At 39.5% G+C, this 71368-nt stretch overlaps 5 protein-coding genes and 1 long non-coding RNA gene across 13 annotated transcripts in view; 5 read left to right on the plus strand and 1 right to left on the minus strand.

Moving 5' to 3' along the window:
* Positions 1 to 6482, plus strand: part of LOC147753561 (uncharacterized) — a 6830-nt gene extending 348 nt beyond the window's left edge. The window contains exons 2-3 of one of the 3 annotated variants that reach the window (XR_015310798.1): positions 3885 to 4042; positions 5850 to 6482. This is a non-coding gene — a long non-coding RNA (uncharacterized LOC147753561). Of the gene's footprint in view, positions 1 to 3661; positions 4043 to 4508; positions 5272 to 5849 lie in introns of those variants that run through there. The other 2 variants (XR_015310797.1, XR_015310796.1) reach the window with 2 other exon arrangements.
* A 5979-nt stretch (positions 6483 to 12461) lies between these two features.
* On the plus strand, positions 12462 to 25071 carry LOC111259923 (staphylococcal nuclease domain-containing protein 1). The gene is made up of 6 exons (XM_022832313.2): positions 12462 to 14549; positions 18361 to 18453; positions 18609 to 18827; positions 19149 to 19222; positions 19616 to 21614; positions 21853 to 25071. The coding sequence occupies exons 1-6, from the start codon at positions 14490 to 14492 to the stop codon at positions 22054 to 22056; spliced, it is 2649 nt and encodes an 882-aa protein (XP_022688048.1). The 5' UTR covers positions 12462 to 14489; the 3' UTR covers positions 22057 to 25071.
* Positions 25072 to 31656: 6585 nt separating this feature from the next.
* LOC111259922 (phospholipid-transporting ATPase ABCA3) lies at positions 31657 to 47401 on the plus strand. The gene is made up of 13 exons (XM_022832312.2): positions 31657 to 31929; positions 34171 to 34395; positions 35368 to 35599; positions 36625 to 36819; positions 37501 to 37749; positions 38107 to 38597; positions 40630 to 40840; positions 42217 to 42428; positions 42626 to 42749; positions 44717 to 44801; positions 45034 to 45151; positions 46513 to 46678; positions 46964 to 47401. Exons 1-13 carry the CDS (start codon positions 31657 to 31659, stop codon positions 47251 to 47253), a joined length of 2871 nt encoding a protein of 956 aa, XP_022688047.2. The 3' UTR covers positions 47254 to 47401.
* A 7733-nt stretch (positions 47402 to 55134) lies between these two features.
* On the plus strand, positions 55135 to 56058 carry LOC147753562 (phospholipid-transporting ATPase ABCA3-like). The gene has a single exon (XM_086968075.1). It carries the CDS (start codon positions 55135 to 55137, stop codon positions 56056 to 56058), a length of 924 nt encoding a protein of 307 aa, XP_086824201.1.
* Positions 56059 to 57884: 1826 nt separating this feature from the next.
* Positions 57885 to 63438, plus strand: LOC147753563 (uncharacterized). Of its 5 annotated transcripts, none has more exons than XM_086968078.1 (8): positions 57885 to 57956; positions 59743 to 59868; positions 60876 to 60968; positions 61153 to 61263; positions 61407 to 61592; positions 61916 to 62056; positions 62149 to 62244; positions 62676 to 63438. In XM_086968078.1, the coding sequence occupies exons 1-8, from the start codon at positions 57912 to 57914 to the stop codon at positions 62766 to 62768; spliced, it is 891 nt and encodes a 296-aa protein (XP_086824204.1). In that variant the 5' UTR covers positions 57885 to 57911; the 3' UTR covers positions 62769 to 63438. The 5 variants fall into 5 exon arrangements, with proteins under 5 accessions (XP_086824204.1, XP_086824205.1, XP_086824206.1 ...); XM_086968079.1 differs by having other exon boundaries at positions 62679 to 63438; XM_086968080.1 differs by having other exon boundaries at positions 61407 to 61583.
* Positions 63439 to 63534: 96 nt separating this feature from the next.
* The window catches only part of LOC111259924 (phospholipid-transporting ATPase ABCA3), a 22257-nt gene continuing 14423 nt past the window's right edge, over positions 63535 to 71368 (minus strand). For both annotated transcript variants that reach the window (XM_022832316.2, XM_022832314.2), the window contains exons 16-25: positions 70870 to 71100; positions 70066 to 70166; positions 69227 to 69380; positions 67842 to 67918; positions 67083 to 67211; positions 66728 to 66884; positions 66315 to 66569; positions 64843 to 65732; positions 64429 to 64536; positions 63535 to 64284 (exon numbers count right to left, since the gene is read on the minus strand). In XM_022832316.2, the coding sequence (XP_022688051.1) occupies positions 64171 to 64284; positions 64429 to 64536; positions 64843 to 65732; positions 66315 to 66569; positions 66728 to 66884; positions 67083 to 67211; positions 67842 to 67918; positions 69227 to 69380; positions 70066 to 70166; positions 70870 to 71100 (2216 nt within the window). In that variant the 3' untranslated portion in view covers positions 63535 to 64170. The remainder of the gene's footprint in view (positions 64285 to 64428; positions 64537 to 64842; positions 65733 to 66314; positions 66570 to 66727; positions 66885 to 67082; positions 67212 to 67841; positions 67919 to 69226; positions 69381 to 70065; positions 70167 to 70869; positions 71101 to 71368) is intronic.

Below are 71368 nucleotides of genomic sequence, written 5' to 3' on the forward strand. Positions count from 1 at the left end.
AACCCAGAAACATGTCCGTGTTCAGTTAAAATCACAGCCGGAGCACTCAGTAACATTGGCAGTGCGAGTGACTGTACCAGCTCCGTTGATTAGTGCTGCTCATCCCTAGCGTCGTATCGATTAGTCCGCCCGTTGTTACCCTATCCTTAACAAATTGATCACGTTAACCTTAAGTCGGCGTTAAGTACGCACGGCAAGAGTTTACTGCAGTGCTCTATCATCACCTAGTTTCCATTATTGGTCCACTGGCGGCCTATGATAGAAACGGTGACGGATTGATCATCGGGCGTACCTAGGCTCAATGCCAACGGCTAAGATCTGGTGAGAGCACGTTCCCATTGGTGATTAGCATCAATCACGAGCCGCGTGAGGGAAGCCTCGGAGCAAAGCAGGCCAGTCAATCAGTTGGGGGAAAGAGCTAGGTAACGTTACCTAGATCGTCGTTGAATTTCGCTAGAACGATCAGTGACAACACAATATTACATCGGCGCTGAGGCAAACCAAGATAGAAGGGTAATAGAATACGCTGACGGCTCGGCTGTCGAGTGCCAATATACAGACATGCGGATACATAGATCGTAAGCTCTAAATAGATCATTGTACGTCGGTACTGGATGAAATGGTCTGGTAACATGATGACTATGATAGAAATAATGACGCTGCTTTAACGGATGGTAGTACATTTTCATGACTCGATCCAAATGTCTGTTCAGAAAGTAAATAATGAACATTTTGTTTACGATTTCTATGGGATTTTGCGGCTGATCGAGACAGACGCTGGCGGTAGTAATACGTTCCAAAAGAAAATCTTTAAAACATCGCTAATGGCCGAATCCGGTACTTGTTGCTACAAGTGACTAATCAAATTAAGGCAAGGCTTTTCCCGCCAACACAAAAATTCTCCTAGGTCTTGTGACGGCCGACTTGACGAGTCAAAATAGCTGGCGTTGTTAACATCGTAATGGTAGACGAAGTTGCCACCTAAGTGAACTTAATGAATATTAAGTGTTTGCAAATATGAAATGAGCAATAGATATTAGAATGCGCGTACCGGTTATGCGGTGGTGCCTGATGTCGGTCCACTGACTATTTATACCCAAACGATTTTTCGACAAGCTGGCACATTTCCTAGCCAAGCACTGCACGTGAGGAAGACTAAAGTCTTCCGATTTCGTACAGGGTTAGGCAAGTGTGAGTTGCCGTATCAATAGCCATATGCACGATATCTTGTTAGATCGGAAGTAATTAACTTAACACGTAATGTAAGGAATAAGAGCGACATCTACAAGTATGCCGTAACTTTGTTTACAAAGCTAACATTCATAATACTGTAAGCGTGTTTAAACGAACGATGAACTGCGTTAAGTTCCCTTAAAGCATTCAATGAAGAGTTTACCCTGGGCAAATTACATACATTACTTGCTCTTTCTTAGCTAATTCATTGGCTAGACGATAACGAATATTCATTTTTTTGAGCCACGAAGTCATGATCATGAAGGTGATATATAAGCATCTATCTAACATCGCAGCTACATTGAATTTATTGTTCCCAATTACTCTATTTATGATTGAAATTTTATAATCTTATATATAATAGAATAAAAATTACGTTCTGACCCTACGATAAGCGGAAGCTATTGCTCGGTTGCTAAAAATTCATCTCATCAATCAGCTGGACCTCATCTAAGTTGTAATAAAAAAATGGCTGTCACAGGGAATTGCGAGGATGCCTCGACGCTGTTAGGAATAGGACTTATTTGACACAGTGTGTTATGTGCAGTAGCTGCCCTGTCTTGGATTTCCTAATCGTTATCTTACATTTCAACTACTTACCGCACACGTCGCAGGTGGGACCTTTAGGCTCGGCTTGCTCTGCCAAGGAACAATAGGCGTTGTCTCAAACGTTTCGTCCCTATACAATACTTGTAACTTATATATGCATATATAAAAGATGGTTTTGATGAAATAGCGTATCTCTGGCACCAGAGTACACAAATTGTCATTATCAGTCAATCAATGACTTCATTGATAACTGCCAATATATAGACCTCATAGCGTTAACCGGAAGTAGAAGTTTATGAGGGCATATTTTGAATGAATTTGATGTTTTCCTATCTAATCAATGTTGACAAGCTGTTGTTGTTCCCACTGGTTTGATCTATCGGGTCAGCAATTGCTACGTCTTTCGTGTGAAATCTATGAAGAAACAAACTGGCTTTCTCGCTATTACACGTTACCTATTTGCAGTATTCAGGGATATGCCCAAGAAACTCACATCACGGGCATGTAGAATAACGTACAGCTCAGGCCTTCGGAAGTAAACTACTGCGAGGACGATCTCGGATACTTAAGGCCAAAGCAAGTTAACGCATGAGATATAATTGGAACGCCACTTCATGAAAAGCCCATCTATAGGCTGCAACATAGCGTGTCCAGTCTGAAAAGGGAGACTGCCCCCACAGATAGAGTGCAAATTTGAATAGGGCAACGTTTTGGTCTCCGTTCATCAATACAACATAATCAAGTGGCCTTATACATCAGCAGCCTGCAGTGTCTACGTTTCACACTGTGGTAGGAAGGCGCTTCAGGTTTTTCTGTTAGCTTTCCCAGTGTGGTTTTACGTACGAAGTGCAACATTGCACGCTTGCATGGCTGCTGCCAGGCGAAGCCTTCACCTGACGAGTAGCAAAGTCCGAAGAGACTTTAAAGCCGGAGGTTTTCGGCCACTTCAGGCCAACGGTCGGCTAGCAAAATGCATGCACATACACTTTTCCTTATCATGTAATTACTGGACATAAACAGTAATCCGTACTAAACTACCGGTATATATGAATTACCGCACTGTAAAATTCGCCAATTGCCATTTTTGTCGAAATGGAAATAATTTGTCTAGCACGACGCTGACGTCAGCATCGAGGGTCGTGTGAAGTCCTTTTACAAAAAAATATCGATCTATTTGCATTTTGTAGTCGAAGGCACCGCTTGATACAAAGTTGAATCAAACCAGCAAACTGATACTCGACTTTACCTCTCTTATTGGTCTGCGTGACTTCTATTAAATCTATTGGGAGCAAGAACACTATGACAAACACAAGCCATGGTGGAACAATTCCACAGCCGTATACATATTATGTTACGAGGTATAGATAAATAAATAACATGCATCATCTAGCATACAATGATATTCCTGAAAAAATATAAACCAGTTGTTATTCGACACATATTTGCTACAAAGACCAAAGAAGTGGGTTTCGAGAGGCGTCGACGTCTCAAGCCTGATGTAACGTAGCTGGTGCTTGTTTATTCATTCATGAAGGGAAAGCGTTGAAAGTTGGACACGATTCAACTGGCAGAAGTTTACCCAGCAATAGATGATGTGGCACCGATTGATCAGAAAGAAAGAAGATAATGGGTGAAAACGGATCGGCCAGAGGGAAAAAGAAAGAGACAGAGTGACACAAATATATAAGAATTCTAACAAGAGGGTGGTCATTTTTGCTTTCTATATTACAGGTACTCACCCCTTTGAGCATTGATACTTTGCATTTTCAGCCTACATAAGTCAATAGAAGTACTTATAGTCATTCTAGTCGGTGCATATTGTATTTCTAAATGATAGGAGTATTCCAAACACATATATATTGCCGGTTATCTATTTTATTATGCCGGAAATATATTTTGGCGGTATTTCTTCCTGTTGTTATAATCTAGGCATTGGCCCATGCCAACGAACGCCGCCATCTTGCTCTGTGATTTAATACTGCGGAGAACAATAACGTTTCCAGCAAAATCGAATAGGACAAGTCTTATGCTGGACATAGGATTCAAAGAAAGTGACTACTATACGGCAAGCTTTAATGCGTTTAAACTGTTTCTGAAACCAGGAGGACCTTCCTTCTTCGCGTCGAGAGAAACCCTCTGGCACAGTACCAACGAAACCAGTGACAATTGCTGTGACACGTAGTAAAGCGTTTCGGTGACGAGTGGAAGTTAATAAAAGCTGCAAGTTACTAACGCGATCTCTACCACAAGCTAACTTCCGGTAATATTCTAATGGCATTAGCTCTGACAACACTCGCATGATGCGGGGCAATCGCGCCTAGAAGTCATCTCGAAATTTGTAACAAAAACTGCTAAAGATGTATTTTCACATTAAACAGAATAATCACCTCCCCAAAAACGATCTAACAGCCAAGAAGGTGATTCTTTTATGCGTTGGACTGCGAAATTTCGATTTTTAGAAATATCGTTATCTAATGATCCGTTGCTTTTTTTGAAAATTAGAGGATACTACTATTTGAAGGCAAATGTTAGTAAATCAGATAAAACAAACCTTTTGGAATCTTTCAAATGCCGGTCAGCGAGTTTTGTAGTCTAAAGATTCATATGTTTTTTATTATAGTTCACATGTATAAAGAAACACCACACTATCAAACGGGGCATTTTTATGGTCTCTGAATTTCGACTATTGGATTCTGTCAGAAATACATTCCAAACCTAAACCGCTACCGTTCGTTTTGTGGCGGTTTTTCGGGAATACCTAAAGCGGTCCATGTTGACGTATTTGGCTATGCTCCTATGGAAAATCAGCACGGGCTTATTAGGCCACCGTATACGTACGATATTATCCGTAAGACCACCGCATTTGTACCGTGAATAATAGCTCTGCCATCGCCTTAGATAATTTTCCGCTAAATCCCCCTTTGAATTCGATATTCTTTTCTCAAATGATTGAAATTATATGAGATAATGCTGTGTAATTAATAGATCATTTAGCTCTGAACATTGTTCACCATATTACCGTTTTCTTAGACCTCTAGATAAAACGTCTTTCTATTTACTGCTTCCGGCCGCCTGCTTCATCCGTCCACTTAATCTTACCTAATCTTTGGTCAAATCGCCTATCGTCATAATACGCGACAGTACTGGCAAAGTGTGGGTGATAGTTGTAGCAGCAAAACTGGTAATGTAAAGCAGTTGCTCATCAGCTGCGTGTTTGAAACGAGGACTTTTTTCCTAGATTTCTCTCACACGAAAGTCGTAGGCTTAGTGTGAACGAAAGAGATGTTACGCCAATATCTATGCTGGAGCAAAACATAGATAACTCCAGCAATATTCCGAACTAATACCTAATAGGTGGAGTACATGACGTTAGAAAAGAGCATTGCCGGAGGAGCGCGCATCGATGTTGTGTCAGTACGAGGAAACCGAGCGCCCGCACTTCACGGCTTTCCTAAAACAGTGGGACACCCGTCGGCTAAAAACCTGAATGTATGTCTAGTTGGGGGGTAAAAAGGAACCAGTGTAATAAGTCTGCCGAAATATGTGTCACTTTGAATACTCGGCCTTGCGGTAAACTATAAACATTATGATATAACGATGTATCCATGTTAAATAAGTTATATAGATATTAATATTAAGCGCCCTTTCTACAGAGCAATTTGTCTCGTTTATTCACCAACTCATATAAACTTCGCGAACTGTTTTACTTGAATTTAAATTACTCATCTTTTTTAATACACATGAAATATTTATTATATAGCCTCGTCGGCCGCTTGTCTAGCCTAACATTCAAACCTCATCCCGAATTGCATATCGACTCCTCGAATGAGGATACCTGTTACTGGGAAAAAGCAGACTTCCAGTTATAAGAAGCAGATAAAGTCAGACTGACACTGGGCACTTTGTAAATGAACTGTTAATTATATTCAGATAAAATAAGTTATACTTTATAATAAATAAACGCCGCAACGCGTTATGCTTATTACCACAGGAACCAGCCCGCCTTTCAGAGGCCGCCTTGCTGTCACGTAATTCTTAAAACCGGGAAATACTGTCTTATTTTTCAGGGTGTGATTGTACTGCTTGCAAATCCGTTCGAATCGTTTCTTGAAAAAAACCTGATGTGAGTTTGGTCTTTCCCTTCTTTTGAACCTGGCTACTGTTGACCCACAAAACTTTCTCGGCTTTCAAGCTCACTGTTCCGCAGTGTCGTATGGAAATACTCTAGGCGATACTTACAGTTATTTTGTCTGTTATCAAGAATAGTAAAAAAAAAAACCTTGAATTGAATAGATGCACGTTTTTTTATGTCGCAAAAAGCACATCGAGCCATACAGATACTATAAACATACGAGGACTTTGAAATGCTAATAGTCCATGATCTGTGTGTACTTAACAGAGAACATTTGATAGTTAAATAGTGAATCTGGCAATGAAGACCTTACCATGAATATTTCTCTAATCGTATGAACACTGAAATAAAAGAAAAATACCGAAATTTTTTTTATATTCATGTGATAAAATATTCACTTGTTTATAGAGAGGAATTCGTTTCACCTGAACACAAAGCAAATATCGGTAAACAATCTGATATTGGCTTTGTATATTTCCCAACACAGGCAGAGATCTCTCCATCGACCATTATTAAATAGAACGATAAATAGAGGTACGATCCGATAGCGGAGACGTGCTAGACGTCAAGTTATTAATTGGTTGTGGATTTTCCAAAGCCTTAAAATAATATTACATTGTTCTTGTTTGGGACACCACATTACCCCACGGGGTCGTTTCCGTAGTCCTCACATTGATCAATCGTGTACGAGATCACTTAGAACTTTGTCAAGTATCATACAAACTGTTTTCATCGAGATTGTCTGGTAACATAGAGATAGACACAGGTTAGAACGAAAACGTGCTAACTAGATCACTCAAGATAACGTAGTACATCTATTTTTCAACGTAATTAATTTATTTAGTCATGCGATTGTGATAAAATTTAAATTACTGATGGGAGACCTTAAAGTCTTTGTTTTGCGATAACTCAGCTATTTTCTGCAGCATCTAGAATGAGATTATTAGAAAATTTTGGACAAGTCATAAAAACAATATTTTTAACAGAAGAAAATCTTTACCCTGTTGCTTGTCACATTAATCGACTGTGGATAATTTCCACTTGTACACTCGTAGCATGTATGAGCGGCCATAAGATACAACTGGTACAACTGTGAAAAATTAAAAAATCCTCTTAATCAATTCGGTGAAGTTTAGCGTAAGATTTTTTCTTAATGTAGAAAAACAGCTTTAGCATTATCAGAATATCTATTAGCTTACGATTTCTTGTCCTAAAACTGAAGTAAGCAAATTTCGTCCCGCCGTTGATTTATTTTACAAAGGCTAAGTATTGATGCCATAACAATCGTATGAGTGTCTGAAGTTCAAGAAATTCATTATTAAGATTATCTTAGTAATGGCATGGTGCAATAGTTATCGATGACTGTATAGTAAGTCTACTTGACGGCGTCAGGAAGTCTCTGAAGGTTGGGATCTACCTTTGTAGGTAGAAACTATCAAAGGGAAAATAAGTAGTTTTCAAATGATCACTCCATTACGTTGCACAGCCCATAGTATCACATCACGCAAAACAGTTAAAACAGCGGGGAAAAAAATCGAGTAGCTTGAGTTGTTTGGAGTTCCGTACAGCTGTCCTTTGGAGCAGTTGTGAAATTTGTCACCGTTGTATAGATTTTCCTTTAGCTTTCATGTTTTAGATATAGTGAAGCGCCTACGCAACACCCGTTCTTGTACTATTGAAACACGTGCTTAGCATGTGTACCTCATAAACAGACAGACAATTATTCTTGAAAATTATGTAATGATAAAAATAACGAATTTCAACGATATTTACACTTGAAATTGACGAGTGTGTTTTTTTTTTGTTAAATACTATTAATTAACAGCTATAAACATATTTTCTAGATTGTAAATACGTGATTTATTTTGTTAAAAAAAAAAAACTCCAAATGTTAACGAGAATTGACCAATAATTAAATCAAAACTTTTAATATTGAAAGCGATTTCAAAAGAACCTTAGCATACTTCATAGGCCTGTCTTTATTATTTAGCGCAATTGGCCTTCAACAACATTGTATTTATACATCGCAACGCATCCCAGTATCCCATCACCTATTTTTATGGTTTACGAATAAACGCGAAAAAAGAAGTCAACCCTAATTGATCTACTTCCTTTAGAATCGATTTCTTTAATTTCTAGAAAACTAGAGAGTCTCTCTCTTTTACATAGACTAAAAGACTAGTTCTCGCGCTACTTTTTCTGATATTTTAACTGTTAGTTAAATATCATTTACTAAAAATATCCAGTGATCAATTTTCGTTTTTGCCAAATGCCCACACGTTCTCACGTTTCGGATGCGTCAGTCATGCAGACGCGTATAATTTAAGGCTCCGATTTTTCCCAACAACGACCCAGGCCCAATCTCCATCGTGATTCCTTCATTCCTAGCAGGAATGAGAATACGCCTTGAAACAGCACGTTTAACTTAGCGAATGCTTCGAAGACACCCTCAACTGTTTGCTATTTAAATTATCATCGATTATTTTTGCGACCACGTTTTCAGGCCCACAGTGTATACTAATACAAACTGGCGATCTCTATTTCGTATATAGTGATCGTTTTAAGATAAAGCCTTATCTAGTTTATAAAAGTCAGTAATTATCTTTAGCATTAATTTGAAGGTATCGAGAGTCGCTCATTTAACCAAAACCAAAATAGAGGCTATTCGCTACGATTCATTGAAAACCAATTTAGTGCAAATCATAATAAGGAACATATGGTTGCTAGTAGTAATTTACTGCCGTTCAGTCGCGAAGGCCGTTCAGGCTTTTAATCAAGCCGGTCTGATTTCTGCTTCGTTGATGTCCGATAAAATCCCAGAGCAGGGCAGAATAAGGTTTGGACTAATATGGCGTGCCGTGTTTTTTACACATCGAAATTCGGCCATATGTATTTTCCGTTGAGCAGCGTTTTTCAAACGATCTTCGAATCGAATTGAAAAAAATTCAGCTTAAAAAATGTAAAACTTTACAACTTTAAGCTACATAGTTTACACGACGTTTCAGCAATGTGCTACTTTTTCGTGTTGCGAGTGCATTTAAAAAGTACTATGACGATCTGATGTAATGTTATGGTCGATCAGCGTTGTGAAGTACAAACTACAAGCAGTAGCAAAAATCAATATTTTTAGGATCGATCTACAATCTGTTAACATAGGCAGATTGTTCGCTCCGAGTCTTACGTGAAGCTTTGATATATACTACAAAAGATAGGCAACATTAGACTAGAGTATAGTAAGAGTTATGCATCTGAGAGATGGGTAACCACATCATAGCCTTGGTTCCCAATGTTGTACTTTAAACGTCGGACCTGTTTTAGCTTATCGATGCACTCTTTCAATAAGTCGGAGGAATCAGGATGTTTTCAACGATAAGGCTTCCGCTGAGAAAGTACAATGGTCCATAATCCGGCGTTCTTCGATGTCTGTAAAAAAAAATGCTTTTTCCTAGAACTAAGAGAGCGATTAAATTACATAGCAATGCTAAAGAATGTATTCACACGGATAACTGAAAAAAAACTGGACTGTGAAATAGCGGTATTTTCAGATAAACGCATTCCTTCAAATGATAGGCAGTATATGAATACTACAAAACCTGATGCTATGATACGAATCACCCTATTCTGCATTTAACAGTTGTAGTATTCCTGTCCATGATTCCGTAGCACGCATTTAACATGTTTCAACTAGCAATCCGAAACGCGACAAGTATTTGTTTTTATTATCACGCTATAGATAAAAATCTTATAATGCAACTGCCATTCCCAAGCGACGACCGAAGATGATGCTCTTGTGTACGCAGCTGAGTTGATAAAGGGCGGTCGCTGATAGCCAACAAAAATTGAAGCATTGCACAAGCAGCGCCTGAAGTCTCTTGATTTCTCCCAAGCGTCCTACGCTAACCGTTGCGAACACTGTAATCGTTTATTTAAAGGTTAAATGGGTGCTTTACCAACGCGGTGAAGGAAATGAGGTGTCTGTTATTCTCGACGTGCATTACACATCAACTTCAGCTCTTCAAACGGGCTTAGATTTACACTAAGACACACTTGATAAAGGAATCCTGTATTTCCGAGAGAGGTCGACATCGCACTTATTATCTCCATAGGCATATTTACCTAATAAATAACCACTGGGAAATATTATGCTGAGAACTAAATATCAGTACATGTTCAATCGCCATATAAACAGCGAATCACAAATTGACGAATATAATTCACAGTATATTGGTGTGTTGTCATGAGCATAGGAGCCTAGATGCTATAGTTCCATGTGATAAAAAGAAAAAAAAGTGTTAGCGTTTTTAATGGCCCAATCATACGAATTTCTACAAACTGAACGTATCAAATGATAATGTTATGAATTATGCTGCAAAACAAGGAACTATCAAGCTCTAATGTGAGGATAATAGTTAAAAGAAATATATCGTCACCAAATATACAATGGCATGTTAGAAAGCAGTCCTTACTCACACACTCACTCACATTGTGTTGTAACTATGCTATTCATAGAACCAATCGATTGCATTATAATTAAGCATCATTGCAATTTTACTTATCTTCAGGTAAGATAAGTAAGGGAAGTACGCCGTTTTCAATTAAGGCTATTTACTTCTTATTAGCTTCCATTGAGAAGTGACCATACGACTTCGGTGATTTAAGTACGTAAATCATCCATATATTCACGGATTTATTTAAAGCTCATCTTTTTTAATGTAAATTTGCTGCACAATTCTTCGAGAAGAGAAAAACACTTAGATAATCTATAGATCTGTGTTTAAAGAAATTACGGATAGACACGGCTTTTTTTCTGTAAATCGCAAAAGATGCCATAATTAAATTAAGCCATAATCTTCAAGGAATCTATGGTCCCGATTTTACTTAAGCAGGCATCGTAAAATCAAAATAACCAATATAGAAATGGCATCGACTTGTCAACTATACATTGACCATACGGGAAGCAGCATAGACAACTACAATCTAGTTTAACTGATATTGGTTAATTAGTTAAGATGCAAGTAAGTATGTAGTAGAGTTGTGACACTCCATGCAGAAATCTAGATCTCGGATTATTTTTGTACGTCTGGTTTATTCAGCCATGTAGTGAGGTGCCCTAATTTCGTCTGGTCTACAATGGCGTACAAAGATGGCTGCTGCCTACAACAGCTCCACTTCAAGTTTTTATTTTTTGTTTAAACTTCGCAGTACCTTTTATCCCACCTGGAATCCTATCAACATAGACTAGGTTTACGAATTATGCCGAGAAAAATCTTAGATTTAGGGCAGGACAAAGAGAAGACAAAAAAAAAGTTGGTTTTAAATTTTAACAGTGGCGGTGAGCGAACTTCGTAAAGTTCGCGCTAGGCATATATTTGCATATAAAGTACCTTGCACTGGCTTTTACGATTCTTATTAGCACTAGAGACTGGGTGTCGATGAAAACATCTGTTTCATCTTGGCTGTCATCGAAGAGAGCACTGTCGTTTGATATTTATGCTTACAAGAAAAAGCTAAGCTCAGCGAAGCTTAACTCTGCCTAACTTTGTTTTTGATTCCATTATTTGCCTTTAAAAACTCTTCTACCAAAAAAGCGCTAAGAAAAACTACATTAGCTTTTGTGTAAAGTGATTGGAGCATTCTTATCCCCCAATCAACAGTCCTGGAAGTTTTCTGGAGCTAAAAGTTTGTTTATTTTATTTATGGAAAATTCCGCAAGCCGATGACGGCGTCTTGGAAGAGTATGCTTCCTTGTTCGAACTGCGCAAGACGCATAAAAATTCATTTTAAATTAGCTAAAATAACCCGTTGGGACAGCTTTAAATTCCTATGCACTCAAAAAAATTTTACTAGGAGTTGCTGATCAGTTGCTTTCCCTCTTTGTCTAATAAAGCGAATGCGATACATAATGCTGCCGAAAGTCCGGACGCAGGAGTTTGTAGTGCTGACTCGAAATGCTATGGACGTTTGAAGCGAACCACCGATATTTGCCAAATCATTATCTAGTTGAGGTGGATTCCGTCGTCACTCGTACTAAAGCGGTGCCACGTAAGGACAAACTTTTGTCCGGATAGCGACCACCATCTGGCTTAACACTACGGCTAGCAATTACCCAACAGCTTGTTCAAGTGGTAGTCTACAGAAAACCGAGAAAACTTAGCGTTTACTTTTGCCTATGATGAAATCATGGCAGCACATAGTATGCAATTACATACGATATGTCATAAACGATGCAATACTGTGATTAATGAGATTTTGGTGAATGATTTCACCCGCTTCATATGTACTTTTGTTTAGCATATGAAGAGCATTCTGTTATACTACGAGCACATACTGAGTTTACTGTAACGTCGCTAATTTGGAACCGCTGGGTCTTTGCCTTAAATCTTGCAGGGTTCACATAAATTAGGCTAGAAGAATTTTCAGTGAAGTTAATTATCAATATTCTTTTAAATGACCGTCAGATACTGAATATTTATCATTATTATTATGAGAGAATGGATATAAATGGTACGTAATGAGACGAAATAGAAAGGGGCTGACAGCGAATAGAGTCAATGTTAAGTTTATTCCAAGCTGTGAATCTTTTACAATTGAATAAGTGCCTAAAAAGGACTTCGTCTCCAAACCGAATACTATTAACACAAAATTTATCACTAACAGTCAATTCTACCTTTTGCTAAATTTTTTAAAAACTCACATGTTTAAACGTTGTCACACCGCCATCAAACCATCGAAGAACTGCGTTTAATTATAAAAACAATGACTTTTTTTAAGAATCCATTATGTTGCAATTATGTGCACCGTTGGGATAGATATACGAGAAATGTCGGTAGGTTTAGCACTAATTTGGTTTTCAACAAACGTTCTTCATTTCGGAGCAACTGATTTTGTAAGGGCGACATATAAATTAAGGAGGTATAATTAGTTACAAGGTACAAGTTACAAGACAGACACAAATTAGAACAGTAGTTGGGAAAACTCCACGTACTATGTTTACCGTATTAGGCTACGCGTCAGGAAGTTTTAACTCTGGAAGGTTGAAACAAAAACATAAAATTGAAACATGAAGCGGCCCACTCAGTCATTACGTTCGCTACAGCCGAGGCTTACATATGATTAAAAAATTAAGCATCGACATTTTCAGTAAATGATCATTCAGGACAATCGTTTATTGCTATGGCATATAACATAGCAAGTTAAACTTTTTTTAGTTTGCCCTTTGTACAAAGTACGCGACATTAATACATTTTCTGTGTTCCGACTCAGAAACATAACAAATATCGAGCTTGAGTCATAACTTATGCAACAAAGTAGAACCGCGGGTATTTATCAGTTCTCGAAAATCCTTCATTTCTCTTTTGGAAATAACATGTAGGACACATACAGAGGCTTTCTAGATACTATACAGACTATGCAGACATACGTTCATACTAATATCTCTTCAGTCGGAAACCCTATCTCATGCATGCTCCAGATACCCCGTTAATACCCTCTCTCCGTACGAGCGCGTTTACTAACTCAGTCAGCCTCAACCGTTGTTTGGGCCATCCAGCCAAGATTACTATTATGTTACTGGCACACTAGGAGTCGAATTGTCAGCGACCAACTGATTTGATGATGCTTTGCGCGCTACTTGTTTCGAAATACTGCCGCGTTTGGACAAGATCCCGGCAACTTTTCGAATCAGCCACATCACCGGCAGAGCTACTTTGCCGGGCTGAACACGACGACGGCCCGGATCAGTTAGCAGGCGGGCCACTTTGGCAGTGTAATGGTAGCATTGCAGCAACGGTGCCAGCAATAGCGGCAGGCGAAGAACAGTTTTGTGGTAGTCTTGGCAGAGCGGCAGTATTTTGTCTGCCAACCCAGAAGTGAAAAAGACACGACAGACCTTTGCTCATTCCTGCTCAAGTGTTCGTAGGCCGTTCCTATTCATTCGCGTATAGGCATGTACTAGCCGTGAAGACTGGGGCCACTATCATCGCATCGAACGAATTGGTTCGTTTGTGTATGATTATACGACAATACCAGACAGCAAAGGAGGAGCTCGACACACCTGGAAGGTTTCACTGTTCGGGCTGAACGGGACGGCGAAGGCAACATCTGTGAAATTTTCTTTTAGACTTTAATTACTCTGGTAGCAGAAACGAATTAAGGTTGTTTTGTTTGCTTTCGATCCGGCACAGTTCTCGATACAAAACGAATGCGAGTGGATCTAGTGGTTTGCTACCAATTTGCTGATTAGTGGCGGCGCATTTGGAGATCAAACACCAGACACGAGGTCGTAGGAAGCAAGCACATGTTGAGTCGAGGAGGAGCTGAGAAATATACATCGGTGCAAGTGGTCGACACATTTTGCATTGCTGCTGCACGATAACGCGTGTCGATCGACGTTAGCTGCTGCTGACCGGCAAACGGAGGTCCAATAACGAGTTGCGTAAAAATCCAGAAAAAGAGCACGATTAAAATAAACGGAAGTAAGCGAAAATTAGTTTTTCTTTGGTGACTGTGATTTACGAGCGTTTCTGTAACGGTTATTCCCGGACGTTCGACGTGCGGAGAAGTCGAAGAGGGCATCATGGCCAATACCGCTGCTCCTGCGTCCTCCCCAGAACTCCTCCACGGCACGATCAAGAAGGTAAGCACACATGTGTGAGTGATGGATGGTATTTGATACTATACTATCTATCACATGGAGTATGGGTTTACATCAAAATACTGCCGTTTGCTCTCTATTAAACGGATAAAATGCACGCTGTGTACGGTCATGAGGGTCAACCACTGTATTATCTTTGTTGCGTACGTGTGACGGGGCAGTTTTACATCGTTGTATTACATTGTCACAAATTACAGCATCAGTGGGAGCAAAAAAGATACCTTTGCAGAAAAACCTATGCGAAAATTACTCTGCCTCACAGGAATGGTGATACGGAGCACAAATATTGGTAGAATTGATTTTAATGGCATTGTCATCACATGAAAATTAATCACGAGAAATTGTACGGTGCTATTAGCGCCTGCTTGGGCTTAACTAAACCTTTGATGCTCTAACCATCAAGCTGGGCAAAATGGGTATTGTGATTTAAACCTCTATACCCTACTTAGAGGCTACTCAAGTTGTCCCCTATAAAGAATAGCAACGTCATTGAGGTTAAGTAACTTGAGAACACGTGTGTTAGGTAAAGCCTAATTATCCTCTTCCTTCTTTTCTTTCGTAATGGCGCAGACGTAGCCAGTTTGTCTTCTAACCAGCATGTCCAGCTTCGAATATAGAAATGAACACATTTCGACCTTTCAGTAAAAGTCCGGGTTATAAGAAAATGAGTGCAGTCATAATACCCCACTACTCGGTATTGTCGGTTTACTCGTTTTCAGCCCCCTATAAGCTGGCAAACCTTATAAAAAAACCTAAACGGTAATGACGAGGCTAATCATAAAAGCGACAGCTGAGTGTTAGCGACAATATACATTTTCTGGCAGAATAACTTCTGGTTGGTATGACATACAGTAGAGGCGCTATCATCGAAGATGTCGCCACCATACCGGTGGCTTCGTGGGTACGTGGCTATATGTTCCCTTTTAAGAAAAGACTTTGACTTTTGGTAAAGGGCGTGTGATGTTGAGTAAACCATAATAACAGCTCTTTGTTGAACTTTGAAAGTTGATCTCTAGTAACGCATGGCAAAGTCTTCGTATGGATAATCGTTATGGCAATAGCACAGTACGTCGGAACGCAATAATTTTATAAGATGGTTAATATACGCCTTCTAAAATTACATGCTCTAATTATATAACGTGTCCACAGAGATGTCAGAACCCTATTCATAATTACTTTTCATTTTTTTACAATAATCAAACGACAAATACAATTAAATAGGGAAAGCATTCTCATTTCGTAATAAGCTTGAGTAGACTGTTAACATCTCAGACGAATTTTATGTGTCCTGTCTTGAAGCTTACTTGCATATAAAATAACACTCGCAAAGTCTACATAACATTATAAGAAAATTAGAAACATCAGCATCTGACCTCATATTTAGATTGTGCTATGAGCATCCCAGGTTATTGAGTGGTACTGAATGGCAAGTGTTTGCGCAGTACGAATCTTTGAAATTTTATGAACGCTAAACCTTTAATAGCAGTATTTAGCGTTAGTGTTAAAGTTTTTGTGTTTTAGGTGGACATTCATTCCGTTTATCAGCGATTAATTGTTTCTGAAGGAGGCTACTGAACAGTGCATTATGCAGACCAGGGTTAACTGCCAAGGTATTTGTCCGGAATTATGGGATCTTACCCATTAAATCCTAGACTACCTATGCTTGGATCTCGATTCAGGACTGATTCAAATATTATTTTAAACATTTAATATTTGTCGCGCATTCGACGTGAGTTTGTATTTTTGTGAACTGGAGGTGATATTCTATTACTGTAATGTAGATAATAATTTGCACAGGACTTCTTTGGTTATTCTCGGCTTATTTAATATCAAAATAGCCAGAGATCTGTGTTTCTAAAATGTTTCTAATCTTATATGTGCTACTGATTATGTTAAGCACTACTTTAACTATTGGCTTCCTACTCGATGTGAGGTGTCAACATACAATTTAAAACCTCGACCGCATCACCTGTTTCTAAATTTAGCAGGCGAAGACATTGCTACTAAACCATGACGGGAACGATTTGTCGTTTCGGTGTTAAATATGTGTCATGCCAACTCCTGTCAGAGCAACCTTATGGTTCAAATTTACATCCTAAAAATAATTGTCGCGAAAGCCATCAGAGCTATTCACATTTTTTTTGCTCATTTTGTGGGAGGTTGGTCGTGACTTTAAACACATTTCACGGTATTGCTCATTTTCTTTCATGATTGCTGACAATGTAAAAGCATTGTAATAGTGGCGTTCCATTTTAAATCGTGTAAAACGTGGCCTTTTTTTACATATGTCATCTCATTATTAATTTCGGAGCTTTAAGAGTAAAATTGAGAGAGGTTCTGGGGTGATGGCCAAGTTCACTGACCCCGTCGGTGCATCACCGGTATGCCATCGCATAATGAAATCCTACCTCCAGGTTCTTAATTGGAGTGTAGTTTCTGCTATTGTTGCTACTCAATCGACTCAAAATGCTTTTACAACAGACGTTGAGATCACGTTGAAGTGAAGTGCATCAGACCATCAGGTGCCCTTCCATTCAGTTGTTATACACATCTCTATGACACCTCATAAAAGCTTACAGCAAATTTTATTTTCTCGACTCTATTATTCAAATATCTATTAGTATCTGTGTTTGTGTATAAATTTACGTCAGTCGTTCGTGTCGATTCGGTGTCGTTCGGAATGGAAAACTTGTCACTAGGCGTACAAAGTTGGCGAGATTTATACTGTAAACCAAGACCGCACAAGTAAAATCCTCGTAAATACAAGTTTGCACAATCATTGGCCGAGGCAGGGTTTGTTTGCCAATAAAGCCGTTTTGATAAGACGACCGTCTTGTTCCGTCATTCTGCTGTTTACTAACAAACTTATGACGTTCTCTAATGCAGTTATTTATCATGGGTAATTCACGCAGGATAACCTTTCAATGGGCAGTTTGGTGTGTTTTGTCCCACATTGCTCAGTGCGTTCTTATATGGAGTTATTTAATTCAATGACGGTGTGTGGAAGTGACCGAGTGGGGATGAAAAATGAAAGTGAGGCTTTTCACGACGTGGACAAAATTAATTTTTGAACACGGTTTATAAAGTCTACATCTGTCATTAGACCCTAAACGCAGCAGTCACGGATAGGGTAACGTTCATCGTTCAGTATACGCAATTCAGTTATCCTAGGTTTGACCGCATTTTAAGAAAAGTATCGTCACAAAAAGGTTACCAGGACGTAAATGCAACAACTTATTCTTCATGCGGTATTGTTAGGGGATGTGTTCTGCATCATGTCAAGTTGTGAAAACTACGAGCTGTTCAATTTACATTAACTGGTATCATGTAGATTTCGATGAAAAAATGAAAAATAATTGGAAGTAAAGTAGAGGAGTTGAACCGTCACTGTTGTTGCCTCTTGAGTTTATTATTTTGAAAGGATGGAGAATCTCCTAGACACTAGTTATACATGATCTAAACAAGTAATAGACGTAACTCAATTATAACTGGTTAAATAGATGTGTGACTTGACTTTCCGCGAAAAATAACTTGTCTATTGCAACTTGGAAGTGATATCATCGTTGTTGATACCGGCTTGTCGAAATCAAGTGCCTCTTTGGAACTTTTATTGAACTGGTCTACAAGATGAAATATTAAACTCAGTTTTATTCACAAATAATGAATACGCTTTTCACTAGAACTTCGTAGGATTTCCATGTGAGTTTATAGTGAGCAGGATAAAAAAGACTATTAAACATATCTAGTTTGTATTACGCTTTCAGTCATTAAATTAATTCGTATTGCATTGCAGGTGACTTCGGCGGACACTTTTGTCTTGCAATATTTTAAAAATAAAGTGCCACATGAGAGGGTGGTCCACCTCGCGAATTTAGTCGCTCCAAAGGTATGCCTTTGGTTCCAGTAATACGTTTGATCTTAATCGAATGTTTATCGACCTTTTGCCACGGATGTTATTTAATCTGCGATCATTTCAAATACCCTAGATATGTATAGACACAGGATTTTCACTCCGTCGAAATGCCTGCTTTTTTCTTTTAGGTGGCAATCTATACTAATGATATGAATCAACATGACGAGCCCATGGGATGGGAGTGCCGTGAAGTTCTTCGTAAGGAGTTTATTAAGACAGAAGTTACCGCAGAAGTCGAACACAAAGCTGCTAAATCAGTATTCGCTTACATATTCAAGGGTCACTCTACGGAGGGAGAATCCCTTAATGAAATGGCCGTGGCTCGCGGTTTCGCCTCAGTAAAGGAGGTTCGTATCCCTTCTGTACGTGGATCGCGTATTCTAATTGGAAATACTAAACACTTATATTTACGAAACTGTTAGTCGATGCCACTTCGCACCCAGTTCGAATTTAATAAGTTGCTTTAATACCGAATGTTTTCATTAAATGAATGGGAATGGTTTCTAACAAACGTTCTCTATACATAGAGACTAGCATTAGTAATGTATGCAATTTGTATTTTTATAGTATGTCTAGTTATATCCTGTTGGATAGAACGATTCGATTCTATATTGTGAATTTTCTGTTCCTAGGTATAATCTGTATCTATGCTTTTCTGTGTATTCTAGGTAAACAAGAAAAACGAACGATATGAAAGACTTAAGGAGCTTCAGGAGCAGGCCAGAACTGCGAAGCTTGGCATGTGAGTAATATCAATCGTGTTATAAACATTGTCTTCAATAAACAAAATAGTGTTATTTCTCTTTAATGCGATCACCACTCACGCACTGAAAGATAGCGTGCCTTGTTGGTTGTGTACGTTTTTGATTGTCATTTATGATGTTCCACGTGTGCATCTGTGCAAGTCAGACGTCCGTAGTTTTTCAAGGCCAAGCGTATAAACGATTAAGGGCAGGGCATTAGGTTTGGTCAATGTATACGTATTTTTCGTACGTGAGTTGTTACTGGCTATTCATTATTTGTGTAGGGCAGCCAAACAAAGCTAATAATTCATTTAGAAAACATAGATGTTATGACAGATTAACGCGTGGCGTTTTTGAATATAATCATGGCTTTGAATTCCTTTGGTTTTTAGATGGTCTGATAACAAATCCACGAAAGTTCGCGAAATTGAATGGGCGGTTAAGGATGTTGCAGGTTTTGTCGACAGCTACAAAGGCAAACCGCTCGACGCTATCGTTGAAGGCATACACCCCAGTGCGGCCGGCATTCGTGCGTACGTTGAGCTTGGTGGAGTCTACTATTATCTGACAGTAATGCTGGCAGGAATTCGTGGCCCATCAGATGAAAGTGGAATTAGGCCTCGAGCAATCTACTTTCTCGAATGTGGTTTGCTGCACGCGTCGGGGATCCAGTTGCAACTAGATAGTGCTGGCAGTAATGGCCAATTGTTCGGTCGGGTAAAACATCCAGACTTCGATATTGTTAAGTTGGTACTCATAAATGGCTTAGCTCAGACTCAGGATTGGTCTTTGCTATCAATGGAACCTGAATACGTTGAGGAACTTCGAGCGGCAGAAAGCACTGCCAAACAGGAAAGAAAAGGAATCTGGAAAAACTACAAGGAGACAGTCAAGGCTGATAGGAGCCAGTCGACGGCCAAGGTTGTTGAAGTAATCGCTGCCGATATGCTCGTTATTAAAGATTCAAGCAACAATCTAAAAAAAATCTTCATTTCTTCGATTCGGCCGCCTAGAAAGGAGACCCAAGTGGCCTATGCACCGGGCAAGCTAACCATGGCCCAGAAGATGTTCCAGCAGCCGCTCTTATTCGAAGCTCGTGAGTTTTTGCGGAAGGCGCTTATTGGCAAAAATGTCCAAGTTCAGACGGACTTCATCCAACCAAAGAGCGACCTATACCCCGAGAAGGTATGCTGTACAGTAACCATTGGTGGAAAAAATATTGCTGAACAGTTGGTTGCTAAGGGCCTTGCCAGTGTCATCCGATATCGGCAAGATAACGACCAGCGCTCGCCTTATTACTTGGAATTGCAGAAAGCAGAAAACACGGCTCAGAAGAGCGGCGTTGGCCTTTACGCCAAAAAGGATCCGGAGCCTATGAAGGTGGTTGATTTGCAGGGCGAACCGATCAAATCAAAACAATACTTCAGTAGTCTTCAACGGAGCAATCCACTTGAAGGCATCGTCGAGTTTGTTTCATCGGGCTCTCGTTTAAGAGTGTACTGTGCCAAGCACGCGTGCATTTTCCCCTTTCTTCTTAATGGCATCCAGTGCCCGCGTGCTAGCAGACTTGACCAGAATGGTCAGTCTAGAATAGGCGGAGATCCATTTGGGGATGATGCGCTCATGTTCACGAAGGATCAGTGCCTACAGCACGAAATTAATATGGAGGTGGAAAGCCAAGACAAAAATGGCGCCATGATTGGGAAGGCAACCATTGCGGGGAAAAACCTGGCAGTTGAACTAGTTAAGGTGGGTTTGGCGACAGTCCATCATTATTCTGCCGAAAAACTTCATTATTATAAAGATCTTTGCAATGCCGAGGAGCTGGCAAAAAAAGAAAGACTTCGTTTGTGGAAAAACTACGTCGAGGAAGTAAAGGAGGAAACCGAAGAACTGATCGAAGAGGCTCGTGAAGATCAAAAGTCTGAACGTACGGTCGATTTCAAGACGGTTCACGTTTCCGAAATTACATCTGAAGTGACCAAGTTCTATGTGCAATACACCAACGATCGGGAGAAGTTCCTCGAAATGCATGACAAGCTTCAGGAAGAGCTCAAGAATACCTCGATTGCAGGTCCTTTTAAGCGAGGGGAGCGCGCTGCTGCTAAGTTTAGCGATGGCAATTGGTACCGAGTTAAGATCGAGAAGTTATCACCAAAAAAGGCCGATCTCCTATACGTGGACTACGGAAATCGAGGCGAGTGCCCGCCAAATCAATTGCAGCGTCTTCCAGCGTTCTGCGCCACTACACCAGATGTAGCTCATCTTGTAAACCTAGCGTTTGTTAAGATGCCCAAGGATGAAGAAGAGGTACTTGCTGCCCGAAAGGTGTTCGCAAAAAATGTCAAAGGCGAGGTTAAAATGAACGTTGAGTATAGCATCCAAGGGGAGGTACGTATTGAAAAAGAAACTGCTTTTACGGTATTACGTTTTAAGTGGATATTGCCGATCTGCACGTAATGTTTGAAAGCGAGGTATCTTATTTCGAAGTCGAATTTTCTTGTTTGATTTACAAGGTAAGTGCTAGCTCCAAGATGATTGGTCTATCGTCTAAAATGTCTTAGTTTTTAGTAATGATGTTTAGTAATGTACGTTGTATGATTTTCCTGGTTCCCATTTCTACTTACAGCAATACGTGACTCTTCATGTAGACGATTCAGACGTTGGACGTGAGCTAATCGCTGACGGCTACGCGTTCTTCGAGCCTCGCCGTGGTGAGCGATACGCGGAAATCTGCAAAGAATACCAAGAGGCCATGGACAAGGCTAAGAACGAACATCTTAACCTATGGGAGTACGGAGACGCTCGCGACGATGAAGATGACCGGTCTTAGATGTCTTCGCAAGCAAAAACCGCATCGTCAATGGGCGAAGAGTGGAAATTACCACTGGTACATCAGCTCTAAGAAGATCCAGCTGGAGCGGAAACATGGGATGGCCAGCTTTGTTCATTAACGTGACATCATTTACTGAATAGCAGGAAAAAAGTGCAAATTAAGTGGACGTACGGATATTTCCTTGCTCGTCGGTTTTCGAGTTATAATTCCATTTCCATTAACGGAGATCGTGTAGCGAAAAAAACATCAAACAAAAGAGAAACTGCCTCGGGCACCAACAACAACCAGCAAAAACTAATTTCGTCGAAGTCGGGATGATTCTGCTTCATAGTCAAGCTCCTGCACCGCAGAAAAAAATGGATTGTACGAATTCAAGTTCGCCGTTCAACGCCATTTAATTAAAAGAATTAATGCTTTACCTTTTGATTGCGCTATAATTAACACGTTGTTGAATCCAATGAAAATCGTCGTAACCCACAACAGCATTTGTTAACTCGCGTGTCAAGCACGTGTTTATGGTGCGTTCTAACTATAGTTGTAGCAGCAGTAGCAGATTAATATTGAAAATGGCAACGAATACATAAAATCAAAACTAACAGAGAGAACAAGTTTGTTGCAATGCGCTTTACGTTCTGGTTAATTACCTTAAATCTACCGTTTCAACCGGACTTAACGAAGCGTAGCATATCATTTTGTTTCCTCTGTCCAAGGAACCATTTCTGAGGACCACAAAGTGGTAAACGTACATTGTTTAATGATTCCGTCACAGAATAAGCGTAAAAGCAGATCAGGTGTGACTGCCAATAGGGGTTGGGCGGGTTGCTCACGAAAATTAATTGTTGTTGTTGTTGTTGATCACAATGACGGCCTCGATGCAATGAGAACTATTATTAATGTTGTACTACAGCTATTTTCATAAGGACGGGTGTATAGGATAATTCCATCTTCTTCAAGATTCTGATGGGCGGGCACATTCATTCTGGGTAAACGATCGGCGATGATCTTAATGCCGGCAGTCGTATCTAACCTGCCACTATCACAAATGCTAGCGAATTGAGTAGTAGTCACAAAATGGCGGCATCAGATAATATTATCAGGTAGTATCAAATGAAATCTTGTAGTCCGGAGTATAATAATTAATAAAAAAAAAATTCATTAGACGTTGATTGTTTAAGTGTAACGAGCGAGTTCAGTGCGCGATTGTTGAAAGAACGATGAACTGATACGTCATTGTAATAGCATCGCAGTGTTAACATAGAACCGGCAGTTCCAATTTCCTTTTGAGTCATACATGCCCAATACTAAGGTTGTTAGTCTTCACTGTGCCGAATGCGCAAATGGCCAACACCGTAGTAGTTGAAACAGCAGCCGCGAAAGATATTATGCTTTTCTTACATTGTGTGACTCCTAGCATGTCATGTGTTCTCTAAATAGCTCATTGAAGGGTGCGAAAGAAGGCCTCGGAACTGACGAACGCACCGTGTAAATGATTGAAATAAGAAATGGGGTGGGAGCTAGGTCTTGTGCTAAGTTCTGAAGAATATACAATAGATTGAAACAGATAGCGTTAATTGATAATAAAGATAGAGCCAATACTAATAGAACTTAAATAGAAATAGAGGTTAGGTGTTAATGCCTAGTGACAGTTGCATCTATATTGAATGAATAATTAATCACAAGTTTAAACGATAAGAGCTACTGTTACTACCACAACTATCATTTTCGTCCTACATTGAGTAGGACGAACTTCCGAACATGAGAGAATCAAGTGACAGTTAAAATAGAACGAATGGCGTCATAGTATTGAAAATTCATGTCACATTTTTCGTATAACATACTTGAAAGACAACTTTAATTGTCGGGCAGGAAAACATGCTGCCAATATTGTATAAATAGATTTCTCGATAATAATACTGTTATTGCTACTCAGGAACTGATAAATTATTTTTTCGAATCGGAGAATTTCTATGAATTCCTCAATGCTATGATTATTATAGTATGATTACGACAATATTAAGGGTTTATATGCGGCGGCATCGAAGTAGTCTTTCTAAGCCATAAGCAGGATTTTGCATTGAGTGAATCACTAACGATTGCGTCTATCCATGTGAAACGATATAATTGATAAAAAAATTTTCGCACAACATACTAATGGCATACCAATTTGTTAAATATCTAATTAGTATCTGACGTGCTTCTTGGCTGGTTCCTTGTGTTTAACAGCTCTCGAGGTTTTCAAACCGCTCAGCTATAAATGAAACAACATCGTATTCGCAGGATTTTAAAAGATAATATAACAACAGACAAATAGGTGGGGTGCAATCAATCTGTAGCAGAAATAAGTTATGATGTCAGCCAGTGATATATAACATCGATGAAAAATATGATCGATAACATTGGGCTGAAGATCGTCTGAATGGAACCAGTGGCAATGTATGTGAATTTAGTGGAGGTTGAAGAATAGGCACAATGCAATTTTATATGTATTTTATGAAAGGTTAGGAAATTGAGACTGAAATCAAGGAAGAAATATGGGAAGGAAATTAAAAAATAACAACATGACCCTTTGTTTTTTGTCAACATTATATATATACATTGTCGTGCAAACAATTCAGATACTTTGCTGGGCTGGTTTTTCGCAATAGATCACTTTCAGATATGTTAGCTGTTTTTCCATTTTTTTCTATCAACCGGGACGTTTAGAGATTATTTGTTCTTCTCTTGTTCTTATATATATATGTAATTCGCCTTATATATATTGTGAGTGGATTTGAGATTTATAGAGATACGAACGGACGTAATTGGCGGACATTTTCATAGATAACAGTAACAGCAAGTAAAACTATCATAATTACAGAAGGAAGACCGAGGGCAAACAAGAAGAAAGAGGGATATTTTATTACCCCTAAAAGGGATGACGACCATGTTTATTATGAATAAACGTGCAACAAAAATTGAATTCTATAGAAGAAACAATATTGACTGATTTAATAAATTTTGCCGATGTTTTTATTTGAAGCACAATTTATTGCATGAATTATTAATCATTAAATAAACATTTTATCGTTTGTTAATGTAATTCACTTATTAATAATGTGATACACTCATTCACAATCATTGCTCTCGTATGGTTCGCGCTGAACGTGCAGATATTGAATATGCATCATGTTATTTTTCTAATCTAACCTAAAACAAATTCAGATCTATTGCACTAAGCCCGTTCGTCTGTCTGCATAATCCTTATTTTCCTACTCTGGCTTCCTCTATGTAGTTTTCTGCCTCATGCTTCAAAATATCCCCGATACTGTTTGCATTCTGTATTTCTGCGCTATTCCATTATCGTCTTAATAATTTAATTTTTATCTATTGAAAAAACAGTGTTGACAGTAGAATTAACGGTTTGTATTTTAAAGCAAAACTGCTCGATAACATCTTCTGCCTGGAGCCCACCATGGTTTACGCAGTATTTCAGTATAAGTCTTTTCTCACGGATTCGCCTTTGGGAATCACGTACGGGGACATGACGTTATCTTCATAAGTTTGTTTTCTGGGACAACATCGCACGAAATAAATTTAGTTTTAGCAAAATATGTATTCAGTATAGCAGAGGGTAAAGCCGTGCTTTATCTGACTAATTTCATCAGAGAAATAACCCTGAAATTCGAAAGATGGTAGTTTTATTAAATATCGATATCACATCGCACTTATAGGTCTATTCTTAAATTAATTCCTTTTGTGTGCCTTTTTATCCGCTACTAGTTTTTTTTTTAATCTATTATGTTAACATGTATAATTTATCACAGCGTTCTGCGTTGTATTCGTTATATTACTCCTTGTGTTGATTTATTGGTCGTATTGGATACTTTGGCGGCAAGAAAATTCATCATCGTTGATGAAATTGGTCAGCCAGATAACAGGCGGCTTTTTCCTTCTACTATTATTTTAATTAAAACAAAGTTTTTTTGTGCTGTCTTGCCCCGGGAAACAAACTTGTGAAGGTGGCATGTTGATTTTTTTCCAACGCAAGCCCCAATCCGTTAAGTCGTTGCAGAGTTACGAGAGCTGGATTTTTTAGCTATCGGAACGGTTACTTTTTAAAGATATGCAAATCATCAACATTTGATAGGCGAGCGTATCGTACTATCTTCTTTTAGGGTTAAGTCCTCTACGACACAAAAAATTATCGGTATCAAACAACAGTAGTTAAAACCAGCGAACGAGTTGTCAATTTGCTACGCACGTAGATATAATCGTTATCGATATAATAATCGATATAATAATGTTCAAATCGGTCATTTAATGGGCCATCGGATTAGTGGCTGCTCGCTCGGTGGCGAAGTGCTTCAGCTTGTAAATATCAAGGCATCTTTTTTCTCTGGAGCCGACGGAAGAGGGCGTCGTCCGACGCTAGCTTGCATCCCGCCGCCTATGCGAGCGAACCTGCATCTGGCGTACTGTTACTCTTATCGCTGCTGCTGTTTGTTCCTTGACCTATTAGTACCTGCTTAGCTACTTTACAAACGGCAGCGAAGACACGAAACAGATAGGCCCTTTGAGACAAGGAGTGTGAAGCTTCGGTTGGGTATGCAGGAGGCCTAGGGGTACGGTGAGCCATGCAGGGAAACATGTGGAGAAGGAGTAAGGGCCCAAAGGGGGGCCACTGGCGCGACCAGTGCGGGCGAAACATCTGCAGTTCCCAGCCAGCTATTGTAAAAAGAGCAGTCATCTATTTGCCCGCTAGCCAGCACGACACACACCCATTTACTACCAGCCTTTTTCTCTTTATTGCATTTTCTCACATTCGTCTGACGTGCACACACACACAAACACATTCATACATAGACACATACTTAAACAAGCTTCTTGCGTAGTGTATTCTCTCATGCGGTTTGTTCCGGCTCGGCTTGCCTCTTTAACGTTTGTCAATATGCTAACCATCCACATACGGGAACCCACCATGAAGACAAGGAAGGGGTACACCCCAAGAAGTATCGTGCGCCGCCGTTGGTAAGAAGGCCTCTGCCAAACAGCCAGCACACGCGTGATGGGTAGCAGGTAACAAGCGAGCAACATACATGTGCTTTCACACCATCTCTACTGCCGCAATACGTAGAGGCACCGAACAATCGGGTTTACCAAAAACCACATGGACATAACCATGTGGCAAGCGATTAGGCAAGCAAGGCAAATGAGTGAAGGCCGAAAAAATCGATAGCCCGTTCAAGTGGCCAACCAAGTGCTCAGACAGGGAAACCAAATTTTACAATTGACCAAAAACCAATTTTCGCAAGTTGTTCTGCACGGGTCCACTATGTATGGTGGATAAAGATATTGTCGCAAAAGTTGTATTACACAAAGAAGATGAGCTGTTCTGAGCCGATAAAAGACAGTAGTCTCTCAACTTATAGACTTTTCTAAGGTTATTCATGTGCACAGAAGCAACGTTAAGTGCCTATTGACAATCGGTGTTTTCAAACATAACCCGACAGCAAGCAACACATATACCGTTTGTTATGTGTTTGAGATTCTCGAAATGGTGATGAGTCATGTTTGTTTACCATTTTTGATCCCTAGTAACTGAAATGCTTGCGACTGCACCAAAGCGGGGCACTTGTTTGCCAAGAAGAATATCGCATTTGGTAGATTAAAGAGGAGATAGAGGTACGGAGATCTAAAGACATTACTTTGAAAGGAAAAGCATATGGAAAATGAGCTGTCAAAAGGATGACCCCGCAATAGTATATAAAAACATAATCCGGAGTACCGGATTGTCAAATAATCCACCCGCTTAAAACCAGTTGCGCTCTCTAAATAAATTGCGGTTAAAGCTCCTGTGCTTTAACAGACATCTGACACTTCAGTAAACGAGATTTTCCGCATGTAAAAATAATTTTACTTTAAAATAGAAATACGTATAATGCGCATTGTTCATAATTAAAAAAAACAGAGTCCAACAGAATGCAATAGGCTAAAGTATTCTCGCTACGAGCAGCTTTTTTCACTCTATTTTCGTTCATATCGATGTGATCATGAGAAAAGTTTTTCTAAAAAAATGAACCAAGCATATCTATGGACTTTTACTTTTTTGTGTTTAGCATTTAGAATCTTACGCTGAATCGCCACTAAAGAGCAAAACGAGTTACAGCTCTTTGAATTGTGTTCAAGCTATGCGCACCCTTTGCTTAAATCTCATTGGCATAAGCCCTTGTAAGTATAAATTTCTACACAATTCCAATCTGACCACGAGCCTATTTCAACCAACAGAGCCTGTCTAGACAAACTTGATTATCACAATTACTATTTGTAAACCGATATTCATATTGTTCAAAGGTAAATATAGTACGACATGCATTACGCCCATGAAACACGCTACGTACCGAAATAACTTTAACGATCTAGTTTTCGACAAAAGAGTGCGTTCACTCATTGATTGTCATAGGCCCAGTGCGCGAGATAAATTTTTTGCCGATCTTTGACAATTAAACTTAAATTAATTTAATTTCTAAACAAAGGAATTGTATCGAGTTTAATCTTGAAATAGTGGCTACTCAGATTGATTAATAAACGCAAGATTATTGTAGAAGACCCATTAATGGCAACATTAACTGGCCGGAAAAATAAAGAGACCGGAAAAAAATAAAAGTCAAATAAGGAAAGTAAAAAATAACTAAAAAATATAGTTGCCGACAAATTCTCAAAATGGCTCATTCTGAGGGTTGTTTTTTTGTGGTTGTTTCGTGTAAACTATTTAAAGTTAAAAAAGAAAAACGGCTGCGAGTCAGATCTTCGTGTTTCTGTAACACTCGACTTCTTGTATAAGAACCAACTTTTTCTGAAAAATGAATCAACTGAAAAGGCTTAAATGAAAAATCATACATGAAAATTCACTCGTCGATTAAAAAAGGTCATGGAGAAATCTTCGAATGTCAGTGTGGTCTAGATAAGTTTGAGCGCGTGATTTCCTGACCGTCTAATCAGAAACAACAAATTATTGCTTAAGTATCTCGAAAAATATTTCTAATTACTTAAATAGTTAACCAATTTAGTTGGATAAATTTTGAGACAAATATTATGCTTGGGTTGGTTCCATTAGGTAAGGCTACCCTTCGGTAACTAACTGGCCTCGTCACTGATGAGCTTCATCGAACGCGCATAATAGCGATTCATTTCACAAGAAATTTTTCGTTGTTTGTACCCATGCTCCATTGCAACGCGAGGCTGTTGGCTTAGGTAACTCTTGTATTAGGATCTACGTGTAAACGTGTAGGTGAAATTGTGTACGTTGTATGTCAAGGTCGTGTGCTTTACAATTCATCTGGAGGTAGGATCATTTGAGGCTAAGCTTCTGTGAAGGGGACACGCATGTTTTCCTTATCCTATTTGAAAATGGTTACACATTAAGGCAGCCTTAAAAGTGTTTGTGGCGTCATCAAAGCTGCGACCATTCGATTGGAAAGCGCAAAAGGTACAATTTCTTGTTATGAAAAAAGTTGGTATATCTACAAGGTGACTTTTTATGGTAATACGAAACTTAACTAAATTGGTGCAATCATTGTAAGCACATAAGCACGTAAGAGAAGGGACGCCGCGTGAACTATACGTGCTGTAGATAAAAATTGGGTGATCTGTGTCACAAGTCAAAAGTCATATTTCGAGGTTCAGAGTATACCGTATGGACTTGAAAACTGGATAAAACACAATCATTCGGTCAGATCTTTCCAGAGATTCCAGAGTCTGAATAAATTATATCATCAACACTATCTTGCTTAATTCAATATCTTATTGTCATTTCAGTCAAGTTTTTGAAATGCAGGATTAAATGATAATTAGCCTTTTTATCCGGCTAAATATGGTAGGAGAAACAATCTGGGTCCCGAGCCGTCGGGCCTGGGCTTCAAACCCATTAGGTTTATTCACTTAGTTACGTGACTATTTGGTCTCTGCTAGAAAGTTCTGTGACAACTACATCTCTTTGCTTCCGGTTTATAACGATCTTAAAAGCATAATCACCCAAACAATGTCTCGATATAGGAATCAATGCACTACGAGTGTTTCCCTTTGCTTTGCAAATATAAAATTAGTAATTTACTATTCTTGTCATTATTATGGTGCAGAGGGGGCGGGCTACAAAAATATCTTACAGTTGAGGCAGGTCAGGGTTTATATCTGGTCCTTTAATCCCCTGCGTAAATTAATATAGTTCTTGGTATGTTTATTATCTAATTGATTCTTCGTGGGCGTACGCAAAAATCGCGTTTTTTGCCCGGTCTTCTTTTTGACCTGTTCATGTGGTTTATCTATATACGCACCTATTTGAACGGCAGTTTGTTTTTTTACTTACTTTTTTTTTACAGTTACTTTTTTTTTACTAGCCCAACTATTTATAATGTAATTCTCAATAATAATACTAATAATATTGCTGAAAATTCAAGACAGCAAGGAAAAACCTTAATAAATAAAGTTCCATAACCTCATCGTTTCCAGCTGTATAACAAGAGGCCATTTTTCGTCGTAGGCCTCTACGATGTACATATTTACCCAACTGTACGCTCTTCTACACAAAGATATATGGATTCTACGAATAAAACGACACTACTGTACATCTTTATTCGAGCTATTAATGCCTCTATTTGTTGTCGGTGAGTAATGAAAAGGTTGCTCTTGGTAGCGAACCTTATTGTTTAGATTGTTTTTGAACACTTGTTTTGATATCAAAGCATGGTTATTTTACTTTTTTTTTTTTAAATTTATTATCAAACTATTTTACCAGTAATTGCGATGTACTATAGGACGATTATGCCAAGCTTATGTTTAACAAATTTGTATCTGTTTGCTTCATTTTCGACAGACTATTATCCTAAGAGCTAAGGTTTTTAGGTGCTTCCATTAGCCATTTGAACATCGCTTTGAATTTCATACCCAAAGATGAGTCTATATTCCGTTAGACTGAATCCCCTAACTGTCAATTAGTGGCTACGAGCGTCATGTTGCTTTAATCTTACTTTGAGTCAACTTTGATATTATCTATTATAGTTAAATATATGGCACTAGACTACGCTAATATGTAGCGGTAGCTAGACGGCGTTTTAACTTTCAAACGGTCCCGTCTAAGATCAAAGAGTAAAAATTGTGGTTTTTAGGTATGCTCTCAAGTGGTCTTAACAAAGCCGCTCCGGAAACATCAGGACGGGGAATGTGGTATAACGCGACCATTTATCCACCCAAAGAGCCCTACACGGCAGAGCAAATCAAATTTCCGATGTCCGCTGGACGCCAAACATCTCGAATCCATATCATCTATGCACCTCGAACGAAATACACGACCCATATTGTTGAGTCTGTTTTCAATCTTGCCCGTAAGTGTCCCCTTTTTATAGGGCTCATATTACAGAGATCTGCATGCGCGATAGGTCGACGCGTGCCAAAATAACAGTACGCATACGTATACGTAAGAGTATATTTTTCTAATAATTACAAATTGTTCAGGAGGTAATGATACACGAAAAAATAGTGAAATTTTAGGCCTATGCTTTAACTTGGAACAGCAGTAACTCGGTATTTAAGCTTTTCGATTCTGTTTACTCCTTTACTGGCGACATGGTTTGCCTGATTCCAGGAAATGTTTCCATTACGGGTTTTGTCGGTAGCAAGGATCTTGAGGTGTATTTAGCAAAAATTAACGGCAGCGTTGATCTGTCCATTATCTTTCGGTCGGTGAGCCAACCCAGTCATTTGAGTTATACCCTACAGTATGGCTTCGGTAGTTTAATGCCATCTGGCAACGCGCTTGGCGACTTTGCTAGCCCTAGGACGCCTAGGTCCATCATGGAAGAAACCCTGCTGTTCCCAACAATGTACGCAGTTTTCAAGGTTGGTCATAATAGGAAAGAAATCAACGGCTTATTGTATTTAATGATAAGTTTTTGACTTGTTCGCGATTTCTTTACGCACGCGTCACAGCTTTGTGTTTTACTCGTGTCGGAAAACCTAGGCGATAAACCGCGATCAGAGAGAACAATGAAATTATCATTGTGCACGGTAGAACAGCTCTTCATTTCTTGATTTTTCTAACTGGCCATTTGCCATGAAGTAGATTTGTGAAATAGAATATAAAAGTTGCTCAATGCATAGTGATTAAGACCGGTAATTTCTCGAGGTGTCCGCTAACCGCACCTAATCTATGTCAGCAATTTGGTGTCGCCTTTATCTGCTTTGCGCTGCAATCCCTGTCGAAAAAGTTATTAGATACTGAACGAATTGCGTAAATAATAAGAAATAACAAGCTGAGAATGAGTAAATAACTTAAGGCAGATACAGCCCAGTTTTTCTATGCGAGTCTTTCAAAATTCATTTTGTCGGCAAATGGATACAAAACTCACTTCACACACCATTAGAGAGGAAAGATGTCGTTCAACAAATCGTGACTACGCAAATTTTTGGTTCAGCTGATAAAGTGAGGATGTCCACGGGTAACGCTTTTATTGCCATTTCACGCATCTAATTGATTATAAAATATGAAAATTAGTAGCGTTAAATCAAATAAACACTGTGATTGAATTAGCACAGGGTATTCCGCTGTGACCAAGAACCCTGCGGCAGAAGACTTCCGTAATTTTCATTGCCACTAGCCAAGATTGAACGAGTCCTAGTTGTGCTGTATTTAGTGAAGTTTTTTTTCTATACACTAAAATCCTTGCTGAAAGCAAAGAGGTGGAATAGTATGTCACTTGAGGAGTGAAAATGATTTCGCTGCAAGTAAACACGCATTCAGACCATGAAGTTAATAATGGCGAAAAATCGTGACATTTACTCTAAAACGATAGAAGACATTTTTTGAAAATACAGATCTGGAGGATAACGTTAACGAAAGGTGTTACTCCGGGCCATCCAAGATTATAGCAGCCATCCGTCTTTTTTCTGGTATGTGAGCTCAATGTAAAACAAACCAATCCAAATTCTCCCATGCTATCGATAACGCCTGCCCGCAGAAAATTGATTCCTTAGGTTCCTTAGAGAGTGGCTTTTCCGCTACGTTGTAAGATTGCGTCATCTAGCAGACGACCCTATTTTTTAATGTTTGTGAAATCTGGTTTAAAGACACCGGGCCTCACGTATAGGCATCTGCTACAGTTGTATGGGACTTTTAGCTAGTATACTAATTGTAGTGCCCATTAAATCCCTCTACACCTGGTTGTCAATCGTTATTTGTTTTAATACTACTTCGGCTAGCTGAAGCTCAGGACTGTTGATAGTTGAATCTGCAGCAGACACATAAGTGGGTCGAAAAAGCGAATCGTTGGACAACGACCAACGCTTGTTTTGATGTTTCGCGACCCCTATGCGCTTGTGGCTGGTAGCAATTAGAGCTTGGACAATTTACATATAGGGTTCATATAGGGTTTAGTATTTAGCTTATTATTACTCTATTTATATTTAATTCACTTGAAATCGTGATATCGCAGAAACCCGTTTCTCCGATATATGGGCGCCTCCTCTACACGTAGTCTCTTCTTTGCGTGCGCATCCTCATTTTCACAGTTAGTTGTACTTTTTATACAGTCGCTTATCGTCGTCAGTGACACCTGCCCAGGGAAAGGATAGTCTATTTTTACACGAACTTCCGCGTTCAAAAATAAAACCATGCCTGGGAAATTTATCGAGCACGTGTTTTTGCCATTAAGCTTTACTATTCATCAAAATAGCAATTTTTGTTTATTAAACACTTTCTTTCAGCTCAACGAGCCGGCTAAGGAATCGTCGACTAATGGAAACTAGCTATTCGTACCAATAGAACTGAATTACCCACAGATAATTTGTATGTGGGTAATTCAGTTAAAAAAAATGTTAAAGAAACATGAGGTACTTCGCATCTTCCAGGAATAGTAATTACCAACCTAGAAATCATGCAGCCTCCTTGATCTGTGTTCAACAATATATAAAGAAATAATAAGTCGATTGATGGCCGAGCATTTTGTAGAGGCGTGAAGCGTATGCAATTAATGCAGGCCCTTATTACAATTATTTTTAGCCATATCATATAATTAGTTTGTGAAGTTTATTTTGTGCAGTTATCTATACCTATGCTAATATTTAATGAATCAACACTTTTAGGAACATGCAAAATTTTACAAGCTAAAAATCAATGCGCGACTGGATCCTATACGGCCCTTTCCGACTGACCGCTACTATTTTCGGAAAGCAGGCATGAAGAAGGATCAATCTGCGGAGGACGCAACGTTTATTCGGATGAGCGATATGATCATTTTGTTTAGTTTCATTACATTCATATGCTCCTTTTCAAAAGGTATTGTCGCGGAAAAGGACACTCGCCTTCGAGTAAGTTAGCTGTTCTTCCTATGCCGTTAACCGTGTGCATGCTAATGACCTGTGAACTTAACGTATCATTATTATAGGGCGAGCTTACTTGATTCAGGCTGGCTAACACAGCATCAAGGCCGGTTTGTGTGGTAAGTTATATGTTCGAATCTGGATATCCGCATCAAGTTCTTTTCGGGGAGCTTCATCACGAGAATGCACCTAGATACACAGCGAAGACGACGGTGATGGTTCGAGACATCAGATCAGTAAAGACTTAGGTTGGAAGCGGACAATAAATCCTATAAAAGGAGTGATGCTGAGAATAAGATTAACTGATCCAAAGGGACATAATCGAGGTTTCGTGGCTACGAGGCCAAACTGCTACCTCATGGCTTCCGTGATAGTACAACAGGCTCCAGAATCGCAAATTATAAGACGCTCTAAGCCGACCACTAAAACTTATTAGGTCGTTCAGTATGAGACGTGATAAACATATATTTTTTAAGATGATGCTCTGTGAATAAACCCTGTATTCAAAAAAGGTTCTACTACTAGAAACACGCTGTGTCGTATGTTTAAAAAATTCCGGGAAGGAGAGTTTGAGGTGGAAAAAGAGAGAGTGGAAAAAGAGGTTTCCTGCAAAGGTTAAGGACTCTTCGTGAACAGTTGAGGGTTGGAGTGGCTGCTTCTTTTTGCTCTCGCTTTACAACAGTGCTGAATTCTTGCACTGAATTATGACTTATTATGTTGAAAAATTTGATTTTGGATGTCAAAATTTATTACGGATTTACGTCAAATAAATTGTTACAATTTACAACATAATAATCCACTTATCGTGGATGTAGAAAGTCGAAAATGACAATAGCGCTTACCTTGATTGAAGATGACAGAATGCGTTTCTTCAAAACAGATGGGAATTCTAACAAGTCGTAATGCTGAGATAGACTCGTTTATTTCTAATGCTTTTCTCGCTTCTTTTTATTATTGTAGGAAATCATGCGAATGATGGGCCTGCCAGACATTGTGTACTGGATTAACTGCATGCTTGTAGGCACCATACGAGGCGGGTTGATTGCGGTGATACTCATGATCTGTTTATGTGACTTCGGTGTCGCGCAAGTATTCGTGTACTCAGACGCGTCGGTGATTGTCCTGTTCTTCATTGTCTTCACCATGGCAATAGTTAATTTTAGTCTGCTGTTCACCGTTCCATTCTCTTCGCGTACGTTGAATGTCAAATGGGTCCAGACGGGCTAAAGAAGCTATAGCATCATTTTTCTTTTATTATTATATTTCATTATTATATAATATCATTCTTTTCGTTTATGGACATTGACAGAGATGCATGAATACTTTGCGTATCAATGTTTCCTACTTTTTAAACTTAACGCTGAACTTTCAAGGATTTTCTATACGGCTGCATAAGAAATAATAAGGTGGTTTAGTTTTAATATTACATAATTGACATCTAGTAACACAATAAATGCTAACGCACATAGGTGACATGAGTAAATACATAAATTTGCTTAACTTAACGAAGAATAATCTGCAAAAATAGTCCCTATATGATTTTAAATCGTAAAATATGGCGGACTGGCTTTTACGTGGAGGATAAAAACACAGTTGAATCAAAGAATGGGGAAAAATGGCTAATACAACATACAAAACAATGGCTTTGGATCATATGTTGAGGCATTTCCCAAATTGATTGACGATAACGGCATTTTCACATGTTCCCTGTTTTCTTTAATGTAAGCAAAAGCGAAACGTACGGAGTGTCATTTAGCTACTGAGAAATCGAATTCAACACATGTAAGTGCCGGCCCGAACATAGTAATAACCACATCGTGAAAATATTATAGCGTATGTTGAAAAGCCACATGATACACTAAGCAATAGCTGATACATTGACTATCACGACTACAATATCACCCGAAGTTTAGGGTTAACTGGTTTATTTGATAAGTCGAAATAGTATAATAAAGCGAAGATCGGTTAGACAACTTAAGTTAGGATTTGATTACTATCATAATAGAACAGTGCCCTAGCAAAGCGTTCTGGAACAGAGACAAGTGCGGAAGTAAGCTCCAACAATTTTAGCTTAAGCGGAGCAAAGGTCCCGATTTAGTTCGCGTAGGAGTTGAAAAAGCCAATGTTTAAACTGTAAGCCCCCCTTGTGCCTGTTGTTGTCATCGTAAAATTAGTAGCCATTCTAATATTCAGCAATTTTTCTTCCTTTGGTTCTAGCGAAGATTATGGTATTTGTGGTATTTATCGTGCAAGTGGGCACTGTAGCTATGATAGTCACGTATGTCGATGATCCTGCAGGAGGTCTTACGGGTTACATGTCATTGACTGTTCCGTTCAAGTTGGCCACCTCCCTCGTGCCTCAAATCGGTATTCATTGGCTTATGAAGCTTGCCTCGTTTTCCGAGCAAAAGGGTATGTATTTTTTTTGGTAATCGTCATCTCGCGCTGCAATTTTAATATGTGCGGTGTGCGGTGACACTAAAAAACTACTAGATTATAATGATCGTTGTCTATTGTTGTTCCTTCTGAATGATCTATTACTGAAGGCTAAGTGCTATACGCTGTCTGAAAGTGCTTTTTGCTCTAGGTACATGGCCATGAAAGGAAGCTCTAAATAGGAAAACCAGCAGTAAACAAGATAGAAGTTGACATTCTTGTGTGAAGAGTCAGAAACCCCTTATGTGGTAGGAAGCTAACAAGAGACCACGAACTATGACTGATGTAAAGAACACGATTATTACTACAAAAGTTGGTACATAAGCTATAATATAACGATCAAATTCACGCATTCAGCCACGATGTCGTTTGTCTATTTCTCGCAAAGAACAAATGTCATTGCGTTTCACAAGCACACCCGTCCACCCTTAAAGTCGTTTCCAACAGAAATAAGATAGAGCTTAGCATCGATCAAAGGCTTTCAATTTCGCTGTAAAGTGGCTGTGCTTGAAACAAAGCTTGGGTCTGTCTCAGCGTTCGCTCGCAAACTGAGATGTTATCCACGGGGTGTCATTCTGATTCTAAATTTTGGCGGGTAGGTGAGAAAAAGCAATTATGAATTTCTATATTACAGTATGCGTTACGCTAAATTTGCAGGTGAAGGTCTACAATGGCACAATATAAATCAAGCTGTCATCCCAGGTGATAATATCGCGCCAATCGAGATTATATACGCAATGTTATTATCGTGGCTACTCTATCTTTTGCTCGCGATGTATCTGGATGCCATTAATCCTTGGCAATATGGAAACGCAAACCACCCGCTCTTTTTTCTGCTCCCTTCCTATTGGTGTCCCACCGTGGCGGATTTTTCACATAAAGCTTCTGTGCAAAATTCCAACAAAGGTTAGCAGACCGTAATTTATGACAATTATACGACGATCAGAGATTCTTTTCAACGCGTTTCAGTTTGAATTAGCTATTAATACAAGCTCGGCTTCATCAATGTATTTGGAATGGTTTGCGCTGCGTCATGCAGGCGTTACGCCCTTAGCAGACGATAAAAGGCTTCGGTTTGGTACGGAACAAGATTCAGTAATCTGACTAGGGGTTTCGATCGGTTCTTGGATGAGATAATTATATTTAAAGGGTGTCTATACCTGAGATTATATTCTGAGAGAGGAATATCTTATAATCACATATAATGTAGACTAACACAACCTATCAGTGTATTGAACTCGTCACAATTTACTTGGTTTTCAGAAATGATAGAAAACATATCAAAGAAATTGCGGGTTGTTGTTCGTCTGGTTCAAATCTCGCATAGATTTGGGCCAATTCGAGCTCTTAGCAATTTGTCAGTCGATCTCTACTGTAATCAAATCACCATGTTACTTGGTCACAACGGAGCCGGCAAAACGACGCTGATGAGCATCCTGACGGGACTTATACAGCCAGACCATGGGGAAGTCTTCATAAACGGTTACAGCGTAAGAAAGCATACGCGGAAGGCTAGAGAGAGCCTTGGATTCTGCCCTCAACACAATGTGCTCTTTGATAAGCTCACAGTTATGGAACATTTGGTGTTCTTTGGTAAGCTCAAAGATGCCGAAGAGAATTACCTGAGGCAGGAAATAAAGCATCTACTATCGGAACTTGACTTAACGCAGAAGTCGAATTCGTTTTCTAAGGACCTTTCTGGCGGCATGAAAAGAAAATTATGCCTCGCCAACGCCATGGTCGGAGGCAGTGAGGTAAACACCCGATTTCTTTGTGCGAGATCGAAGTATTTTTAAATTAGTTGCATGATCCAGCTACGACAAATATAAGATATTAGGCAGCTGCTAGAGAGAGGCGGCAATTCTAGCTGTCTGGGGGCATTAAGAGACAAGAGGCCAGTGGCCTGCATGATATCAGATGCATGGGTCTTTGTAGTGCATGTAGCGCTAGTAAATCTTAAGATTTACATGACTAACCAGATTTGTGATGGTATTGCGGTGTTTGCTTAATAAACTGAGACATTTGAAGCGATCTAGGTTCAAAGCCGGGCGTAAAAGTACCTCTTTTCGGAGGAATGAAGGCAGCTTTGAAGCGATGCAAGCAGTACCGAGTACTTTGATAGCGAATTGCCGTGATGGTGTATTTCTCTATTCATTTTAAGAACACATGAAGTAGTTTAGGTTTGAAATCTTGATAATTAAGCATCTGACACAAGGCGTGAAGGAAGTGTTTAATTGTGTTCGCTACATCACGAGGCTTCTTGATGAAACGCTGAATCTAACTTCTTTATTTTTGTGCCCATTTTTAACCTGGAGATATGCTTCTGTTTCCAGTAGGATTGTCATTTCACTTCTACAACGTATAGCGGCGTTCTACACACCAGGCAATTATTTGAATAAAGTAGAGTGAATTTACGGACTCGGTACTAAGCAATATATAGCCGAGTTCTATGGGGTTAAAATCAGAGATTTTCGGGTATTGAAAAAGTAAAATAAACAGTAGGTTATTTCCAGCTAAATCAAGGCGGATGTTGATTATAAGAAGAACTTGCCTGCTTCTCTGTTATAGCGTTCGCTATCATTGTCTTAATAGTTATTCGAAAAATGTAACAAACGAAGACCTCTTCAGGAAGTCACTTGACCCTTTCCTGGGGTTCGATCGTATAGAACACGTCGTCCATAGAAAATAGCACCGTGAAAGCGGTGCTGCCCAGAAGTGCCCTAGCCAGCGGAATCTGCAGGTACATCTGAATTCTGATCCGCTAGGTCGGGACCTAAGTCGTACTTCTGAGCCAGTTCAGATTTCCCTTAGCGAATCCAGACGACCGTCCAGTCAGGTGTATAAGAATCTTCATATGAGGATCGATTATACGAAAGCCTTGATTGCCTTCTATCATTTGTGGATGATCCTTCGAAAAGTATTCGTTGTAGGTAGCAACCTAGTCGATGCTGTCGCATTCTCCTCACACAGAGCAGCAGATTGATTTGTCTAACAGAAACTATGGAATCACGATCAGTCCAGTTCAGCCTAGACTCGTTGTAGAATCCAATAAATTCAAAGTTGTAGTTATTTGTTTCTACTCTCACTCGTCTGCACTACTCATCGTTTGCACTCGTTGTTCCAAAAGCCTGTTGCCAATGCTGCGCCGTCTCCGGTTTTGAGAAGCAGTTTGCTTTGTATCTATCAACTCGCTCTGACTGTTGTTTTCGTTTATTTTTCTTGTTAAATAAGTTGTTCGTTAAACATTTGTAATTAAAAATAAAAATTGTTGCTAATGTATATTCGAGATTTGTTACTGTTCAACTGGGCGCGCGCTAAACCACCAGTGTAGCGGCCTTATGAAAAGCTCCGTCCTTTTATAATAAAAATATAATTAAAAAATAGTTTTATAAACTTTGAGTTACCTTTATTCAGTTGTGCTGATTATTGAGAAGAATGTAATACGGAAAGTATCGATGTGAATGCGTATGCGCTATGTGGAGGGGTACTATGTAGCTTAAATCTTTGTTGACTTTAAAAAAAAATCCATTAAAAAAAGTATCCTGAGTCATGAACTCCAGCAACAGTTCAATAAGACATATTTCCGAGTCGTCAGTATCTTCATATGGTCTCCTGTAGATGCCAATTATATCACAGTTTCGCTATCAAGCGCTGGGTAATCTTGAAAATCTATCCATAACCCGTATTTCGTATAGTAACAAACCGTTGCTGACCGCTTACTTATGTCAATGCATTTATTTTTGTAAATTTGGCGGAATGCCGTTGGTCGGGTTTTCCTTCGCACAGATAGTGATCCTCGACGAGCCTACGGCTGGAATGGATCCTGAAGCTCGACGCGCTGTATGGGGACTTTTGCAGGATGAACGACGCTATAGGACGATCCTGATGACAACTCATTACATGGAAGAGGCGGACGTTCTGGGCGATCGAATTGTGTTTGTGGCGAAAGGACGCCTTCTGGCTGCCGGATCTCCGATGTTCCTGAAGAAGAAGTTCGGTTCGTTTCAACATGTTTACGACCATGTCCTATAGGCCAGCATTAAATCAACAACCACTATAGATTTTGATTTTCCGAAATAATTTTAGGTCTAAGAACGGCATACTGGTATAGCAAGTAAGTCCACTGAAGTACCGTAAACAGATGTAGACAATAGTTTCCGCCATTCTATGGTCAAGGAATGCCTGGCAGCCGAAACTCCTCGATTTGGATGACTGTTTTTTCGTGGATAACCAAATCAGTATATTCTCCATTTTCAATTTTGAAACATTGAAGCTCTTATGAAGGCCTTACATTAATACCGTATATAAAAAGATTGACCAGATATATAATGTTATTTATAGTTGTGTCAAAAGGGGAAACCATGCCATATGAATTGCAGACTAAAAAACATTAAAAGTGTTGATTCGTGTTAGCAGACGATATAGGGCTCTGTGAAACGTTTTAATATACGGAAAAATCTACACCGTAGTTTAGCTAGTGCTTACCTATCAAATCAGTCATTGCAGGAGATCGTGCTTTTGTCCAAAAATGTGCATATACATACGAATTATACAACAACGATGGAGGCGGTACTTGGTACTTTGCTTCCTGGCAAACCAGTGCTTAAGCATTTCGAAACCATTGCCTAATCATTACCTCGTTAATGAAACGATGGAAACAGTAGATGGAGCCAAGTTTTATTCGAGGCCAAAGCGATCTGTATCTAACTCGATTGTAGGATTACGTGAAATAATTACATTCGTAATCTTGTAAAACCGTCTGAACGTTCCGACATACGCGAGCAATCTACGTACAAGTTTGTAGTATAACACCACCAATACTGTGGTGTTGTATATATATATATATATATATATACTGGCACACTTATCTGAATGTTCATCTTCTCAACCTGCATAGGATCGATTATAGCGAGTTTAAGCCTAATTTTATGCGCGTACAATTCTCCGCCCTAAAGGCCGATCTTGTTGTGGCTTGCTAGCGTATCGCATGTGCAGACGTCATGTTTGTTATGTGTCGAAAGCCGTCTGCTGATCATCGATCTAATTCAGTTCATCCATTTTAAAAATAGCTCCAAGATCCAAACTTGACGCGACCGAATTGTTTACTTGCGATAGTCCTTATTCTTGTATTACTGGAGATATCAGCCGAATACAAAAAACTAGCAATGTATATATATATGGAAAATGAAAGGACTGTCAATACCAGCCTTTCTATTGAGAAAATTAAAATCAGTACTAAAATCTATCATTATCATCATAGTCCTTTAGTGATATGCTCTCAGCAATATAAAAACAGTTTAAATTTTGTATTTATGTAAAAATGGCCCTGGAAAAATAATTCTTTTGTAACGTATATATTTCTTATTACAATAGAAACCGGCTATAACCTTCGGCTAAGCAAGAAAAGCTTGGACGTTAACACGGCCCGCGTCGTTGCCGTAATAAAAAGATGTCTGCCTGGCAACGATATCGTTAATCTAGATTCGGACATTGGTTACGAGTTTGTCGTCAATATTGGCTTCCCTTCACCACAACAGCTCGTCGAACTGTTCAGATATCTTGAGGACAACTTGAGTACTCTCGGAGTATGGACAGCGTATCCTTTGCGGACGATATTCGTTTTTACTACATTATCTACCAAAATTAAGATTTCTATGCAAACACCATGTTTTTCCTAATAATAGGTTAACTGTTATTAAGTGGAAAACGGCTGTTTTTTTTTTATTTTGGTGTATTCTTGAGTCTAGTTGGAAGTTTCTCCATGTTGCGTTTACATTTTCAGATCCACAGTATTGGCATATCAATAACGACAATGGAAGATGTATTTCACAAGGTGGGCGAATACGGTGAAGCCAAATCTAAGGACGGTATCTTCTCACGAGATAGTGAAAAATTCGATTTTACATGTGAGAATAATATTACTGCTTATTGGGAGTATTTTTGTGAAGTATTATTAATTACTATTAAGCATGTTTAATTGTATTGGACACCATCTCACAAATAGCACAGAATATACTTAATGATTATGAAGTTCAAGATATCGACGGAATTGTCCGACGCGTAATATTATTCAATAAACCGACGCCAGTACCAAGTGTCCTATGCCGTTGTAATCAAAGTGAGCTGACCCTTGCATCGGGTGCACATTAGTTAATATAGCCTGCGAGGCCTTTTTTTCTCTTAGTCTCCATCAGTCTCGAGTGGCTCTAGTAGCTCTTCTCGTTTGATATTTAAGCGGTACGGGCTCGTAAATGGTTATAGATCGCTTGTAGCAAATAGACTTACCTTGAAAGGTCCACATTGTTGTTGATCATTACATTATTTTTACATGATTGCCATCGTCATTCTGTTGAGCGGAATCATCTGTCGAAAGCACGTCTTTGAAATGTATCGTCCGGAGATGCTGATGTTATAGGATGTTCGGATATTCCCAGGACCCAATTAGCCGCATCTTCTGTGCATTTCAAACATCTTTCCGGTAATTGTTAGCACCCTTGTCACTGTTTCCTTTTATTTTGCTGGATGATAGAAACACGCCATGACATCCTAAATATTTCGAACCTGTTACATGCTCATATCGCCTAGGAATGCAGTTAATACTTAAGTCCTTTCTCCTCATGTATTTTGCTGTTCCGAGAGGCAATTATACATTTCATAGATCGTGCTTCCTAGACATTTATCAAACTTCTGTTCTACTAGTTTTTGAATCTGTAGCCTTTTTCCTCCGTTGAGAAGGTCACTTTGCCACTTTGCCGTTTTGGAAGTCCAAGGCCCACATGTGTTGTGATATTGAAAATGTTCTCGATGTCCTGGTAAGTGTGAATGATCGAAACCAGGTCGTCTGCTAGTAATAATCATTAGATCTTTTCATGTTCAGAGATTACGAAGCTGGGCGCTAAATGCCGTCCTTTCTTACCTTTCTGATTCCTCTATATACAGCGCAACAGCTAATCTTATGTCAGTCACTTTGTGGAGTGCTAGTACTGAGTCGTTCGCGTTCAACCTGCATGCAAAGGCTTGTTATATTCGCCCTAACGTACGTATAGATAGCATCAAGGCCCATTTGGTTCTGTTTCTCGACTCCTGCGAACAGTATCATCAACATCACTATAAATTTATGGCACTTTTTCCTCTGTTTTGTGTAAGTCCGTTTTACATAGATCTACACGATAGCTATCACCAATATTACTTGTGATAGCTGTAGTCTGCACACTGTCAAAAAAAGAAGAAGCAATTTTTTAAACACGTGTTGAGTCAGAGAGCTCTTTTTAGCAGAGCATTGGCAGTGAAGTATATAACCTGTCTCTCGAGCCCCCGTGTGGTGCAGTGGCAACGTATTTGCGTACCAAGTTTAAGAATACGTGGGGTAATCTAGGCTCGAAATCTGGGTAGGTGCATTTCGTTTTCTACAAGGGAGGACCTAGCCACCTAAAACGACGGTTGACAACAGTATGGAACGTAAGGCTTCTCGCTAATCAACCGACCCGCCATTTGCATTGTATTGCAATTTTCAAAAAAAAGAATTGGAACGGCGCCCCAACATTGGAGTGAATGATGGTATACAAAAATAAAATGGTAAATTTGACAGTACACAGGGATGCCTTTGAAGACATGAACTCCGGTTATACCTAGCTTGACGTCCTGCAAAACAGCTTTTCGTGCAAGATCGGTTTCAATTTTGCCGTAAAACATATTTAGTAACATTTATAAACTGCTTTTTACCTTAAGTCTCATCCGTAAACAGTTCATTAAAATTTACAGCAAAACGTGAGCTGACACTGATTTGTTTTTTATGACGAGCAACCTTGTTACTTATTGTGTAATAATGGCGCAACAATTAACTCTAAATTTGCCATTTTCGTTATGGTTCTAGTTACAGAGGAATTCAAACGCCCATTTTTCATTCCCGAAGGTCATCACCTGAGTAGACTTCGATTAAAAGCACTCCTAAAGAAAAGGTAAAGAAGACAGATTATTCAAACTTAGATGAAAATTTAATGTAAGTTGTACGTATGGCGATACAAGCCATGATTTTTATAAACAGACATCTCAGAATCACATACGGGTGATCGAGTACGCTCAGCTGGGTATTCAAGCAAGCAGCACCCTACGGTTGTATGTCTAGTGCCCTACCCACTTGACTATAAACGTTGTGTATTTGGGTTTATTTATGCTTTTCATTTGAAATAGGTGGCTTGTCGGTCGTCGAGAATGGAGAACCCTATTCTACCTTGGAATTGTGCCAGCTCTCGCCACTATGTTTTATTGTAGTTCAACTGGGACAAATCTTACAGATAATCTGCAAAAAGTGCGTAAACGTTGCTTCCTTTATTCCTAGTAAGCTGGCGGGGCATTGATGATAAAACATTGGTAGGCCGAATCGCCGAAATTTGGATTTGCCCACCTCTAGTTGTCAATCAAAAAACCTCAGCACAATCAGCGATTAACAGTGCTATTACAGCTATTGTGAGCACGTTTTTAACTACAAGCTAATAGCCTTTTTTCGTATTGATAAATTTGGCCCTGTGGGCGGCGCAAATTGTACGATATTGGAATAAAAGTACATTCTGGCATATTTGGCAGACAAAACTCATTTCGGGCACGCATTACTTGGCTCCCTTGAGCCCCGAGTTGTTTGCATTCACGGGTCCAACTGCAGGTACAAGGTTCGTTCGTTATCGCGAGTCGATGCCAAACGTCTAGTTTTTTCATGTTTATTAGCTCGATTGTTGTTCGAGACGCGATGGCAATTGCTCTCGGTCTCGTATGAGGGAATGCGGCAGCTCGCTTGTTTGAACTCTGTCTTGCAACAGACCTGAATTTTTTGAACGATTCTTGCGTGACTTTCATTTGGCCATTGATAACTATTGCATCTGTTGTACCATAACAGCTTAGCGGCAAAGAATGCCCGGCTGCATAGTTGACGTTCCGAAGAAATCGTAGTGGATTCACCCTGTATTGGCTTGTACGCATTCGTTCACTGTTTAATATGGTATAAGGCTATGCGCGAACACGTCGAACGCGAAGTTCTAATTGCACCTATAAAATTAAGGAAAAGCTGGACAAAAATTTGACCTGGGCGCCGTTGTCGATCTGTCGTTTATTTATCCGTCGTAGTCGGATCTAACTATAAAAATATCAGCACAGTTAGGTCGATAGAGTCAGAAAGCTATCGGGTTCCTTTTGACAAATTTACACTATTTTACATCTATCCACCTGATACGTTTTCGAAAAATTAAATGTTTCCTTATTATTGGATATATACAACGACATGGAGTAGCTATTTTCAATCACATTTAAGGCGTAGTTACCCTTACTTACGAGTACTTGCCTGATTACGATGTATCTGGAGCATTTTTAATATACGAACATTTTGACGCAGGGGTCAAGCATTATAGAGCTCGCTTTGACTTTGGTTTGACCATAATGCTGAATTACTTTGATCGTTAGTTTCAACCGTACAGTCATCATAGTTAGTGTGCGCCTAATATAAACCTGTTGACAGCCTATGAATGGCACGTATGCCGGACGTAACTACGTAATTATTCACTGGGTATTTCGGAGGCCCGTATATACTTTGTCACTGTTGGCGATCTGCAAGGTCACTTAGTTTACCATGGCAATATAGAGTCCATTCGGTTCACTTACGATATTTGATCTGACTTTCAGCCGATTACGTACTCGTTGTCTCAAATTGCCCGCAATCCTATCGCTTTTGTGACCAAAAAACAGGACGGAGTCGTCAGAAACTTTGTTAAGGCCCTTAAGTCTGAGCAGGTAGAAATAAAGACGTTGAATCCAGGCCAAGATATTGGTAAATACCTGCTGGGTATAGGTGAGAATTTCCATTACTTTTGCGAACCGGTGATAGATAATAATTGAGTTTACAATTGATTAAAATACGTATACTGGATCGAGCACTACATCGCTCGATCATCTTATCTGTACATTTAGGTGGATGATGTTCGAAGACTTACATGTTTTCTAGGAGGTGCTTAACAACGACAATTTCATAAACGGCATATTTTATATTCATGAAGTAGATAATATTTTGAGAATATTACATGATAGTCTGGATGCCGCTACTCCTTAATTAACACGTGTACAAAATATTTTTCAGCTAGTTCTGAACCCGCAAACTATAAGTCTCGCTGGGTTGCTGGCGGAGAATATGATGGACGGAATCGCGTTTTGTGGTACAACGGCGAACCGTATCACGTCGGCGGCGCTGCTTTAGCTACGTGGCAAGGCGCAATGCTTGCGGAGGCTACTCGAGATCCGACCGCAATTGTAAACGTCACGGGCCTGCCACCTGCGAGTGCGAGGGTCCAAAATTTATTACATTCTGTAGTGGTTCAATTTCAAAGTATGCATTCATTACGTCTTGCGATAGCATTTTTCAACATATGAAATATTTAGTACAAAGTATCCGTTGGCATCTGCTGAGACAATTTCAGTAATCTAGTGACATGGGTATAGACAATGAAGTTCCAGTCTATATAGTCCGTTTTGTAGCTACCTTGGCAGTAATTTATCAAATATAATTACTTAAATGTGATTATTAATTTGTTATGGTTATAATCATTACACGATATACGGCTGACTAAGTTACTGCTTTAGTTAAATTACTATATGGCTTCCCTTCTTATATGTAAATCGTAATTGTTTCTAATATCAGTCTGTATATATATATATATATATATACAATGTTCATTGAATTACTGCACCTTATAGTTTTGGTGGTAATTTTTCATTATCTACTTTCCTATATTAAAAAAATGTCCTTAGAAGGTGACAAACTTGTCTGAAATAGTATAAACGATTAAACATTGCCTTAGTGTTTTCACCTTTAAACGTTACCTTTTTGTGGCTTTTTTCTTGCCAGTTTCTGCGTAAAAATACACATGTGTATTTAGAGAAACAAAAGTAGAGAAAAATTTCGCAAAAACTTTGATACGAGATCAATTAAGCTTGTCCTTTTTCCATAAGGTTAATATCTTGACCGAATCGCTGTCGCAACGCCACCTGTGGCAGCGACAGCAGAACATAACAGTATATATATATATATATATATAGCAAGTGTTTTAAAACAACTGTTTTTACCGTGCGATTTTCACCGCTGGCTTTTCCTATCGAAGCAAGTTTCTATGGGTTGAAAAGCTGCAACAAAAGTTTCAAACCCTTTACATAGGTAAATAGCTTCAAGCCAGTTTAAATCGACCCGCCTTTGCACGTGGAAACCTGCCCCGATAAAAAAGCCAACGATGAAAATGGCAAAGTAATAAACAGTTGTTTTAAAACAAAGCATTCTCATACACCTTTCGTCTCGTAGAGGATGTTTCGCTGTAACTGCTACAGGTGGCGCTGCGGTAGCGATTCGGTCAAGATGTTTTAGGCTATAGCATTGGCTGAGGCGGGCGTGGGGTGTGGGCTTTGACTATCAACCAGAAATCCAGAATGAATAAAAAAATAAATTAGGATCTATCGTTACTGGCTGCTCTGCCTAGAATCACAAAAGAAGCTGAAAAGCCCGGGCTACTTTGCACAGAAATAGTATCAGTAAAATGCTGAAGTATTACGGACAAAGGCTAATGGGTTTATGATGACAGAAATAACCCGACACGCGATGGGTCGGTTGTTGGCGACCTGTTTAATCCACATTTATTTACATTTACAGTCAGGTTCATGGCCAGTGTCGGTGTAACGTTTGCAGTATCGTATATGCTTTGCAACGCTGTAGTACTCCCAATCGAGGAACGGGTCGCAAAAGTTAAACTGGTTGGTGTGATGAATTCGTCGTTAATTTCATTAATTAGTTTTTCAAGGCTAGTAAGCACGTTTTGTTAAACCGTCAATACTTACATGTTGATACAGATAGCAACGCGTGCCATCGTCTCGTTTAACGAGCTCGTGCTTATCGTGCGCACCTTGAGACGGTTCAGTACTAGACCGTATCTGGGTCGAACATGGATTCTCTTGTATTAAATGATGATGAACTATTTAATCTCGTATTTATTTTTTCAAATCTATCTACGAACAGTCAGTCATGCGTATGAGTAATGCATTGCATTAAGCATAAATTTGCTTAAATAAGAACCACCAACTGGGTCGCATTCAGAACTCTGGCTATAACGTAGGAGATTATGAATCGGCAGGTATCAGTTTGTCGGCTATATAACAGCACCATATTCAAGACTACAGGAAGCCTTAACTTCCTGATGAATAGTTGGGCTCAAGGTGCGCGCAATCCTGATTCGTACACTGTTAGTAACATAATGTCTCCCCGGTGAATCCGACTGGACAGTAAACGAGACATGCGATTTTAGATAAATATTTCAGTTTAGCTAAGCTGTCGTATCTATTTTGACCCACCTTTTCAAGAGACCACAATTGTGTATCCTCTCTGGCCGATTTCGAATTGAACGAAGCACGCTGGGGCATTTCTTAAGCGTAACGTAAAATCAAATGCTTCTAGGTAATGTGCGAATTTTTCATGGACATGAAATGGCCAATAGCTCATTAACAAGATGTTAATACCCTCGCCTATGGCTGAAATCTCTAGCTTTCCCTGATCCAAGTACCTTTATTTTTAACCTGATTACGCCACCTAATTATAGAACCGGTTTGTGAGATGCCTTTTATTGATTCGACCCAGCTTGAATCTCGTGTAAGGACGTTCAATTTCTAGTTACGAAAGTATGCTAGCCTGTCATACTTATAATTTAAAAACAAAATTCCACACGAGACATTAGCCGATTATTAGAGCGTTTTTTTATTTTTAATTACCTATATTGTCTGAACTAAAGCCATTATATATAATAGCCAAATATAGAATCGAAGCTGGCTTGTTTGGCAGCCAAAGAGCGAGAAAAATTGTCTATTGTGAAGTTGAATGCGCAAAATGTTTATTTGACTTCACAAAAGACCAGTACCCTTTTTTGTTTCTATGGTTACATGCACGTTAATGTTAGAAACCGTGATCGCCTAACAACGAAAAGGATAAGGGAACAGTATTCTTGTATTTTATAATGTATTTGAATAAATATATTATAATTTAAGACAGCATATTGGCTGACTGCTCTGCTATCACAGACAGCGAACATTAATAATAATTGCTCGTGACATTTCGAGTATTGCCTCACGATGGAACGTGATCAATTTACATATCGTCTTGAGAAAGTTCATGATACAAAAAAAAAAATTATACACAATGGGGCAGTCAATAATCAGCTTAAGCCCCATAAAGCTAGCAATTGAAATAACGTTTGCTTTAAGTGAAAGTCAACTTTGAACGAACGTGAGTCATCCTGTTGTAAGCTTACTTACTTACACAAGGCCTGTCTTCCTTTGAAACTTTTCGATTACGTTTGGAGCTAGTTATTTTGTTTTTCAACGAAAGTAGATTAGAAATGTGTCATGGATATAGCTTAGACGTTTTGTTCGGGTAATCTACACGAGAATGCTAAAAGATAGCTTGGTTAAATAATTAATAAATAAATGGAAAAAGATGTATTTGCTGAAAATCCTCTTCATTGGCCCGTATCATTCTTCATACATTACATATCCAATGTTTCCAATTTTTTGAATCGCCGTACTAACTAATATTTTCTCCCGTCAATAATTGCAACGTATCAGAGTCCGACAATTGTCAGATGACAGAATCTGTGTTTGTTTCCGAATCACAAACATTTCGTCTGTTAACAACGCATCTAACAATGACCCTGCTTCAAGCACGGTGCTTTATCGACGGTAAATGAGGCCTTATTCATAGATATATTCTCATTAGCATTTGTATTTAGCAGCATTTAGGTCAATTAGAAATTTATTGCTCACTTGTATCCAGCGTTTGCTTTGTCTTAGTAATCCTCTGTTACAATTTCAGTTGCTATGTTTATAGTGAAGATAAGAAGAAAGGGTGTTAGCGGCATCGCATGGAGAAGATTTCTAATCCGTGAATTAAAACAGGCGTTTTCTGTCGCAACTTTGAGTGTGCGGGATAATTTTGATTTGTGCGCCAACTGGGCTTAGGGAACCGTGAAGTGGTTTAGGCTCAAAGCCGGATGTAGGCACACTTCGTTTCACTCTGGGAGCCAGCCGTTTGAAACAACGTTTAACTAGGACAATGCAAAACGTAGAACTGGAAACATGTCATTTTGTTGTTCAAAAATAATTATCGGAAAGAACAGATTATTCGTCGCAGATGTACCCTGTATAGTGGCTGCAGCTTGTGACGACCTGCTTGGTTTTTTTGTCAACAGTCGCATCATTTAATAATCAATAAGTATTATTCATTATTTTTACTGGTCACTTTACCATGTCCTGCTAACTTTCGTTTGCGTAGGTGCAAATTATGACCGGACTTCCCCGATGGCTGTACGTTTTCTCAAATGCGGTCTTTGATCTGTTGTCTATGTTTGTCACCGTAACGATCATGGTGGCAATCTTCGTTCTAGTAGATCCCAGTAATGTGTACGCAGTAACGCAAAACCTGGGTACGTATCGATTAAGACGTCGCCGGAGTTATACTGTAATAAATAATGCGTAATGGATTCACATATAGAAAATGTATACGTTACATTATGGCTGCGGCAATAACAATATGGTTTTCTCAGCTTCGTTCGTGATATGGCTCCCATTTTCACAGCAGTACACAGGGCAACACTTGACGGAAATCGACGACACTGAGATCTTGAACAGACCCAATCAACTTTCACGATCATACAAATGACAAGTCTACAGCCAGCGTTGTATAGAATTATGGGGTTTTAACTTATGAGGTTATATGATTCACTTCCAGCCAGCTCACATTTATCTCTAGTCTTTACAGGTTGACTACTAAAAAAAATGATAACTAACAACTTCGTTTGGCATAACTTTGCAGCGGCTTTAATCGCGGTTTTGACCCTCTTCTGTTTCTCCATGCTTCCTCAGGTGTACATTATCACCTATATTATTGACGTAAGCATACGTTGGCGGCTTTATACCTCATCAATTATGCATTTTTTTTTACTAGATTTGCCTACTGAACTGCTCAAAAAATATTACATCGTTTAAAAAAGTGTCATATTAAAAGTTTGCCAGCATAAGTAACAGTATAGTGTTTTCCCGTAAACGTATGGGGGTGTGACTGAATGCGTTTCGAAAGCCATAGGCAAGTTAGCTAGTATCATTTTCCGTACGAATAATAACGCCAACATTGACTGCAATGCTTTCAGGATTCCGCGACGGGACTTTCGGTCGTGCAGTATCTAACATTAATACCGGGGATTGGCTTGGGAATTGTGATTGCAATGTTTGAATTGATTGCTATCTTAACCAACGAAGCTCTCCTTCTTCCTGTGAAGGCACGTTACTTTAACTTCTATTTTACACACTATCACCTTTGAGTTACGTCATGTAACTTTTGTAGGCGCAGGCGAGCTGTCCTATACTTGCATATAGCTGGTTTTACGTCTGATGACAATAACTTAGTATCCATTGCTTTATAATCTTCTATATTGTTCTGAAATGGATGCCAGTTCAGTCTGCTATAGCTAAACGTAAAAATCTCACCTATCCTAGTGTGGAAAATCGTACTTAAACATGTTACACTTTAATACAACGACACGAGCTGCCACTTCGTTCCACACTGCAGAACCCCCAAGCACAGCGGAGCCACAAGAAAGATGCGATCAATTTGACGGGCTCATTTGAAAACACCTATGTATGTTTATCGAAATACGACAAGTGATAAATGTGTGAGTGAACCAAGATGGCGGCAACATTGATCGCGATCTGGTTCGCTTCCCTAATTCAAATTGGCTTCGGGGTACTAATTTGGCTTGTGCAATTTTCATTTTCTCATACAGCTGGGCAGCCTAATACCTACCTTTGCCGTATCGTGGGCGATCAGCAGCATTCGCTCAAATACGATCGGCGAAAAACTCTGCGAAACTGTCCAAGGATCCGAACGCATTATAATGTGCAGAATGCTTCCGGAGTTGTACAGACTCTGCTGCCAGCGTCCGTACTTCACATGCGTCTGCAATCTCTCTCAATCGTTATATTTCCTTAATAATATATGTATTATATCGTTTATAACGTGACGTTAATGTATTTCGCGTATGTGTAATAACTGTGTACCCTTCAGCTCGTATCTGCAAAGCTCTTGTTGATTCATCATTCGTTACCTTCGATGATCTCGCTGTTGTCTTCGCTTGATTAGTGATCTTTTAGCCAAACTATGAACATCTTCAACGAAAAATAACTTTGTGAATTTCAGTTTTTATACATGTAGAAGCAAATGCGCAGGGTTGTATTAAGTTGTTGTTCAGATTATTCCCCGCTAAGCGGAATACGATTAGGTCAAAGAAGAATATTATTCAACCCTGTGTTCTTGAAACTTAAGCCAAAGTTCACTTTACGCGAGAGCTAAGCCTCGCATTTATCCGAGAGGTATACTCATATACAGCTCATACTTGAACCGAAACCTCTACCTAGTGCGATAAATGTAACCTCAGAAATGAGGTTATATTTATATAATTCGCGCCTCTACCGCCCATGGAGAAATGTTTCTCTCATCGAATAACTATAATTATCAGGCAAATGATTAGATCTGCCTGAGCTTAGCGTTTAGTTTAGGCCATCGGCTTGACAACTAGGTGACCACATTTTTGATGCATCTTCCACAGCATGTCCTGAAGGAGGGCCAAATATTTGTTACGCTGGCCAACGGGATGCATTCGCTTTCGACACACGATTTGGCTGCGGGTTACAGATCGTTTGTATGACGAGCATCGGCCTAATGGGCTGGGTTTTCTTATCTATCATGGAGCTGTACTACATGAAAACAGTGGATTATCTGGAAAACCTAAAAAATAACGGACTACGGGGATTTCGAATGCTTTGGCATAGGAATGACCAAAGTTAGTTATTTTACAGTTCGTAACAATGCCTTTCGCTTTTCTTTCCGAATTTACGCGCAAATATCCTCTTCGTAGGTCACCTTAGTTAGTTGCAATAACAGATGTCTCTTTAACAGGGTCTATTATACAACGTCAGTGATTTCGAAAGAACACAGTAGTACATAAATCATTGAAATGTTTTAATTTTTGAAACTGCATTACCCTCCTAGATTAAGCCATCTTTACACATGTACCATCAATATCCTTACGGTTATATCTAGTAGTTGAACGATATTTTGACGACGTCAATTTTGCTAATAAAAGGTATCCGTAAAGCGAAACAGTGACCGTTCAGAACAGTTCAGACCATCGTGGGGCTTGTCATCAAATTGTTCTGTCAAGTTGTTGAACATATTGTTTTGGGAATCCATGGAAAGTTAATTATAGGGGTACGACGAGTTTGTTAGTTAGGGTTGTCGAAGCTAATATAATCGTGCTTAAAAAAAAAAAAAACCTTCGAAACATAGCATGAGTTTTCTCCTGAGCAAAGGTATCAAACAATCTTGATAGGATTGCCATTTTATGCGCAGTACGGAGAGCAAGTCAAGTGTTCATAACCTATGTAACACCAAGCAATAATTGTTCACTAGCTGACGAGATCCTGCTCCTGGCAACGCATTTAATAGCATTCAGAATATATAGGCGGAACTAGTGAAAGCTTCTATTATAAAACAAGTTTATATCGTTACGAGATTCCACGCTGTCACGGAGGCGAACCGTTGGCAATAGCTTAATAAATAAACCACCCTGTTCAACAAGAGGCACGACATAAGTGGGAAAACGTAACTTAGCTTCTGGTTGGATACTATTGTTCGATTTGATTCTGCAGGGTAGTATTCAAGAAAGGACAAACAATGAAGATCAGTTAAAAAAAAAAAACTCAATGGCGAGTATTTCTGCTTGTGACGTAAATTAATGGCAATGGGGCCCGCTTCATTATTGAGTTAGTTTTAACTCAATTGAAATTATAAAAATATAGTTGTTTTCCTTAAATATCTCCAAATGACATGATTACAGGTCGTCCTTAGCGGCCCGTTAGAATTTCCTATCGTGTTGTGCTATACTAGTATTTGATATATCAGAATTCAGCAATTGTTTCAACTCCAATTATTCTGAGTTCTGTGATTGACACAGTACCAGCGTGTGACATTTCTGATAATCAGATCAACCTAAAGACCATGTTTAAAGGCTCAAGCTAAATTTCGCTGAATAAAAATCCAGGTTTTTTTTCCCGACTATTTGTGTGCATAACCTACGTTCGAAGAGCTGTTTTTTCATTGCAAAAAGTTCGTTTCTAGTTTGTATTGTTGTTGTCCGATGCTAATGCTTATTGTGGTTTGTATGCGATATGAACTCAACAGGTGGAACAATGCTATTTGGCCCAGAGGACCCCGATGTAGTCGGTGAGCGATTTCAGGTCGAACAGGCCATTGATACCAATTCCACAAGGGAATACGCCATGGTTGTTCACGAGCTGACGAAATACTACGGGACGTTCTTAGCCGTAAACAAAATTTCATTTCTTGTCAACAAAAAAGAATGTTTCGGCCTTCTCGGCGTGAACGGTGCGGGCAAAACGACAACGTTCAGCATGTTAAGTGGCGACCTAAGCGTTTCAAGTGGGACAGCGTACATTCGAGATCAGCAATTGCACAACAATGTTCAGGGGTTTCAGAAACTTATCGGATATTGTCCTCAGCAAAACGTCCTGATCGATAGCATGACAGGAAACGAGATGCTCCGGCTTTTTTGTGCTCTTCGCGGCGTAGACACCGATCAAACGGATGCGATAATCGAACTGATTGTACGTCTCACCGATCTTTCAAGTCATGCTGATAAGTTGACATATAATTACAGTGGTGGAACCAAGCGGAAATTGTGCGTCGGTTTAGCAATTGTCGGTAATCCGCCGCTTCTCTTCCTTGATGAGCCAACGGCGGGCATCGATCCTACAGCGCGTCGAAAAATTTGGGGTACGCTAACAGCTCTTCAACGCGAAATAGGTTCATCGTGCATGCTGACATCCCACTCGATGGAAGAGTGCGAAGCGCTCTGTCAGCGTATTGCCATAATGGTGGCGGGTAGCATCCGCTGTATCGGCTCTTCGCCAGATTTGAAACTGAAGTTCAGCCACGGCTTCACTGTACTGGTGAAGTTAGCCGTTGATTCACCTCAGCAAGAAAAAGCAGTCATTCACTTTATGCAAAGCGTATTCCCTAGTGGATGCCGACTCAAGCAGAGCTATCAGGTGGTGTACAACAAACAACTCTAAATATGTGAAAAAAATGCTGTTTTTGAGACATTTCACTTTAATCTAACAAAAGAAACTAGGTCGTTTGCAAAATTCATGTTATCAAACTTTTGTGACATTGCTCATATGCGCGCCGGTTACAAATGCAATTCGACTCATTATTTTCCTAGAAGATCGAGCTATCTAGAAGGAAGAAGTTAAAAATCCCGTTCATTTTTCCGTCGCAGTTTCGTCTGTTTCTCAAAACAAACTACGGAACAAATTGCGTCATATGGAGATGGGGTAATATGGGTCGGTCGTACCACGTCCGGCATATGTGAAGCCGGATGCCGTCGATTGGTAATCTGACGGAGAGACGGAAAGGTCTTAGTCAGCCTGGTAGCGATGTGCCCTATATACAGAATGCGTCGTGTTATTTGCAAAACTGATTAAAATGAACCTCGTTTTATGCGTCATTCTTGGCGGTCATCTTCATCGAATATAATAACAATCGATCGTGATCACATTTTCAAATCAGGCCATGGACCGCTCACAGACTCGTTTGGAATATTCGCACAAATGCAGATGAATGGGCATTTTCTTAATAGCACCGCACGAATGAGCAAGTCGACGTTGTTGTATTTAGACTCCTGCTTATCATCGCTCCGTTTAGCGGGTCTAAATCTAAGTTATTCAGCGGCCACGTGTGTCCATTCCGGGATATACTTCTATTTTCCAGTGGTAAATTCTGCACTAAATGGCCAATATGAGCTAAGGCACCATTCTGCTAGAAGACGTATGATCTGTCAGGCACTTGAGATATCGGTGGTACAGCAGCTCGTAAAATACGCAGATAAACTACTGTGATGAATTGTTCGATTACCTGTACGGTAGGAGAACGTTTCGTTCGCCAGGCACCAGACTCGGAACATGGAACACAGGCCGAAATTTTGCTTTCGCGCACGGCAAGCATATTTAGGTAGTGAGCAAACCAGCGGTCAACTGCGCAACGCTGAGTAGAGTATTTCCGTCCAATCGAAGACGACCTGCTGCTGTATTTTCAAGAGGATAAGGATCTCAGAGCATTTTTACAACACATGACACGTACCCAACACCCTCGTGAACAATGCATGACACGGTGAGCTTACCCTGCAAACGCCGTAACGGAAACAGAAAAATGATCAGAAATTCATTTCCGGACGCCATCGATTAACTCGGATCACTTTTGGGCGTGAATTTTTCGTTCTATTGTAGTTAGACCTGCCTCTGTTTCTGTGGCCGTATAAGCCGTTAGCTAACCATCTGGGGTAATCTATTAAGCATGAAATATAGGTAAAGATTCGTCTTTCTTAAGAAACTTGGATCATAACTGGAGTTCCATAAGTGACGCACTATTTTTCACAGTAGTAGGTAGCGTTTTTGTGGTAGAACAAACTGGCTGATTTCTAATATCACACCACAAACGGCCCGTCAAAGTTCATCCTAATCTGACTTTCTCACCCAGCATACCTGCTAAAGTACACTAAAGCATCCTATTTTCGTGCGCCACATGCCATATGCGGTGACTTTTACAGGAAGCTTTAACTTCATTTAATTAGCATGGCGTATGGTTCAGTTCGACAACGTTGCCGACGTATGCAGTACGTTCTGAATGAGCATGGCTATGACCCATGATAACATGTTTATGTAGTCGTTTATCCCAATAATGAACAGGATTTAATTATTATATAGTTTTGCCAAGCGCGGCACATACGTAAAAATCCAATCGCACTTTAAATTCGATACAAAATGTCAGTGGCTGTATAATGTTTCACTTTTGACTATTTCGATAGCGCCTGCTGACGTTCCACGTGTCAAAAGCGACCCTTCGATGGAGTGTGGTCTTCGAGCGTATCATGACTATGCGGAATGATCCAGCACTTGAAATCGAAGATGTCCAGGTACTGCCATATATACGAATGTTGGTTTTTGCCTATATAACTTGTACACATAAAACCCCATACGCAAACTGCATTCAGTACGTAATTCCTATCTGTGATTAGGATATTTTATGTACGTATTTCGTATATTGTTGACTACAGGTTTGTTACTCTACATAATTGAATTTCTTAAAATTTGAACCTATTAACTTACCGGGTAGTCTTCTATCAGAAACAGGTAGCATAAAACTTATTTGTTATAACGCGCTCGGTTGTTCGTTGAACGGATCCACAATCGATTGTCCATTGATGACGCGGATAGCTGCTCGGGCAATGAATAATTGAACAAAGTAAGCCCATAATTCATTATGTGGCTATGGGCTGGGTTTGCGTAGTTGGATCTCGTGCAGCCATGAGAAGAGCATGTGGTTTACAAGCGGGAAATATTAGTCGTATTCTAGCTTCATATTTGAATTGTACGGTTTATTCAGATAGCGACATTTTCTCTAACCTTGTGCTCGACTATGCCTTTCTTGATGAAACTAGTTTCTAAAAGCTATCCGAAGTACGTATCTCTTGCGTGTTGATTTTTTTCGGGTGGTTTTTTTTTTCTAGAACCTTGCTTTATCTTGTGAGTCGATTGGTTTTTGATTAAGTGTTTCTTACGCAACGAGACTACAGGTAACGTTATTGACGCCAATGCACTTGGTTAGCTCGCTGCGGACATGGTTACGGTCTTCAACTTCGATATAGATACATATTTTTCGCGATTATTCATCCTTTTGTCTTAGTTTTTGACATAATCTTGTAAAATGGTGCGCTAATGGAATCGGCTCAAAGAGCTTATACGTGGCGATGTATCCGCAGTGTAAATTTCTAAACTTCGCTACCCCAAAGCTAATGGTCAACGTTCTATCTTAATACTGCTTTTAAACTCCCGTAGATCAAAACGTCTGGGTGGAAGAGCACATGTGAGATAGTTAGGCACAGGTTGTAATATCGCAGATCCATATACGTAAACCTCCTTGGCCTTTGTGGCATTGTGACTATATCTTAAGCGGACTCAGCCTCGAAGCTAGCGTGCTTTTTCCAAGATTCGGACATCTTTCAACAAAAATGTCCGGATAATCTCGTGTAGCAGGAATCAAAGCATAATAAAAGGAAGTTATATGATTTAGATAACACCCAGACTAATCCGTGGATACTTGGTTCAGGTCTCGTTTGTACCCTGATCTTGTGCAAAAGCCCAATGCACTTACTTGGGAGCGAACGCTTGGCCTAAACTATGCTCAGTTCCCGAGAACATTCGTACCTCCTAAAGCCTGGCTCAAAATTGTCCTATTCTCAAAATTGTACCTGGCACTAAAATTAGTACTGACTGAACAGACGACAGGCTATGAAAACTCGTTATAGACAATGAATTTTTGGTCTCTAGAAGGTATATAATGCCCAAGGAAGCAGTCTGTCTTTCAGTTTTTCGCGCAATGTAAACAATCTTAGATGAGTTCACATTTCATCAGCACTGTAAAATCGATAAGTGATAAGTACTTTCTTGATGCAATATCGTCTGTCTATTTATAAAGTGCGACGCGGATACGGAAGGCCAGAAAGAATTTTGTTCGTTCGAACGATCCTCAACCGATTTCTTTTTCGTAAACTGTGGTCTTAAATCTATACAAATGGTCATAATGAACCAAACTGTTTCTCTTTACCATCAGCTCTTCCTAAGACGATCCATGTTGCGTCCGTCCACAAACATAATCAAATAGAGTGGATCGTGGTGAAAATTACTACTGCTAACTTGCAGGTATCTGACACGTCATTAGAAGAGATATTTCTCTCATTTGCAAATCGAGGCACTTTTACCGTGAATGCCGATATGAGCACGCGTTCCGAAAGTTCTTCTGAAAAACTAGAGCCCAGTGATGCCAGCGTAAGTAAATAGCAACCAGTAAAGTTAGATAGCATCGAAGAAATTATTTCACCAGTATACAGTATATATATATACGTTATATATACTCTATTTAGATACTAATCTGTACACTTATATAAGTATACAGATATATATATATATATATACATATTAGTATACAAATTAGTATCTAAATCGAGTATCAAAGTCTGGCCACTAGCCAAAGGGAAGATACGCTTTATGGAAGAGGTCGTTTGCTATTCGAATATTCTCTGGAGAGACAATAACGAAAACAATAGATTCAATAAAAATAGTCAATAGGTGTATTTATTTGTTTACAATAGATGCTAACGAAATAATGTACTTGGGCTAAGCTTATTGTCGATTGTGCGTATCTTCAATCGGACAAATGTTCTAGCTGACAGAGAATCGAAATCTGCCGTTTACTGACTAATCTATTAGAAGTACAAAAAAAAAAAAGTTAAATCTTTACCAGACTTTACAGGCAGCTGAGTAATAACTTTGGCTAGTTGTGAGCACCTGTGATTTGATTCGATGTTTACACCGAAGTAAGGCTAGCGCAGTTCCGACTGTTGGTGTGGGAAAAAAACTTGAGTTTCGTGAGGTCGTAACTTTCACAGTAAACATCGTTAACTGCCAGTGACGCATCCGCATTACACATTCTCGAAACCCTCAAAACTACGAGAGCTAGATTGGCGAAAGCACTATAACCCTGAATTTGGATATCTTGGAAAGAGATCAGATAAGTTGATCTTAATTCTCTGCGCATTTTTCGCGTCGTAAGAGCTAGGAAAGCTGTAAAGGACAAAGGGATAAAAAACAAAAATGCTTTAAACATAAAAATATAGACCTTTAATTTAATTCAAAACTGGCCATAACATAAGTTAATTGTACCAAATCCTGAACGATGTATTTTGGCTTAGCGTTACTAATTTTGATCACAGAAGTTTATCTTATATTAGAATAGGTAGTATACTGTTAAAGTGATTATTTGAATTTGTATACAGGAGACTCAGCCAGCGATAGAACGCGATCAGGAAGATCTATCGGACAGTAATTCCGATACTGTTGAAATCATTGGTGGAAGATCTATTTCAAAGGTACGCATCTGGTTACAACTTTCTGTCAGTTTTGATTCATTAGAATTTCGGCAGCCTCTGTATTTACCACTACGCGGCCGTTAAATTAAATAGATAAAACATTCCGTTTCACAGCAGGCGTCGAATCAAAAAATCCATATGGCAAAATCTGTACAAATTGACCGCTTTTCGTGTCTATTTCCAGCGTAAGCGTATGCCTTTGTGGGTGCTTGAACGTTTACCAGACCATCATGGCGATGGCGATCCCGATCCCGACTCTCCACATATACATCCGGTTGTGCCTCGAAGCTCAATGGTATTTTCTGTCTCGCAAGTATGCCCCATGTCCATGTATGCGTCCTGCAGACGACCCATGCAACAACCCTTTGGCTAGTGACGTTCCTATTTTATTTCGGTGCAAATGTATAACAACTCATTGATTTTTCATTATCCTCAAAGCCGACAAACGTGCCCCCGGTTCCGAGAAAGATTCTAGCCGACCAGGCAGACCTGAAGCCACACCGACTTGAGGCCGGCAAAACTCGAAAAACACCCTCCTCTCCAACAGCTGCAGATGTGGGCGGGAACGAGAATGCCGAAGTTTTAAGAACTAGTAGGCGCCATCCTATTTCCGAGGTTCGGCGGGTAAATATATGGAGCTCTGAAACACTGATAAGCCTATTGAACAGCTTGCTGGTTTCTCGAGGGCTGCAGAACATATTTCACTACGAGTGTATTCAACTGCTACTTTGAAGTTCACCCACTAAGCCCTGGACCCCGTGTCCTACGCTTTGGCTCTGTACTGATCTTACTCTAAACCCAGCCCGGTATTGTGATGTGATTCTTTTCTATGTATAGTACATATACTGTAGAGAATAAGTATCATGTATCATATACACGACTATCGCCGCTAGCGCTTGTTATATGATAAGAGTGAATACAAACGACATCGTGAATTGCTGTTCTAGAAATACGACGTCCTGCCAAAAGAAGGAATTACTAAAAATGCCAGAAACCTCGCATCGAGTCAGTCCGAAAGCACTGACGGCAAAAATCAGCTTCAACACCCGATCAAACTGTTCGCAGCCCATAAAAACGATATTGTTAAGGTACGTATTTCACGGTGTAGCAACCATAGGAAATGTCTAACGCCCGCTTATTTAACGTAGCTCATGGTGACCTCTATACACATTTGTTGCAGCCATTTTCAGCTTCCAAGAGACCCAGCAAGGAATCGCTTGACAAAGGGAAGCAACCACTGACACTGGCCTACAGTCTTGCTACGACAAACTCCGATGTAGGCAATCTTTGTGGTTTTTTTTTAGTTGCTCGTTCGTCCTGACAAACTACAAAGATGAGAAATTGCGCCATGTAACAGCTTTCTTCCGTTCGTCTATTTGCGCAGCTTTATTGATACTTTAAACCTCTCTAGGGCTTTATTGACACTTAGTATTTAGCTTTCCTGAAAACCTATCTAAAAGCAGAGCTTTTGGTAAGTGAACACCGATTGGCGAACTTCTCAATGGCACGTGTATATGAAGGATGTTTCGTAAGTGTACGCCTTATTGTTTTTTTGTATAGATCGTATCTCTTTTCGTAATGTGGGGCGTTTTCATTTTCACGTCAAATCGAAATGTTATTGAATAATACTCACAAATGACAATGCTAGGCCTCCCTAGATTAGATGTTCACGTTAATCAGTCGTGATGTGTGCATTTACTTGTTCAGCAGACGCGAACTTCGCCAACGTCAACGCCGTCGTCAGATACCGTGGAAAGCAAACGTATCCATTCCATCGCCTTACCCGACTCCTATCAGTAATTCGTTGGCAAGGCAGCATATGAAATCTGTACAGCGAGTGATCAGTATCTCATTTGCTATTCAGACTACTAATTTACTGTCTTCTTAATTTTGTCAATTCAATAAATAATCTCAATTCAATCAAAAGCCTGTGTTTTATCACGAAATCTTCAATACGCAGCAGGAGACCATCAGAGGCGCCGTATTGTCGCCGCACATGTTGATGCTATAAAAAATGGAACAGTTTTACAAGATCACGTAGCAAACCTATCTCGCGTAGTAGGCCACAACTCGTCCAATGACCTCGGATAATCCCATTAAACTATTGCCAGCAGTTGCTGTTTGATTAAGCGTTCAAGGCTAGGTAGATACGGCGAGGAGCCCGAACTCAAGCGTTAACCAACTACGACAACGGAACCAATTTGTATGCGTTTCACTGATTCCGTTGTCGTACTCGGTGTTAACAAGCATATTATATTGGCTCTTGATATTTAACTGTAAGTGCAAAAAATTTATTTGCAAAGATCTACCCGAAACAATATTAAGAAATAAAGTTTATGCGCTGGAAGTGGCGCGTTACATTGATATAATTATTACTCGGTAACTTCTTGTGACATAAATGCGTCAACCGACAGCACAAATGTGCGTGTTCACAAGCCAATTTCAGCTTCCTCGACTTTAATAATGGGTCTACCAGAAAGGTCAAAGAAGCGGTGCTTGACCATTTTAGTAGGTGTTTTTTTCGATTCATAAAGAGCAAAGCGATTAGGTAGAAAAAAGAAAATCGTTCCACAATAATTCTTATCAATGTTTATTTACTGTTTCTTCCATAGGCTAATTATAAAGCGTGTAATAAGTAAAAATCAAGCCTTTACAATATACGAAAATTGCTTGCGCTCTATCTTTGGACAACAGTATTAACGATGAAACCTGACTGTTCATTATTATCATTCAGCATATATATATATATATAAGCTGAATTCATTCAGCTTATATATATATATATATATATATATAGCTTCTTCTTAAATAGGACAGGTGTTGGACTGTCACCTGTGTTAACGTGACTGCATTAAGGTTCAAAAGCTTTGCTTCATCCTCAATTTCACACGCACAAACAGATTATACCAACATGAGCTTCAAGTGTACATCTAAGGTGATCGTGTATATAGTTCGATGGCTTCGAAGCATGCAAGATTCGCATCAACAAAGATTCAACACGCACACACGAAGCCACCACAAGTTACTCAGTGTACAAACAATTTTTCATGGTTTTTTATTGAAGGGAGATTTTTAGTAGCCCTCATCTCATAAGCTGATATTAGCGAGTTGCTTACTAGGGGCCCCGAACGAAATTGTGTCGGGTGCATAGATTATAACGCAGCCGAACAGGTTCTACATTTTATAATTTAGTTTCAGGAGCTCAGACGTGAACTCGATCGGCCTCGCGGGTTTCGATCACCTCGTCATTTGAGCTCGACGAGTTTCTAGCGTTTGCAAACGTAAGGAATACTTCTTCCAATGTGGTATCTGAAACCTGGCAAACAATATACGTTAGGACCGGCCCTGTGCATATGGACCAAACTTCGGGACTGTTTTAGCTCTAGAAATCGTTGATTTAGCTTAACCTGAAATATATTAGTTATTATATCTACAACATAATAAGGTGAGAATATTATACCTGGATGTCCTCGAGAGCCAGATCTGACCGTGTGCGCAGCTGCAGAATCAGCTCGAACACTTCACTCCACTTAAGATTTAAGCTAGTTACATGGAACTTCAGGAGACGCTGTTGATGTCACAAGTACCATCAGAAATGTCCTTTAGAATTTTTTTTAAAACAGTGAACCTCATAAACCTTTACATGAACATGTAAATAGGAATACTCCTTCCTTGAGTTGACGGTGATGGTCACTGTCGATTGTACCGCGCAACAAACATTTCAAGCGAATCTTAACCGTTCCTACTACACACAGGCCACCAGAGTACTATCGCATTGTGCATATTCCGCACCCAGTCAACGAGAGACTGCTCACATATTAAGAAAAACACTTAGGAAAACGAAAACTTCTATTGCGAATAAAATCTAGCCTACCTGATGATTGGTTTTGAGACGACACTGGCCGGAGAAAAGGTGATGCATGCACGCGCAGACAGCGTCTTCTAGTTCTTTCGAATCATAGGCAAGTTTTACAAGTACCGTAAAGCCCTGGCTGTATTTTTCTTTCAGATGTTGCGAAGATCCGAGGCAGCGCATCGTTCCTGCTACCATGATACCAATACGATGGCAAAGTGCTTCGCACTCCTCCATTGAATGCGACGTTAGCAAAACCGCAGAGCCGAGATCGCGTTGGGCGGCGACTAACGTTGCCCAAATCTTGCGGCGCGCTATTGGGTCTACGCCGGCTGTCGGCTCGTCAAGATACAGCATACGTGGATTCCCGATCATGGCTATTGCTATCGATAGTTTGCGTTTATTGCCACCACTATATGTTCGTGTCAATTTGTTCGCATGCGGCGTCAGGTTCATCAGCTCGATCATGTAATCCACAATCGCTGGCGTCTGTTCGCGAGACAGACCTCGAAGCGCGCAGAACAGGTCCAACATCTCACGACCGGTCATGCAGTCGATAAGAGCATTGTCCTGGGGGCAATAACCAATATACCCCTGAAATTCGCGCAATCTTGTTCGTAAATCCGATTGCTGGATATAGGCGTTCCCACCTGATAACAATAGATCGCCAGTGAGCATGCCGAATATCGTACTTTTGCCGGCACCATTCACACCAAGAAGACCGAAACACTCCCTGTTACGCACGGAAAACGATACTTCATTCACCGCGCGGAAGGTTCCATAGTACTTGGTGATCGAGTGCACTAAAAGGGCGTAATCATTTGTTTTTTTTTCGCGCACTGCGTGATCGACGTGTTGTTGTTCGTTAATCACATCCGAGTCCTCTGGCTCAATCTTATCGTTGATTTGATCTGGAAAGAAATCAACATGTTAGTACACACCGCATTTATACTAACTGGAGCATACGGATTCATCGGCATGGTTGCGTGCATGGATTGCTTCCGTAAGTGTTAATGCCTTGCCAGTATCGATCGCGTTTTCACACCCGACGGTAATTCTCTATGAGTTATGTTTATCACAATTTGACCGTGTTACTTAGTTCTTAAAAAAATGCAATAAGGCGTTATAGCAAAAAGGGCATCCGTTATGTAGCGAGAGAACCCATCTGTGTTCGCTTAGCCGTGAGTTTTTGACTATCGGTCTTAACACGAGAGACACAGATAGCGGTGAATAAAAGGCAAAACAAATGTGAAGATCTAGCGTGGATGTTTACATCGGTGTAATTTGATGTATTCATTTAGAGGCCGGTCGAATTTAGCCATGAACACAGTTCGTTTTGCTGGGAGAAGCGAAGTCGTCCGATGTAATGCTTGACGTCGTCGCAGAACTACATAAACTCTGCTTTATATCCATAAAATTAATCGGTTAATGCGGAAAACGTTAATAAACATATTTTGGTATACAAAACATAAGTAAATAGATGCAGAACAAACCATGCACAAAGTTGCTTCCACCGAAGCGTCGTCGAAGCGCTTTAATGCTCAGAGCGTTACGGATGCCTTGATAATTGACAAACTCGAGAAGGACGACGGCCTGTTGCGAATACGTTTCCATGAGGACGAGAAAAGCAAAGCCGAAGATCCCAACTACCCACATTGCCATAATCTGGAACATCACTCCATTACGCGGGTCGAACGTAAACAGCGAAGTATGTTGGAAGCAAAAACCACTGGGACTGCCGGGACAAGCTGTAAGCAATTCAACATTTTTACCGAAATGCATTTTATTACCATCGTTTAAATGGCAGGCCCATTATGGCCAGCGACCTAGGTGCACCTGCAAGAAGCTAAGACTTTATTATGTGTACCATCCAGCCGCCAATGAGCTAACTATATATATCACGTACGGTGACAGCACGGTTCTATAAGTTCCTTCAATATAGTCGGGCAGAACACGTGCCGATCTTCATCTGCAATTCTATCGCAGATTTGTTTATCTTGCCCATTCACATGGATGTTGCCAAACGCGTACGCAGCTGCAAAGCCAGGAAAGAAGCTTGCCAGCTGAAATAAGAGACAAAAGCAATACAGATTTAAGACCCAGCGTATTGTTAATATGTGATGGAAACATCGATTCGCTAGAACTCATAGCGACACAAAGTAACGATAGTTCTACGTAACTCTCGTTCGTAACAAATAATACAGAAACAAAGAAAAACATGTAACTAATCGAACTGCAGGTAAGAGTAGCTGCTAGTCTACCTTAATCCAGTAAGTAGACATAGTGTCGTTGAATACAGAGATCAGGTCCGCAATCTGGATGGCGGGCCCCACGAGAATAACAAGAACGACAGAAAGGACCTGGAGTGCCGATAGAGCTGAAGCTGAGTCCTGAAAGCAAGAAAAAAAAGTCAAACTTCTGCGTATTTGATTTTTTAATTCCACCAATCGAAAACACTGTGCTCCAAAGTGGTAAGAAGCCACCTTAATATCAATTTTTCATCTTGAGACCTCATCTTTCCAAGAGGTAAAGCCTGCTTGCCACAATTACACATTTACACACAGCGAGAAAACAAAGTTTTCTGAAAGCTGAAGTGAACTTGTTGGATTACTACAGATTTACTGGATGATAACAGGATCGTTTCTCTCAGTTCTTTTTGAAGTCAAAACATGGGTAAAATGTAAAAGTACTGATTATGCAAATCCACAAAGCATTTTCCGGTTGAATTGGTTCCAGTTGTTTTTGCTTTCGATACTAGATTTTGTTTTGTCTGTCTACGATTGGGTCGGTACACAGTTTACTCGACGACGGCTGCTAGTAAACTGTTGTAAATTTGGTTAATGTATAGTCCCAGTTATTTGTAATCTTAGTGAATTTTTCAAGGTAACTCTCTAATAGATAGTGCTTAAGGATTTGCAATCGAGCTCCGGAAAATCAAACAGCATATAGAATTACTACCAAGAGCGTAAATAACGGCGAAAAAATGGTCCAGTACAATAGTATCCTACTTATGCGTTTACCTTAAAGAGGTAGGCAAGGGCGTATATAAAAGGCAGCATAGAGACACCGTATGTGACAAGGATGAAAAACAAGGCCACTGAAAAGACAAAAAAGAACGACCCCAGATATAATTTATTGGCTACTATCAAGCTCATAATTAATATCATAAGGAAAAATTAGGCAGCCCAAATAGGACCACACTGCAGTGTCTGTCTTGATTCGTCCCTGGCGCTACTGCGGAAAGCTCTCAGAAACTTTGAGCTTTGATCACGCGAACTCACAAGGAACATAATAATACAAATGAATGTAAAAAAGAGCGTGTTTGTCGACACGCTCTTTAAGCATCGATGATAGTAATGGAGTATTTGCCATTCAGGCGGAAAATAAGGAAGGCTTCATTAGTATCAGTGAGCTAGCGAAAATTGTAAGATTTCATAGTGTAGTATTTGTTTGACGGCTGGTCATTTAAATTCTGCTATTTTTTTTGGTGCACTGTTTTCCGTGACGAGCATGCATTCATCCACTATTTTTAGTGCTGAAGGCCAGTCTTTCCACAGCAAAACAGCAGACTCATCATGGGAAAAACCGTGCTTTTTTATCGCAATCCGAGCTAAGATTAGCTATTTCCTAACCTTTCTGCTCTAGGCAAACGCCTATTAAGGTTGAACATTTTCTTAATTGTCATCGTTGGCCCGCATATATTGCCAACTCTCACGTGGCTTTCAAAAAATCCGACAAAAACTTTCATGAAGATTCTCAATAAAGTTTGGATTTTAAAGCTTAGATTCATTAGATTTAAATTCATCAAATTGGCTCGAAAAGCCACTTTCGATACACCCGAGTCTTTGATACAGAAAATAAGAGCCGTCTTAAAGGCGAGAGTATCAAATGGCACTCAAGTTGTTTATGTAACCACCAATAATATATCACATTGCGCAATAAGAGATTTTGTTTGAGAGGTGCAAAGGATCTATTATTGCGCAAACTCTTCGGCTGTTTTAAACTTGGGATTTTCAACCTGGTATCAGACCCAAATATAATGCCGTTGGATTCTTTAGGTGGCATATTTTCGGGACACTTTGTGAAAAGTTACCACCACCTACCAATATCGCTTAACGCACAGATACTTTTAAAATGTTATTTGCAGATTGAGATATATATAAGAAATCTGATGAGAAACTCGTATCTGGGTAAAGTCGGGCTAATTCCAAAAAAAAAAGGAAAAACTTATTCAGAAAAACGAAACGTTTCCATGTTAAGATTCGGCTGCATAATCGAATATTCTGATTTCGCACGTGGAGCTGAATCTCAATGCTTTAGGAAACGTACCTCGCGTTGTGACCTCTATTGAACAGTTATAATTGTTGACGAAAAAGCGTAATGAACAAACATCGTAAGCGCATACCTGTTGTCTCTCGGTAGGAGCGGAAGCCTTCTGAGGGATTTATAAGAACACAAATAACTACCATGCACATGATGGGTACAAGCATTATTCCCATATCAAAGAGCAAATTCGAGGCCACGTATGTAAGGCGGCTGACCCCAGACATCAGTTGGATCTGTAAACATCGGTATTACAAAATACAGCACATTTTAAATGGAGGGCAGTGATCAACGGTACTTTAAAAAAAGAGCTTCCAGCACTAACAAATAATTTAAGTGCATCTTAATAGAGTCAAAGAAGGACCGCCTTAGCACTAGAGAGACATTTTGTTCATTTTGTCCTGTATTGACACAACAGTTAGACTAAAGGGAAATTATCTTCCTGTATATTAAATATATAAGACTCTCTGCAAAATTTTTTTTTATATTCGTACATGGAATAGTCGAAGGTTTTTGAACCCTTATAAAAATTAATTGATTAATGGCTAAGGGGCTAATGTATTCGAGGCGAACATACTTGAATAGCATGTAAGGTTACGAACGATTAAACGTTCATATAGGAACATAGCGATCAAGTTGTTTTTTTTTCTGAATTCTTGAAGACTCTAACGCACGCTGCCAGGGATCTAGATCATTGCTTTTATTACAATCATTTTCATATTTAAAAACGGATGTCATACCGTTAAGAGTACGATGTAATTAATAATGTATGTAACCATTTGTTAAAACGTATCCACTAGTAGTGCTGCTAGTAGTTCCTCATTTTTTAATTTATATTTTTTGTTTAAATTAAAATTTCAATTTACCACCATGTAAGTTTCTGCCTCTATTTTTGGGTGTATTTATGGGTAAGCTACTCACCAGCTTGCTTTTGGTAACCCTTTCCTGGACGGGAAACATGATTGCAGAAGTGATTAGGTAAGACACCACAATGGCCATGAAAAGAGTCGATTTAAAGTGCACTGAATAAATACAGAACAGGAAAAAATAGTGTTAGAAGCCAGGGATCAGATATACTGTATATGATCATGCGCACAGCTGCGTATATCGTAACGATGTTGTTGAAAGGAAATAAAAGTTGAGGGAATAACTTGCATCAAGCAAGTGTCAAAGGTCTTTGCGAGATTAACTCATCTGAAGCATCCTATTGTATCGGCTGCAACTAGATAATACAATGTAAAGATATTGCAATGTTGTTTACGAGTAGTGATGTTTTGTTACTTTCTATTTTAACCCGCATTTTAAGCATTATATTTTTTTAAAGTGCCATTGAGAGCGTCTTCAAATTTTAGGCAGACAGAGAAAATCACAAGACTAGAGGCAACATGAAGACGAATCAAGTATTCTTTTAGTAAAGATGTAGTGACTGAGACACGCTAAGGCAGCTTGTATTAATATAAAAGGTAAAATTTATTAAAAATAATAATTAATGGTACGTGAGAATTGAATGCCTCATACTTCATCAGCAGACGATAAAAATCTTTTCATGGTTCTATTCTGCAAAATGTGATATCATCGAGAATTCGATCAAAATCTGGAAATCTATTTTTGATATTAACATTCGATATTGGTTTCCCTCTTCCCAGTGAGGCACTATATCGTTCTGAGCATATATATCAGTGGGACAAAGATAAATAGTGGATCTTCTTTAATAAAATAACGTACCTAGAAAAGCATACATGACCGGAGGAGAGCGATCCTTCCTTTCCAGTGGTCGATTGGTCACTCGCACGACGGCATCTTTTTTCGTAAGTTTGTTCAGTACCGCTTCCTGCCAGCGAGTTAGAACTGCTGCTCCCATATGGTAGGGTTCTCCATTAAACCACAAAGTCCGGTTTTCGCTGTTTTGCCCGCCCGCAGACCATTTCGATTTGTAATCACCTGGATGCTTGAGGCCTATAATTATCATGTTGCCAGTAACATTCGTGTCATGACTTTCAGTAACGACAAGAATGTTCATTAAACGTATCTCAAACAAATAGCGCGACGGTATATGCCACACGATATGTGTGATTAAAAAAAAAAACAAAAATGGAACTTTCTCGCGCATGGTAGCTTTGTGCTAACGTAAAGTAAACGATAAGCCTACTTTACTATAGACGTTTTTAAATTGTGCTGAATTCCACGTTAGAGACTATTCACTTTCGTATTGTTTGCCTTTGTA

The sequence above is a fragment of the Varroa jacobsoni genome, unplaced genomic scaffold (assembly GCF_002532875.2).
Source record: "Varroa jacobsoni isolate VJ856 unplaced genomic scaffold, vjacob_1.0 scaffold_385, whole genome shotgun sequence".
NCBI classification, from domain to species: domain Eukaryota; kingdom Metazoa; phylum Arthropoda; class Arachnida; order Mesostigmata; family Varroidae; genus Varroa; species Varroa jacobsoni.

Bases quoted from the DNA above. Each gene is read 5' to 3' on its own strand.
- LOC147753562 (XM_086968075.1), top strand. From the start codon at position 55,135: ATGAACTCAACAGGTGGAACAATGCTATTTGGCCCAGAGGACCCCGAT.
- LOC111259922 (XM_022832312.2), top strand. From the start codon at position 31,657: ATGGTTTGCCTGATTCCAGGAAATGTTTCCATTACGGGTTTTGTCGGT. The intron at 40,841-42,216 runs GTTCGTTTCAAC...TTATTACAATAG, and splicing joins GTTCCTGAAGAAGAAGTTCG to AAACCGGCTATAACCTTCGG. The intron at 44,802-45,033 runs GTAAAGAAGACA...CATTTGAAATAG, and splicing joins AAAGCACTCCTAAAGAAAAG to GTGGCTTGTCGGTCGTCGAG.
- LOC147753563 (XM_086968078.1), top strand. From the start codon at position 57,912: ATGACTATGCGGAATGATCCAGCACTTGAAATCGAAGATGTCCAG. The intron at 57,957-59,742 runs GTACTGCCATAT...GCTAACTTGCAG, and splicing joins TTGAAATCGAAGATGTCCAG to GTATCTGACACGTCATTAGA. The intron at 62,245-62,675 runs GTAGGCAATCTT...TTACTTGTTCAG, and splicing joins TTGCTACGACAAACTCCGAT to CAGACGCGAACTTCGCCAAC.
- LOC111259923 (XM_022832313.2), top strand. From the start codon at position 14,490: ATGGCCAATACCGCTGCTCCTGCGTCCTCCCCAGAACTCCTCCACGGC. The intron at 19,223-19,615 runs GTGAGTAATATC...TTTGGTTTTTAG, and splicing joins AGAACTGCGAAGCTTGGCAT to ATGGTCTGATAACAAATCCA. The intron at 21,615-21,852 runs GTACGTATTGAA...TTCTACTTACAG, and splicing joins AGTATAGCATCCAAGGGGAG to CAATACGTGACTCTTCATGT.